This window comes from Cygnus olor, chromosome 4 (assembly GCF_009769625.2).
Source record: "Cygnus olor isolate bCygOlo1 chromosome 4, bCygOlo1.pri.v2, whole genome shotgun sequence".
Classification (NCBI taxonomy): Eukaryota; Metazoa; Chordata; class Aves; order Anseriformes; family Anatidae; genus Cygnus; species Cygnus olor.
In genome coordinates, this window is record NC_049172.1 from 64378209 (window position 1) to 64450297 (window position 72089).

General features: G+C 42.6%; 1 protein-coding gene and 1 long non-coding RNA gene across 2 annotated transcripts; both read left to right on the top strand.

The window, feature by feature from the left end:
• The first annotated feature begins 24672 nt into the window (after positions 1–24672).
• On the top strand, positions 24673–27354 carry MSX1 (msh homeobox 1). The gene is made up of 2 exons (XM_040556365.1): positions 24673–25241; positions 26781–27354. Exons 1-2 carry the CDS (start codon positions 24767–24769, stop codon positions 27209–27211), a joined length of 906 nt encoding a protein of 301 aa, XP_040412299.1. The 5' UTR covers positions 24673–24766; the 3' UTR covers positions 27212–27354.
• A 12043-nt stretch (positions 27355–39397) lies between these two features.
• On the top strand, positions 39398–44341 carry LOC121070054. Its single transcript, XR_005819862.1, has 4 exons — positions 39398–39554; positions 39656–39813; positions 41126–41236; positions 42918–44341. It is a non-coding gene; the product is annotated as an uncharacterized LOC121070054 (long non-coding RNA).
• Positions 44342–72089: the final 27748 nt, after the last annotated feature.

Here is a 72089-nt window from a genome sequence, read left to right on the forward strand (position 1 = left end):
TACTCTAATATATTGTTCTTGGCATTTTGAAGCAATGTAATGATTTTTCCACTGATATAGTTAATAAAGGCCCATAAATGCAATGCAAAAAAAGTATTATCTGTGTATGCTGCTTCTCTGTAATGTTCTGTAAATGGTACCACAATATTAATGTTTAATAATAATAATACAATGTAAAGAAATGTTGCTGTTAAATGGAAACAGGTACATAATAATTATCTTGTCATTTATTTAAATGTAATTCTCGTTAGTCTCTGGAAAGTCTTAATGAGACATATAAAACAAAAACAATTCCACTGGAAGACAAATGTAATATTTTATTCCATTCCTGCTTGAATGTCCACTCTTACAGTGATGTTATCTTTTAAAATTGCTTTCACAAAACTGCATATTCAGACACATTAAAAAAAAATGTATCAGTTATATAGTGAACATGAAAATGACATGGATGAAGAAAAAAATAACTTATTTTTATATCAGTGTGTATATATATACAGGTATGGACATACATGCAGTTTACTTCAAAATCAGTTTAATTTCAGAGACACTTGGTTTCATTTTCAGCCATTCTATTAATAGTAAAACATGCCTCACTAGAGAAAGAAGACATTTTCAAACAATGAAAAAAATTACAGCATTAATAAAGTTGAATCCAGTGTCGTAGATTGTGATTGAATGAAATGGTGTGTCTCTGCAAATGTTATTGAATTTCATAGGCTGATTTCTGCTCTTACTATGACTTCAGCAGGAGCTGTTGCATACTTATGCCAGCAGACCCATCCAACTTATTTAATATTTATCTGCAGTATCTGTTGAATTACGTTACCTTCTGTTCCATCCTCTGTGCATATTTTTTCCATTTCACTACATAGCATCAGCTAGTCTCTGTATTCTTGTGGCTCAATATAATTATATACAGACAATGATCATACAAAACCACTCAGCAATTCTGGTCCAGGCTGCTATCAGAAATCTTAGCGACAGCATTCAAATCACATGCGATATATGACTCTTGGAGTAGGAGTGTGGCCAGGTACTGAAATACTTTTTCAGAAACCCTGACATGCAGGAGATACAAAGTACCTGGTGCCAGAAATTTTATTCTCCTTTAACATGGATCAAGCCAAGTTCCCAAATCAAACATCAAAGTATCCGCAAACTCACCTGTTGATTAGAGAGAGAGAGAAAAAAAAAAAAAAAAAAAAAGTCTTTTTTCCTGACTATTCTCATGTATTTCATGTGGAAATTTAATATTGCCCTTGTCCTTTAATTCTGATTTACCTATTTTTAAGACTAACAAATACCCAGTAAAAATATCTGAAAGCTATCTCCATCTTTCCTGAAACAAGTATTTTGAAAGAGGCTTATCCTATATCTAGCAAATTCTAATCCCTACCAGCTAAACTCTGGAAGCAAGTGAGGAATGTAGGTAGAAAGCTTTTCTCTTTCAAAGTCGCAGGGTAATAGCATGTCCTTTCTGTTCCAAAGTCATAGTGAAGACAAGATCCTCTTGATGAAAGCGCCACAGTTAATCCGTCTCAGGATTGGTGTCTCCATGTAGCACCCTGGGGAACTAGAATAAAAAGAAGTGTTTTTCGCCTGGTGAGCTGTAGAGTTACAGTGCAGGAAATCCTTGTTGTACAGTACACTATATTGTTTCGCTAATGTATTTTTTCTGTGCTCTCAATGAAGTGCTTATATGCAGTGAAATTGGCTTTGAGGCAACGGATGAAACTGGAATGGTGTCAATGATCTGCCTTGCAGCAGAACAAGTGATCAGCTGATGGATCATGTTAAACCACAGATGGCTGGATCCCACCACGGCCGCTCCTGCTGGCAAGCCCATCAGCGTGGGGAGCTCCTCTATTAATGCCTGTGAGGCTGCTCTCTGCAGCGAGGATACTTCCAGCACGCACTTCCTAAGGAGCCAGGCTCTGGTCTTGGTGATTAATTGTGATCATTTGTTTAAGAGAGTAAGCTCTAATTTTCCTCATGACCTATTTTTAATTATGTTGTTCACAAACCCCACATATTTCAGTTTATTGCTTTTTTTTAAAAGCCATTCAGGGTAGGAAAAGGGAAGACTGGCTTCTTCAGTAGAAGTCATTTGAGAGTGTCTTTTCTCCCTTTTTGCTGTTTTGTTTTTCAGACAACCTGCTATTGAATGTGAGACCTGATCTCCTGACACAGCCCTGAACTTGATCAAGCCTCTTTATCTGTGCTGCAGTACTGGGAGAGTCCTCACCAGGCAGAGGGCCGCCGTGCAAGCGGTGTGCAGACACACGCAATGGGAGAGTTCCTGTTTCACTGATTTTATCACTTTATTGCTCAGTGTTATAACGTCTCTCCACCCTCAATGAAAGCTGATATTCTGTTGTTTTTTTTGTTTTTTATTTGCTACTACAAAGCTGTTCAGATACAAGGAGTGAGAGCGATACATTTTTAAAAGGCATATAATTACCATAAAGTATTTGTGTGGTTAGACAATTAAGAACACTCAGGCTATTTCCTCAGCTTCAGAGAAACATTTTCTTCGGATATTCTCTTTTGCATTCTGAAGAGTTGCTTTTATATTTAAAGCCAGGCCAATATATAAAAAACTTAGCTCTGGATGATGAAAGGTTTTCAAGAGGCAGTTCTTGGGGACTAGTTGGAGAATATTTCATCAGTGTTTATTGCTAATTAATGTAATCTGTCATTGTAACTGATGTGATAAGGTTTCTGGTCAGCTAATGCTGGATATAATCAAACCTCACCTTCCCAGGTACCCTTATACAACAGGTGTGAGGCTCTGGAACTTTATGGCCAGGCAAATGATGGTGTGGTTGAAGGTCCATCATGGCTGGAAGGGTCACCTTGAGCAAGTCAGCCTACCCTTCATATCACCATCATCTCTGTCATGAAAAAAAAAGAAGAGTTGTTGTCATAGGTGACTCTCTTCTGAAGGGAACAGAGGGCCCAATATGCCAACCTGGCCCAACACATAAGGAAATATGCTGCCTCCCTGGGGCCCAGGTAAGAGACATTACCAGAAAACTTGCTCACCTGGTACAGCCCTCTGATGATTATCCATTATTGGTTTTTCACATTGGTAGTGATGAAGTAGCAAAGAGGTCAATGACCAAGGTCAAGGAAGAGGGACTTTAGGGCCTTGGGGCAATTGGTTAAAGGATCAGATGCACAAGTATTTTTTCCCTCTAACCTTCTAGTAGCTGGAAACAATATTGAAATGAGCAAGGAGACCTAGCTGATCAATATGTTGCTGCAAGGCTAGTGTCGCTGGCAGAATTTTGGGCTTCTCAATCATGGGATGGTCCATGCAACACCAGGCCTGCTGGCACTTGATGATATACACCTTTCTCTGAGGGAGGAAGGATTTTTGTGCAAGAGTTAGCAGGGCTGATTGATAGGTCTTTAAACTAGATTTGAAGGGGTAAAGGTATAAAAACAGGCTTGCCAGTGATAAGCTATAGGACAGCATGACAAAATTAAAGGACTGGATGCTAATGAGATCCCTCAGTCTGCTCCATGAGGTGCTGTGTAAAATGAAGCACATTTGAAATGTTTCTACACCAACGCACACAGCACTAGGAACAAGCAAGAGGAGCTAGAAGCCTTAGTTCGGTCCCAGAGCCACAACAGTATTAGTACAAGTGAAACCTGGTGGGACGAGTCCTGGGCCCTTGGACCCCTGGAACCTGGGGTTGATGGACCATGACCACAGGAATGGCAAACTCCAACCAACTCCAAACTCATGCAGGATTTGATGCTCCAGCTGGATGCATATAAGTCTATGGGGCCTATTGGGATTCATTCCAGAGTACTGAGAGAGCTGGTTGATGTCATTGTGAGAGCTCTGTCAATTGTTTTTCAATGGTCTTGGAAATCCGGAGAGGTCCCTGTCAACTGGAAGCTGGCAAATGTCGTTCCAATTTTCAAGAAGGGCAAGAAAGAAGACCCTGGTAATTATAGACCTGTCAATCTCACTTCAGCACTTGGTAAAATTATGGAGAAAATTATTCTGGGAGTTGTTAAAGAACACCTGAAAGACAATGTATTCATCTTTCCAATGCATCTGGTCACAGTCAGCATCGATTCCTGAGTGGAAAGTCCTTTTTAACAAGCTTAATTTCCTTTTATGACAAAGTTACCCACCTAGTTGACCAAAGGAAGCCAGTTGACATAAATATTTTGGATTTCAGCAAAGCTTTTGATACTGTTTTTCATGGTATCCTTCTGGACAAAATGTCCTGCATACAGATAGACAAATATATAATATGATGGGTGAACAATTGACTAACAGGCCCAGTTCAAAGGATTATAGTAAATGGGGTTACATCAGGCTGGCGGCCAGTCAGTAGTGGGGTTCTGCAGGACTCTATTTTAGGGAGTTTTTTTTGTTGTTTGTTTGTTTGTTTTTTGTTTTGTTTTGGTTTTTAGTTATGTTTTTATAAATGACTTGGATGCAGGACTTGAAGGTATACTAAGTTTGCAGATGACACTAAATTAGAATGAGCTGTTGACTCCATCAAGGGTAGAGAGGCCTTGCAGAGAGATCTTGACAAATTAGAGGGATGGGCAATCACCAACAATATGAAGTTTAATGAGAGAAAATATCAGATACTGCATCTGGGATGGGGCAACCCTAGCTGTGTTTACAGAATGGGGGACAAGAGTGTAGAGAGCAGCCCAACAGAAAAGGATCTGAGGGTTCCGGTTAATGGCAAATTGAGTATGAGCCAGCTGTGTAGCGTGCCCTAGCAGCCTAAAGAGCCAACCATCCTCCAGGGTGCATCAGGCACAGCATGACTAGCCTGTCAAGGGAAGTTTTGAACACCATAACATAAGGACATAAAACTATTAGAGAGTGTCTAAAGGAGGGCTATGAAGATGTTTAAGGGTCTAGAGAGGAAGATGTATGAGGAGTGACTGAGGTCCTTTGGTTAGTTCAGCCCAAAGCAGAGCAGGCCGAGGGAAGGCCTCATGGCGGCCTACAGCTCCCTCACGAAGGGAGTGGAGGGGCAGGCGCTGAGCTCTGCTCTTTGGGGACAGCGACAGGGCCCGAGGGAATGGCATGGAGCTGGGACAGGGGAGGGTCAGGCTGGGTGTTAAGGAAAGGTTCTTCACCCAGAGGGTGGTTGGGCACTGGGACAGGCCCCCCAGGGAAGTGGTCAGGGCCCTGAGCCTGTTGGAGCTCAGGAAGCATTTGGACAATGCTGTCAGACATAAGGTCTGATTTTGGGGTGGTTCTGTGTGGAGTCAGGAGGTGAACTCAATGGTCCTTGTGGGTCCCTTCCAACTCAGGACATTCTATGATTCTATGAATCATGTAAGGCTCATAATGGTGATACAAGCCAATTCCTTCCAGGGTACATTTGGCAGATGAAATACCAAATTAATTAATACGTAGCCTTAACTAACCACCCTCAAATCATTTTATAATGAAAAAAAAAAAAAACTATATATTTGTCAAAACATCAGTACAATATAGGAAAGCCGATGCGTGTTTTGCATGCTGATGTTTACGGGAAGTCTGCTCTTTGCCTCGGCACTCGAAGCTTTGCAAAAGCATCATATTCTGGCCAACCTTTTCTACCTTTTCTCTCCACCTCCTTCCCTCCAAGAATCCTCTATACTCTGTTCAGCTTTTACATCAAATTGTTAGACAGGCATTCACTCTAATGGTGAGGAAAGCAAAGTGGCTTAATTTGTTCTTAAAAATAGTGAATTTCCTCATGTTCAGGGCCTGTCCTAGTACACCTGGCTCTGTCTCAGAAAAATTAGTGTTCTCTGTTTTGCAAACCTCACCACATTCACTGTTCAAAAGAACAGTCTGCGTGATTACTGGGGAAATCAGCTACTCTAATGTTTCATTATTATAATGCAGCTGTTAAAGCAATTCCGTTCCTTTCTGTTCAAAGCTTTCTCTATCCTCTAGAGCAGAAATTTGTCTGGAAAAAAAATTGCTACAACTCCATTTATAGATGCCAATGAGCTGCTGTAATATTTGATCCATTTATTTTGATTGCATACATTCTCCTGAATGCATGTATTTTTGTTCTTTCGCCTGACAATCATGTCCTATATATTTATTGTTTTAGTAATAGTGTCCTCTTCATCTTCTTATGATTGTTTTTTCAGACTAATTATCAACTGGTATAAATACATTTAGAGTGAGCAGTTAATCATGTTTTAGGATCAAGCCTCTCATGCTACTAATATGAGGATCTCAAAGTGCTGAAAAATGCTCACTGATTTTGCTGCAGTAATATTGCAACTTTTTCTGAGACTTTCAGTTCTAAGTGTATTTGATCACCCCTTTTTTGTACTCACACACCTAACTGAGCTTGATGAATAAGTCACAGATATGTTAGGTGAATAATTTATTTAATTATTTTTGATAGCATAACTGAAGGGGGTGAATCCCCCACAATAGGAAAATATGACTTTTAGGTCTTTTAAGATCAGCTCTTCTAGCCTCAAGTCTGTTCATTTTCTTCTTTTCTTCAAATGGAAACTGTTATGAAAAAAATATGTCTATAACTCACTTCTATATTCTGGTGTGTATTATGAAGTGCTGTCATCTTCCATTTTGACCTGACTGATAATTAGCACACTTGTATCTTTATGGAGTCTTGAAGCAATATATGAAATATCAAGGAAGTAACAGCAAAGGTTAAAGATGCTTGGTGTCTTATGTTTAAAACAGTGCCAGAAGAAGTTTTGTATATTTTTGAAGAGGAGGTTGCTATTTCTTTCAGAGCAGCTGTATGATTTTATTTTTTCGTAACAGCTCTGCATGTATTAGTCTCCTACAGGGCAAATTGCTTTATTTAACATGCCACAGAAAGCTACTGCTGTTGCATCAGGGAGATGGAATGCTTCTCTTAAACTGTAATGCCAATAATTGCTTTTGGACTTCCACACAAAGAAAGTTTTGGTCTTCAAACTGTCTGGAAGGGTTTGTCTGTAATTGCTGTAATGTACAATCACTCCTAGAATGAAAAGGAAAATGACATATATTTAGAAAGTTCAATAAGAACAGTGCAAACAAGCAATGCTATTATCCAAGGCGGTGAACAAGCCTCATGTTCTGAGGCTGAGCCTCAGAAATTGTTTTATTGCACATGGTGAGCAGGCACATTGTTAATATAAATGTATAATGAAAGCAGTTGGAGTAACCACAAGAACACCCCCTGAAGTATCTGTGTTTGGTTAAACATATTTGTCTGAATTCATACCAGGCAACTGGGCTGATGGATTATTTATGTTTGGATTCTCCCCCTTCAAACTGATCCACAGCAGAAGAGGGACATCCCATTTATACATAGAAAAGTTCATTACCTTCAACGTTCAAAGGCAATTAAAAGGCAAAGTAGTGTGTATTTTCCAATGGTCACAACTGTTAAAATTTTAGATGTATTTTGAGAGAGATATCTTGGCCAAATCTCTCTATATTTGTTAAGACACCTTCATGAATTTAATCCGCTTCCTAACAAATTTAGGGCCCTGCCATTGACTTCAGCTGCCTGTATAAAAATATGTAATAATAATAATAATAATAATAATAGAATACAAACAGAGAAGGAAGTCACAGGTAGGGAGGTAAGTCAACAGTGACCTAAAATTATAACTATGGATTAACGGGATTTAATGTAGTTTCCTCAGAGCAGTAGGAAGCTGCGTTAACGGTCAACTCCAGTGTAGTTAACTCTTAGCAGACACAGCCTATAGAAGTTAGAAGCTGGCTACGGATGGGAGAAGCTGGGGGCTCCTCTCCTGGTGATGTGTAGCTGCAAAAATAAATGGAAATCCCGAAGGATGAAGGACCAATTTTTAACTACAAAACTTGACCAGATATGAAAAGAACTGTTAAAACTCTCTGCAAAATAATCTTATGGGAGGGGAAGAAAATTTTACATCAAATGTTTACATATGACTTCTGCTATTGCCTCATATTTTACAGCCCTTTCCACACATGAAATAATGATTTTCTTGTCATCCTGTTAATTGCTATGGAAAATAACTGCATTATCATAAATGATAAACCATCTTCAAGTAAGAAATATTTAACTGAAGCACATGAATTTCAAGACAGATATCTATCATTATCTTTTCATTAAAAAAAGAAAGTTCTTAGTATTAATACTAAAGAGAGAGATTAAAAAATCTTTAAAATTTAATTTTAGTAAAATATGTCAACATATTCCTGATAATATCCACATATTTATGATTTTTTTTTTCTGACATGCTAACTTCCAAAACTGATTTTTTAAATCAAGAATTTTTTTTCTGAAATGGCTAACATCGTCTTAATATGCGTGCAGCTCAGACCAGCTAATGATTTCTCCTGCTAACTAAATCTTCATTTCGTAATGTTTTCTGGTTTCACTATATCAAGGTGCTGAAAGCAAAATATAGTCCTTAGGGCAATCTAGATACAGATCTTTCTACACTGTGATTGCACCTACAGAACAACACATTATACTGGTCTTTCCATGGGTTCATGGTGGGGATTTGTGTTGTAATTACAATAATCCATGTGAAAGTAACACCATTCTTAATTTTAGGAGGCACTGCCCCAGTACATTACATAAGAAAGTTAAAAATTGAAATACATTTATGAAAATGGTGTAGTTTGTATTGATCAGCTGCTCACTAAGATATAAGCATTCTTTAAATCACGACAGAGCTAGACCAGGAACTGCAAATAATTTTTCACTCTTTGCTTCTTTATTTGCTCTGATTAAGTTTGCCCCACTGCACAGATGTCCTACAGAAGGAATCTGAGAAGCAGAATGTAACAAGCATTTTTCTAGTTGAACTCTTTCTACTTTCCCCTTGGCTGCTCCTCATCTCCATCTCTGTCATCGCCTGGTCCTCCCCTGCAAGCCACATCTCAGCACCCTTGTGCCCCACCACCAGAGCAACGCCTTGACCTTTGATGGTGTTTATTGATAACAACTTTGAGTGTTTTGGCAACTGGTAAAGCATGCAGTGGCCTTTGTAAATTATACTGTAGATAGCTCTGCCTGCAGTTTTGTCCTTGTAAGAGTGACTGAGGTACAGGGTCAGATGGCAAATGGTGGCTTTGAGACATGTTTTCTGTCAGCATTTGAAAACATCAGTGTCTGTGTGATCTCTGGTGGGGGGAATGTCTGAAACAGCAAGTTTGGGTCTTCCTTATAGAAATGCTGGCATTTAAACAGAGATATGTTATATTCCTAAACTATTTTTAGGGAATAGATTTGGGAAAGATGCACACAGAAATTGAGGTTATTCTGCAGGGGGAAGGGTCTAGGGTGTTGTGAAAATAATTTATGTTTTGCCTACAAAAATTCAGAGAAGGAGGAAGGGGTGAGATTCTGTAAAAGTATTGTAGGTTGACTCAAATCTTAATTTTAAATTTGTCTTGGAATACAAAAAAGAAAAAAAATCTGTAATTCTTTCAAACAGAAAAATGAGCTTAGTTGTTGAGTTTCTGTTTTAAAAGTAAGCAATGTTAAATAGTAGTTTAAAATAGAAAAAATATATATATTCTGTTGCCTTCTGAACTGGAAAGAGAGGAGTCTGACTGAAAAAAAAATAAGCAAATGTGATAGCATTTGATTTTGGCTGATCCAAGTGTACGTTTTCATTGAAAAACTGTTTCAGACAGTAATTATGTTGCTAGAACTGCTCAGAGGACTATTACCATATGTGGAGCTTTTTTTTTTTCAGACCAATTTCTTTATAAAAAAACATTCTTACAATCTACAGTTCCCTTTTCCCATCCCTCATGAAAGCAAACCTATGGTACATCCATATTCATCTCCTCATTTTTTCTTTCCAAAGTTCTGCTCAGCACATCCTACTCCTAATGCAAACGCCCTTTGCATCTGGGTCTGCATCCTGCCTTCGTTCCCTCAAACCCTGAACTACAATTTTCTTTAATCCTTTCATCCCTTCTTCTAGCAACCCTGCTTCTCTGCATCTCCTCTGGTTCAACCTGGACATTTGTGAGAACATAACATCAGAAAACAACAAGGCAGGCTTGGAAAACTTCAAGTAACTTATGTACACAGGCTGTTCCAAGAGGGATAAATTTTCATTTGGTTTAAAATGAGGTAATTCTGTTAACATGATAAAATTAGCAGTAATTTAGAGTTTTTCATACCACAGTTTCAAACTGGCTCACACTTGAGATGTAGCCTGCATGTGTGTGTAAGGGAAAAAGAAAGAAAAATCTGGGGTGCTTATTATTGTTAATATTTTTCTCTGAAACATAGCAAAATCTAACAATGCAGAACAATGGTTTGACTTTTTATCTGAAAACGTCACTAATCACTTTACTGCACAAAAAACCTACCCCCAAAATAATCGTATTTCTTGTGGAGGTGCATTATACCAAACTTGAACAGAAAGTTCTAGTCTGATACATAGCTTTAGTCCTCCACTGAAAGCAAGTCTTGGTTCATCCTGGTTTATACTGTTGCTACACTACTGACATCTACCTGAAATCATCTACTGATCACAGATATATCCGTCTGCTTTTTCTGCTAACCCTCTGTATCTCACACTAATTGCAATTGCCAAGGTAACAGTCTTTATTGTACCCCATGGAGAGAAGAGCAGTCTTACTCTGGACTTTGCAGCCAGAATAAGTTACAATATAGACCAGAAACATTTAACTAGAGATGATCCAGTGATGTGTGAAATCATTTGTTTTCAACTCTTCTGTTCCAAAAATATATATCTTCATTCCTGTTTGCCTCTTTTGATTTGAGCTTCAGGCCTTTTACACCCTTACATCTTTGCTAGGATTACACTATGAAACATTCAGCATTTTACAAGATTGCACCCAGATTTGAAAACTTCCTTCCCATCAGCCTTTCCAACCCCCACTCCCCAGATTTACACAGATCAAAGCAAATGAAAGAGTAGCAGTGGTAGTTCCACTGCTTGGGTAGGCACTCTGATCTGCTAAAATCTAGATGTGGAGCAAAGGAATCTTAAAAAAAAAAAAAAAAAAAAAAAAAGAAGGAAATATCCCAAAGAGTGGTTCTCAGGCAGCTCTTTTGTGTGGGGATCATATACTTGACACCATGCCTTATGTGGAATGCACATCAAATCACCTGGAGACTCCACATCAATGGTAGTTATGTGCATGCATGTACAACAAAAAGAATAGACCCTTAAACCAGTTGGGTGCATGAGGGAAAAAAAAAAAAAAAAAAAAAAAAAAAAAAGTCCAAAGAGTGTAAATCTAGAGGAGTGCATCAACTTTTCATTTTTTTATGCTCTCTAATACCTTTTTGTTTTTGTTGTTTTTAATGTTTTAATGGATGGATTTTTATTTTTTTTAAGGACTCTCCCAGTGCAGCCAGCACTTTATTTTATAAGGTTCTGTCCTTAATCTAACACATCTGTGTTATCTGATCCAAGACTGCCCATAGGACAGAGGGCCAGATTCTCAGCTCCCATACGCTTGTACCGTGGACTTCAAGGGGGTTGCACTAACTGCAACAAGTCGATGGCTTGCTCTTGTTTGTTGTTGAACTCTTAAATGTTACCATATTTTTCCTTTAACTGTTACTGAAGCCCATACCAAGTACCACTCAGATAAAATGATTTCCTCTGTGCCGAGCTGATTTTTGCTCCAGGCTGGCATTTACTAATTTCAGGGAAGTTTTGCTATCACAGTGAACAGGAGCAAAACAAGCTGTTTGTAGGAGCCAAGAGTCTTCAGTATTTAGAAAAAGGAGGGTTTTACCTCAGAACTGAGTCCTGGGTTAAGGCCCATTTGCCTCTTTCAATCTTGGAATGACAGGAGTGTTATAGTAGAAAATAAAACATAAAATCAAAAATAGAATAGGAAACTGTTTGTATTCCAGGATGAAGTGGGTAAACTCTAAAGTTTACCTTCTGCTGCAGACTTAATAGTGAAAGGCAGTGCATTTCCCTGTCCCCAGCTATACTCATACTAAACCAATAAGTTGGATGGACCTGCTTGCCAAACCCAGTAAAAGCTCAGTGAGAGCCAAGCATATCCTCATGGGCTCCAGGCCTTTCACACTACTCTTCCACCAGCTGCTATGAGATCAGTGCTGGTTTTTTTTTTGCTCACTCTGCTGCTGAACCACCAGGCTGTGGCAACAGTCCATCCCAAACAGAGATTTCTGACCACACTGAGGAGCAACATGTAACAGGACCATCCCAGAGACACTGGAAAAAGCAGGCGCTGCTATTGCCAAGTACGGCCATCCTCTCCCCTTGGGAGCCATCAGCCTTTCCTCCTGACCCTTCCTCCTCAAGTTGCTTTCAGAGATGCAAAGAAATAAGGATGACAATAAGGACAAGCAACTCCAGACATCCTGCACCCAACCTCAACTTTGTTTCCACCCCACGCATGCACCCTGACCCCATGCATGGTGATAGCATTTGATTTTGGCTGACGCAAATGTACACTTTTCAGCATGTGTTGCATGTTTTTTAATCAGACTCTCTGGTATTGCAACCAACTTAATAATTACTTTGCACACAGTTGGCAGATACACTGAGCACACAAACTGCAGGGACATATTAAAAGAAGGAAGAAAAGTGACAACTCAGTGCAGCGTGTGAAATAGACCACAGTAGATTGGCTGCTGTCTGATGTTAGCTCAGAGATCTACAAAAAATAAGTTCTCTCTTATATCTGGGAGCTAAGGAGCATCCATTGAGGTTTTTAGGCATGTGTGAGGATCAGAAGTGACTCCAGACCCAAATGTGGCTCCCATGTGGGATGCTGCTTTCAGGGTGCTCCCCTTCAAGTATGGTGTCCAGTGCAGAGGGATGCCCATCTGCAGGGCACAGGCTTGTTCTCCTTTGGCAGCCCCTACCTCTCCAGCTCTCACACACTGTTGAGGACTGCAGGCAGCCTTGCAAGCCCAAATCCCAGAGAAAGTCATAAGAATAGGGCAGAGAATCAACCATTTAAATAATTTGTAAATGCAGTCTGTGCGGATACTCCTAGGAGATTGTCCTTCTTTTGAGGACCACTATTCAGTGGTAGACCTGAAGTTCACTGATGCTGGGACATGGGGAGCCAAAGTATGGAGTAGTGATGGGCTCAAACAGAATCACTGTACAGCAGCCAGTGCAGTTCACACTGTAAAGGCAAACTCATGTCTTGTGTCCATACCATGATGTTGGAGTGTCAACAAGACCCACACCAATGGGTCTAGAGACAGAGAACAAAGGCAGACAGCTGGAGAAGCAGCCCCAGGTGGGTTCGTGTACCAGAAGGAAGAAGGAGAGAGGGCTTCATGTCCTTACAGAAAAAAAAAAAAAAGAAAAAAAGAAAAAAAGAAAAAAAGAAAAAAAAAAGATCAGACATTATTTAACTTCACAGGGACAGTCGCAGAAAACAACAGCAAGAACCTGGAGATAGAATTATGCGGGAAGTAAAAGAGGCCTCTTACTGTGTGGATAATTAACTACTAAAACAATCTTTGAATCTGAATGATGACTTCTTCATCTTTTAGTATTTCCAGCTACCTTTTTGGAAGCTATCTTTTATCCAAACACACACTTTTTTGAACTCAATACTGTTGTAACTGGATGAAATGAAGTGACCTGTAATGCGTATAGGAAGTCATATTAAGCAATCTGATGTTCCCATCAGTCCTTAGACATTATAAATGAACCCAGAAACTTCTCAGGGTGATGATAGATGTGGAGACTGCAACTCCCAGAGTGAAACCCTCTGTTTCAAGCAATGCAACCAGAACGCTGAGATCAAGCCTGCCCGTTGCATGGTTTTGCTGCCTTCTGCAAGATAGCATCGTCTGCAAGCTGGCCTCTTATATGCAAATTAAGAGCAGCCCTTGGGCCCTGGCACTTGGCCAGCTCGACCCTCCTTTGAGCAAGGCTCTTGCTTGGGATAAGCCCTCGGCTCCACACGGAGAGAGTGGCGAGGGCTCTCTGTTATTTAGTCCCAAACGATACAGGCAGAAACTGGGAGCACTCCATGTTTAAGGATTGTGCCCCACCAATGGATTTTTGTTTTATTTGGATTTGCTTTTTTACTTCAGTAACTGAGTTGAGTAATTTCCTCAGCTCCCATAAAGATACCTGGAAAATGTCTCTACAAGCTAATCTTTAAATAATGTGTTGCTCTTACGGTGCTGACTCAGGCAATGCATCCCAGCTGGCTGCTTGCATCCTTGTATCTGGAGAAGCCTCTGACTGATTCTGCTATTACTATCTCTGCTTCTCCAGTCTGTTTCAATATTTTCACAAGTTTTTCTCTCTCTCTGTAAGTGATTCATTTCTCTCAACTGTGCAGACTGATAGTATTGCTAGCTAAAAGAATGAGCACTTCAAATATTCATATATCAGTTAAGCTTTCAGACAGAGCCTAATTTAAAAAATCACATAGAAGCAACATAGAAGACCCAATCAGTATTTTACATCAGTCTTCCAGAGCATGACACAAACATAAATAAAAATAGATCAAAGTAAAATAGATGCAAAAAGAAATCTTATGGATCAAACATAATTACTAAACATAGCTTTAACAGAGAAAAAAAAAAAGGGTAATCTTTACTACATCTTTATAAGTGAGAATAAAAAAGAGTTAAAAAGGGTAAAAAGAAGGAAATGAGTAGAAAATACGATCTTTCTAAAGCAGTGACTGTTTAATGTACCTGATTTGCTAGTTGTTGGCGTTTTTCTTCAATGTCTTACATGTTCTGCATAGGCTTTAGCAGAAAATGAATTTTGTCAAATGACTGAAGATAAGATTATTGCAGGTTCTTAGAAAGGGGAAGTGTAAGAATACTTAAAATCCCCAAGGCCTGTTTTATATACTCCTTTCTAAGAGCTGTGGATTTCACTGAGATCTACTCCCATTAAATTATCAGAAAGTTGAAAAAGTCCTTTACAGGCACCCAGGGATTAATCTGAAACCTGATGAAAGGAAGGGAAGGGAGGTACTGCCCTGGGCTGCAAAGACTTTGGATCAGCGCATGTTGGGCAAACAATTGGAATAGCCTCATTTGTTGTTGTTGTTGTTGTTTTTGATGGATGTCTTTTTCCACTGATTTCTACATCTAGACCAGCTTAGGAAGATATTGGGTAATGAGATATTGGCTCTCTGAGTGTGTCATGGCTGGGTCATGAAGGAAAGCAAGGGGATCTGTGGGATGAGATCCCAAATCAATCCTCTTTTCCCTGGAAATATTTGGCAATACAGTGGGGAGTGCAGCAGGGACAACTAGGATTGCATCTCTCTGGGGTGCCTTTTGCCTGGCAGCTCCAGTGTGTTGAAAACATGGGTTGGATGATGAACGTTTGGTAACTCGCTGCTTTAATGACTTCACTGCCTAGTGGACACCTCCTCCGAGGTGGCTGGGACTAATAGGGTGCAGCAGGACTGGGTGGGTGAATACAATGGGGTTGGGGCAGGAGGGGTCCGGGCTGGGAAGGGGGATGCAGCGGGGCCAGCCTGGGTACTATCTATCTCAGCAGCAGGGTTAATCCTGGTGGGCAGAACTGGAGGAGGACACTGGGGGGCACCTGGTCTCAGGTACTCTCCATCACCAGCAGAATGGGCAATTCAAGAGACACCCTCCACCGTGGGGCTCGCCAGCTGAGCACTGCAGAGGCGAGACCAGAAGGGTAAGGGTGAGAGGGTCCCCAGCCCCCTGGGGGCCCAGCTCAGTATTTGCCCCTAGCCCTGACTCCTGCAGTGGCTCCGGTGCTGTCCCTCGCCCTCCGTGCCACGGCTGGGAGCGGGCTGGAGGCGGCCGCGATCACCCGGCTCGGGGCTTGCAGGGCGACAGCACTGTTTGAAACTCCTCTGAGTAAAATTACAGAAAAGTCTCACGGTGCCTGTTTAAACAAGTGTGTCTGAACAGGAAAATCAAACAGACAGGGAGCGACTTCGGTTTCTCCACTTATACGATGTTTGAAATGATAAGCGAGGATATATTTTCACATAATTGGGCTGTGTCAAGGTACTGGCCGTTTGATCAGATAGGAGCTTTCTATGTAGTCTCACATCAGAGGACTAGTAAACTACAAATTAAGGCAGGCTTCAGATTTTGTCTGCAAAGTAGCCAAATAAATTGAATTTTATCCCTAAAGGTCATGCTGGGGGGGCTGGCCAGGGGCAGATGGGGAACACAAAATGCAAAATAATGTCCTAGGATAACTAAATCCGAAACACTGGAAAAAGTAAGGGAATTAAGTGGCTCTGAAAAGGTCTCAGTCACTACTGAAAACCTCTAAGTATTGGAACGTTGCTGATTAGTACCCATGGACTTAACAGAGAGCTGTAAGAGTCCAGACTTTCCTCACCCCAAAAGAGATCTGCAGGAAAGCAGAGCTAGAAAGGGGCTGAGGAAATGTAATGAGCCATTGCTTCATTGACAACGTTTCGTTTGGTTTTGTTCCACTCCGTCTGCGGGTTGCTTTTCATTTGAGTTGGTGTTTGCCTTCTTGTAACCATACCTTGGCAGGGATGGGACACCCTGGTGTGGGGTGAGGGCCAGGGAGCTCTGCTCAGTCCCCTCCATCCTTCCATCCCCTTCATCCCCACATCCCTCCATCACATCCCTGAAAAATCCTGTCCTTCTACAAGGCTGCCCCCTAAGGTGATCCCTCCTGCAGACCCATGGCTGGTCCCCCAGCCTTGTCCTCCAGGCAGATTCCCAGGATCCAAACAAAAATGCTAGGAGGGCTTCAGGGGACCTGTTTGGGTCACAGCCAACCCTACTGAAAGGGGGTCACTAGAAGCCAGATTTAGTCCTAAGAACAAAGTTTCTGGTGTCTTTCTAAGATGCTCATAGTAGTCTTTTCTCAATTTTTCTTTGCCTTCTTTCCTCCCTCACCTTATTTTTCAAAATCTCATGTGCAACAGAGATGTTCCTTGTTGCTGCTGGTGAGCTCACTGCTCCTGTCCCTTGTCAGCTCTGTGCACACTCCTGTAGCATTTCCTTCTCTGTCCCTGTTTTTTTACACATCACCAGTATTTATATAGTGTGGACAAGTGAAGAGGAAATGAATTTACCTGTGATTTAGGATTTTCCTTGTAAACAGTTACAGCTGAGACAAGTGGATGGCAATCTGTCCCCAGTCCCCCAGACCCAGCTGAGGGTGACCGCAGCATGGGGGTGTAGATGTCAAGTGTGTGTGCGCAACCATCACCTACTGCCAGTGCTTACAGCTGCGCTGGTGACTGGCAAAAAGCAGGCTGCCATGGGAAATTTTGGTGTAAAAGAGGTGAAAAGGCTTGCAAAAGGCCAGCTGCAAATCTAGGAGAGAGAACTGAATGCACCCCTGCTCTACCTGCTGGCACAGGGCCTGCCCTTTGTGTCTCTGTAGTTAATGGGACACCCATAGCTCATTATCTCTCCTTTCATTTTATAGGGGTCAAAAAAATAATTAAATAAAAATAAAAAATGAAAAGAAAGGAAAAAAAATAAAAGTAGGTGCGAATACTTAGTTGGCATCCTTTAGGTTGTTGCAGAAGTAAAACTCAGGCTGACCCAAATCCAACCCCAGAGTAATGGCACTGTTAGCAGGCCAAATCCCGTGCAGCCCCACATCAGCAGCATTGTCACCAGTGGCAGGATGACACCCAGCTCCTCTGCAGCGTGGCCCATGCTACCAACCTGGCCCTTTGCGGCCAGCCTGGGCTTGTCCCTGCAGGGGATGCTCGATGTGTTGTAGGGCTCCTGCCCTCAAGCTGTGGATTGTGAGGAGAAGGCTGATGCTGTTTGAAAGGCTGCAAGAAGTTCTGCCCTGAGCGACAGAAGAGGAAAAAAAAAAAGAAAAGAAAAAAAAAAAAAAACAGCTGTTGAAAAGCAAAATGACCCAACACCACCAGAGAGCCTACACTTGTTGCATAAATAATGTCAAAAACACATATGCAGGGAATAACATGAAGGCAGCTGAAGGCAGACTGATGTCTAGAAATGTTATCTCTTCTGTTCCAAATCCTAATCAGCCCAGCAGTGGGCAAGCCAGGAACATTTTAGATTATGTCTATGCTTGTGGTTGATGGAAAACCTGAGAGGAACGTAAGTTTTCTAAAAGACAAATTCAGTTCCCCTACAAAATATTTGGGATTGCTCCCCTCCTCCTCTGGCAACGAGATTGTTTGGTTACATTGATTTATTAGAATGACGTAACTTGCAGTATCATATCTAGCCATCGGCTGCCACTCAGCAAGAGGATGTGGTGAGATCACATTGCCAAAATAATAAGGCGCTGGAGTTCCTAAACAGGAGGTTACATATCATCAGGACAGCTTCAAATACTTGGGGATGGCTTTGATAGTTGCAGGAGTGTGATGTTGTTTTGTTTTTCCATAGACAGTGTCTGGAAGATACCTGACTGCAGTTACTCTGTTGTTCAACCGTAGTTTCCTTTGCACAAGGAAATTAAAATCCATGTATATGTATATGCATGAATATATATATTTTCCTAACTGGCTTTTTTTTTTTTTGCTTAAGATGATCATTTTCTAACAATCTTAATGGAGAAAGAAAATAAATTTTTGCCCCAATCCTGTATCCCACCTGTTCAGAGGGATATTTGGGGCCTCAGGTTCCACAGAAGTGAGTTAAAGTTGGGAGGCGGAGGGGGCTGTATTGTCTTGGGAAGCCGGGTGACACAGACAGGAAGGTTTGAAGAGGGGTCCAGAAAAGAGCAGGCCACCAAGTCCAGCTTCAGTGCCCGCAGGTTGAGCCGCGGCTCCCGGCCCTCCTCCAGCTGCTGCCTCCAGATGCACAGCTGGAGGAGAAACCCTTCTGCACAGACACGGCCCTGCCACGCACAGGTGTTGGCTCTCCCTTGATTTTTCTTTCTGTGTCCCTTTTTTTCTTTCCCCCAGGAGCTGATTGGTATCTAGCTGAAATGTATTTCCTTCTCAAAAAGGGGGTTTGGGGTTTTTTTCGGTATTTTCTGTGTGTGTGTTTCTTTTTTGTGTTGTTTTTGTTGTTGTTGTATTTTGTAGCTGGTTTTTTCCCTCCCCAATTCACACAGACGTTTCTATTGGGAACAGGCTTAGATCTGGACTTCTGCACTTTGCAGGGCTTTTTCAAAACATGGTGACGTTTGTTTCTTCTGCTCTATAAGTTTTCTTACTGTCCTCTCCACAACATATTTTCCAGCAATTTGGAGAGATGTAAGGAATTGCTTTTACACAATAGGCAAAGAAACGGGGGGATTATTCCAATGGTCTTGCAAGTTTGGAGTATTTCATCTTCTTCAAAAGGGGAAAAAAAAAAATCCCAAACTGTGTCCCTGTGAGCAAATGATTAGAAGAAGGCTGGGAATACAATAATTACCCCAAATGGAAACCCAGACCGCAGTCAAACAATACACCTTTTGTAAACTGGCCTCGCCTGTAAAAAATCTAGGAAATCTCATAACTAGAGCTGGCGAAATCCTTTTCTTATGCAACGATATGTAAAAGGCTCCTGAGAAAAGAGGAGTAAACATGGAAACACTGTAAAATAGCATGATAATGAACTTGCTCTGAGCATCGGAGATCGCCTTGGCGGTACCAGCATGGATTCCTTCAACCACAAAGTATTTTCTCATGTTAAAGAATTTGGGACAAATTACATTTCGTGACATTTCGCCAATAAACAAGCACACGAAGACAAATAAACCGGGACTCGCTGTAATCTACCTTGATCGTTGCGGAATTCAAGGGGTACCAAAGGAATTGGGAGCGAGACAGAGCGCGGCTTTGAATGAATGTCCTTTATGAGAGAGTGGAGAGAAGATCATTTATATCCTTCATATTTTATAGTTTTGCCTCTAGGAAAGAAAAGACCGGCGGAGCCCTGACTATCATTTACTCATAATGATCGCATTCAATCTAGTGATTCACAGTGAATCATATAATAAGGTTTCCATTTTGCGCATGAAGAAAAGAAGGAGGGGTAGTTAAACTTTGTTTAGTTCTCATTCATGCCCCCGGCCTCCTGTTTCCCTTGAACTGTCCAGTTCAAATGACTCACCCATGGGACGATGGTTTTTTTCGGTTTCTTTTTTTCTTTTTTCTTTCTTTTTTTTTTTTTTTTTTTTAATTCCCCTCCCTCACGTCCCCCCAGCAATAAAAATCCCTGGAAGGAAAGCTGACAGGTTAATTGTACGCTTATTCATTTTTCCTCCCAGCAGCGTTTCATCCGAGCACGCCTCGCCGGGGCCCGGCTCTGCTTTAGCGGCCTCTCGGGGCCGTGTCAGGCGTGGGCCGTGCCGTGCCGTGCTGTACCGTGCCGTGCTGTACCGTGCCGTGCCGTGCTGTACCGTGCCGTGCCGTGCCGTGCTGTACCGTGCCGTGGCTTTGCCCCATCCAGCCCATTGCCGCGGAGCAGCCAGCCCCGTGCAGCCCCGCTGGAGAGGAGCAAGGAAAGCAGCCGTTTTAATTTTTATATTTTAATTATAGTTATTATTTTACTTTTTTTTTTTTTTTTTTTTTTTCCCATTTGTGGGTCTAAACCCGCACCCACCGCCCCTGGAAACAGTGGGGACACAGCCGGCGCCGCGCCCCCCTCCCGCAGTTTTGGGTCAGGACGAGGGGATTTCGGCATTTCCGACTCCGCTCCCCCCAGCTGTCAGTGCAGACCCCCTCGGCACACGGCTAGGCACATACACAGCCCGACGGCTCCCTGGTAATGCCTGGGAAAGGCGCAGCCGGCAGTCGGATGCTCTCTTTGCTCTTGGGACCTTTGGCGTCTGCAAGCGTTTCAGGTAAAATAAAAATAGAAATAAAAAATATAAAAAGCCCAACAGGAGGCCAGCGCAGGGTAAAGCTTTCGCGGGGGAAGGGGACGGCTCGGCAGAGAGGGGGATGCATTGGGGTGGGATTGGGGTCGGTGGGATGCTGGGGCCAGGCAGGCCACGGGGCTCATCCCATCAACGACTTTTTCTCCAGCCCTCAGCGAGAAATAGTCGGAATCACCCCAGAAAAATGCACGAAAGAGAGGTATCGAGCGGGGAAAAGGCTCGGAGAAGGAAAGCAGCCTGGAGCGGGAGGGCGAGGTGATGCCACACAGATGCCGGCCCCAAATGCGCCTGGAGAAGCGATTCTGTTCTGAGGGAGAGCTGGCACCTCTGCAGCAGCTTTAAAACTAATGATGAAATAAAATAGGCGTGTTGTCACTAAAGGGAAACCACCGCCTTAGCCATGGTGCTTTCACCAGCCAAGTTCCCTCTTGGGCAGAGCGGAGAGTCTCGAAGTCTGCTTGACATCTTGAAGCTTAAATAACCGTAAGGCATTGTTACTCCCTGGCAGCAAAGTGCCTCGTTACGCCTGATTGAGCTAATTGCTTTGAAATAGGATATATTATCTATAATTATAGAGATCTTGAAGGAGACGGCCAGCCCTTTCTTTCATCTTTTCCAAGTGCATCATAATGTCGCGATCAAATTAATTTGGGCCACTTGAAATAGGGCTCTCCTTTCAGCCCTGCTCCTCCGACCCTCAAAGAGCCGGGGACGCCGCGGCGGCTGGGGTTTGGCCATCCCCATCCCCGCTCCTGGTAACCTCCCGAGGAACAGCCCAGCTGCCCGAAACCTTGAAAGTAGTTTGGGTTATGTCTGACCCGGCTAGAAAGGGAAAGGGAGAAAGAAAAAGAGAGGGGAAAAAAGTATATAAGAGGGGAGCGAGGCAAAAGCGAGGTCTTTTGGCGTTGTCAGTGGAGAAGGAGCAGTGATGGGAGCAGGGGGAGCTGAGATTTGGAGGCTCGTAAAGCCCGCGGGACACTTTTGGCGCTTACGGGAGACGTGGTTTTGGGGGGAGCTCCCCCCGGGCTGAGCCGCTCGGAGGGCAGCGGGTGGCGAGAGCGCAGGGAGCGCGCAGGGAGCGCGCAAAAAACGCGCAGCGGTGCCCGGCGCCGCAAGTCCCCCGCGTCCCCAAAGCCTCCTGGTGTCTTCCAGGGCTGGCCGCTCTCCTAAGAGCCGCCGTCCCGGGGGAAATAAAATAGAAGCAAGGGAAACAACAACAACCCTCTCCTTTCTTACTCCTGCCTTTAAGTCAAAGATAACGTTTACAAAGGGAGACAATGCCCTGAATTGGCTTAGCGCTGCTCCTGTCCTCCCTCCCCATCCCCCCCGCGCTCCTACCAGCGCTGGTTGTTGTATTCCCACTGAAATAAAATGCTAGGGGTAATGGCTTTGCCTTGCACATTCATTATATGAAACGGGACTGTTTAGGATGCTAATTGCCCAATCCTGTTATCTAGCACAAGTGCCTTCAGGGAAGCGCCACAGTTCCCAATAAAAACACTGCATTGGAACAAGCGCCAATAAAGTCACCTATTGCCCCCCCCCCCCCCCGCCCTTTCGCTTCGGTCTCCCGTATAGGAAAACGAGGAAAATAAGAACGAGACACTTAAAAACAAGCGAGAGTATCAGCATGACAGAAGCCATACCAAAAAAGTTCCCAATTTCCAGCGGTGTTTTGCTCACCCCGCGCACGGCGAGCAAGGCGAGAAGGGATCGGGTGCTGAGCAGTTCCCATTAAACAAGGAAAACCATCTCGGGAGAGATTTCGTTTTGTAAATTCGGTTGCTTCATTCCTAACCTGGAGCCTGTATATTTCATTCAGAAAGAAAGGAACGGGAGGAAGGAACAAGAAACGAAAGAAACTTTACTGGTTTCCCGTTTTCAGCCCCAGAGCTTGCCAGCATGTGGATTAGAATCAAGTCCTCGCTATGGTACAGTGATTAAAATACCACCAAGTATGACAGAAACGTAAACACAAGCCGTTCATTACTGGGAGATAAATAAAGAGCTAATTATCTCATTCTGCCATCTCAAGGAAAGCGGGATCTCGCTCTCAGTGTGGGATACACGCTCGTCTCCTCAAACCTCAGCAACATCCCAATGCCCAAACCCTTCTGCCAAAGAAAAGGGGGGGAAAAAAAAGCAGCTCTATTTTTCCTTTCATATTTCCATCAAAACAATGAGATCGAAAGTAGCCTAGGGGCTGCCCGGGGATCTAATAAACACATCACTTTTTTTTTTTTTTTCTTTCGCACGGTAGCGTTTGGGAGCAGGGGAAAAAAAATATAAGTGATCCTACCTGTAGGATCGGGGCGGGGGGGGGGGGGGGGGGGCAACGTGAAACACAAATGCACCGCTATTTGTGCGTGTGTTTCCTTAGGCGGGGATGTCGGGGGGTGCATCTTCGCGTCAAGCACCGGGGCTTTGGGAAAATGTCGTGTGATTGGTAGAGCAAACTAATTTTGTCAGGCTGAATGTGCCGATGTCCCAGGGCTAAGGCGCCTTGCTCCCTTGATGCGGGTTAACGTCCTCAATAGTCCCCCTCCAGCTGAAGCCTTTGATCCGACCGCTGCTGGCGCCTAAAAACAACATCACTTGTCTGCCTATTAGAGGCACTGACTAATCGTGACAGATTGTTTATTCTCGCAATTAGCAATGCAGCCGCTTCTCCGAGCGCTGCCCCCCTACCCCCTTTACCCCCCCCCCCCAACCCCGACCCCAAGCCCCCCAGCCCCCGACCCCCGGCTCCCGGCCCGACGGCTGCTGCGGGATGCAGCGGAGCTGCCCGGTGCATCCCGCTGGATGCACAGCACAAGGTGTGCGTGTGCTTGGTGGGTAAGGGACACGCGTGGGTAACGCACACGCGTGGGTAGGGTACACGCGTGGATAGGGCACCCGCGGGGCGTCACCTCCAGCAAGCAGGGGGATGCGGGTGTCGTGTACGCGCGGGACAATTCAATGCAACCAGATCCCGTTGTTTATCAGTCAATAAAGCGTCTATGATATCAATTCATTTCATACTGTATACGCTCCTAATCTCCCATCTTTATTGGGGCCGGTTAAAAGGAAAGGGAATTCGCCGTCCCTCCCCGTTTAGATAATTACCCTTAAATGACTGCGAGAGCCTCCTGTGTTTCCAGGAGATTAGAGCCCTGCAGCTATCAATAAACTTTTCCCAGCGAGCGGCCAATCGCCTCAGTAGAGAGCGGCTCCCTTTTACTGCACATCCGTCCTGGGCGCGGGGATAAGGGCTCGTAAAACAAATTTACAAAACAAAATAGCCCGGACTTTAATGGGGCCGGGGCTTAGATGTGCCTTTTTTTAGGGGAATGAATATTTCATGGCCCGGAGACACGCAGGCATCCGCGCCAGGGGTTGCGCGCACGTAGGCGCACACGGGCGCAGACCCACGCACCCACCCAAAGAAAACCAAAAGAAAAAACCTGGAACAAGGTTTATTTTACAATTTTTTTCCAAGGTGTAGCCAACCCTAGAAACACAGAGGGTTAACGCAGAGCTCTCACACCCGGTACAGTGCCATGTCAGGGGGCTGGAGGAGGAAAATCCCAGCCTCGCTGCCTCCACCGGCGTTTCCCCGACGTTAGCAAGCCCTTTCCCGATGCCCGAGCCTCCGTCCCGTCCCGTCCCGTCCCCTTCTCCCGCGTTACGCCCCGCTCCAGCCGCCGGCCCAGGCCGCCTTCACCCGCGGGTGGGAGCCGGGCGGGACGCCCCGCACCGCCCCGACGGCGGCCGAGCCCTCTCCCCTCCCTCCTCCTTCCCCCTCCCCGCCATCGGGGCCGCGGCCTCAGCCAATGGGCAGCCTCGTCCCGCCCCCCCCGCCCTCCGGTTGGGCGGTGCCGCCTCCCGCTCCCCTTTATCAGGGGGCGCCGCCCGCCGCGGGGCCGGACCGCGCCGACGGCTCCCGCGCCCCGACGCCGCCCCCCATGAGCCGCGGCGGCCGCCCCCGCGCAGCACGGCGGCAGCGGGCCCCCTCTGCATGGCCCCGGCTGCGGACATGACCACCGCGCCCACCGGGGTCCGCAGCGACGAGCCGCCCGCCTCCGCCTTCGCCAAGCCCGGCGGCGGCCTCCCCGTCGCGGCGGCGGCGGCGGCGATGGGCGGGGAGGAGGAGAGCGACAAGCCCAAGGTTTCGCCTTCCCTCCTGCCGTTCAGCGTGGAGGCGCTCATGGCCGACCGCAGGAAGGCGCCGGGAGGCAGGGAGGGCCCGCTCGCCGGCCCCGAGGGCAACGGGGTCCCGGCGGCCGTCGGGGCGGCCGCCCGAGGGAGCCTCAGCCCCCGCCTGGGCGCCCCGACGGCGGAGGCGCCGGCGTCCCCGCTGCCCCTCGGCGGCCACTTCGCCGTCGGGGGGCTGGTCAAGCTGCCCGAGGAAGCGCTCGTCAAGGCGGAGAGCCCCGACAAGCAGGAGCGGAGCCCCTGGATGCAGAGCCCCCGCTTCTCGCCGCCCCCACCCAGTAAGTAGCGGGACCCCGACGGCGCCGGGGGGAGAGCTGCGGGGCCGCCCGGGGCTTTCCTCTCTGCTCCGGCCTCTCCCGGAGGGGTTTTCCCGGCGGGTCGCGCTCTCTGCCGGGCCACTTGGGCGTTTCCGAAGGAATGAAATGCTTCAGATGTCGCCGGAGCCCGGGCGGTCCCGGCGGTGGCTTCAGAGGCGAAGGAAGAGCGGTCGCGCCAGGGCGGTTTCTTGTGCCAAAAGTTGGCCGGGGAGGGGAAGGAAAAGCAGAAAAGAAAACCCCAAAAGCCGGCCTGGCTGCCTGTTAGCCGCACTGGGGGCGCGAAGCGACCGTGCGCAGTCTGCGAGCGGGACTTAGCCTCGGCAGGGGACTGAGGTTTATTTTTAGGGATTTTAGGGTTTTTATTTTTTTATTTTTTTTTTCCTGAAAGCGGCTCCGATTATTTTGTAAGGACGCGCACTGATCGCGGTCCCGGTTGCTGCGGCTTCGGACTTGTTCGGGCTTCGGCCCCGCGGGCTGCTTTCTCCGGCGGTGTTATTTCGGCAGTCCCGAGAGCCGCAATTCCCGATGGTTTTGCTGCTGTACTCCGGAGAGATCCCAAATTCTCGAAAACACGATCGAGAGCGGAAAGTCCCGTGCATCCCCTGCACTCAGCCCGGCGGAGCGGCGGCCCCTGGCCGATACGGCCCGATACAGCCTGTCCCGGGCCGCATCCTGCCCCCAGACCTCTCCCGTTCCCGTGGGAAGGGCTTGGGCTGAGGCTCCGCGGAGTTTTCGGGGTGCTTTTAGAGCTGTGAGCAGAGCTGACCACTTCTTTGGGGAAAGGAAGGCTTCCCGAAAGGACTCGCGCAGAGAACCGTAGTGGTTTTATTTACTTAAATTGCAAAGTACAAGTTGCTTTTGCTAAGTAAAGCCGGGCCGATCAAGGCTGAGGACCTTTAGAAATCTTAAATAAGAGGAGAGGAGCAGGCTGGTGAAGAGCTGTAGATAGAGGCTGAGTGCTAATTCCAAGCTCATAATTAATTGCATGTTTAATCTGGTTCCCGGGGGCCTAATGAAGAGGGTGTGAGTGTAAGAAGCCAGCCAGTTTTGTTTATTTTTTTCCCTTAATCCAGTCAAAAGGACAGCACATATATATAGATTTTTTTTTTTTGAGGGGTCATTCCCTTCATTTGTGTGTGCCCCTAATGAGAGGGGAGCGGTGAGGCGAAGGCAGAGGGGGCGCGCAGAACCCTGTGCAGAGGTTTGCCCTGGAGCCGCAGGGCTCCTGGCCATGAAGCACAAGTGGCTGCGAGTGACTTTGGTCCTGAGAGTCTTGAAAAAGCTTAGTGAAGCACCCGTTGGCAAGGGGAGATGTCAATTTGAAGTGCACCCCAGGCAGGGAGGCGCTAGAGTTTTTGGGCCACTTTGTTTTGGGGGGACCTCACTGTCCCCACCACCACTGCTGCAGGGTGGGGGCTCTGCGGGGCGAGCGTGTCCGGGCGCTGCTAACCGAGCTGTCTCTCTCCTTCCCCGCCTCTCCCCCGGCTGCTGTCGGTGCAGGGCGGCTGAGCCCCCCAGCCTGCACCCTGCGCAAGCACAAGACGAACAGGAAGCCCCGGACACCCTTCACCACGGCACAGCTGCTGGCCCTGGAGAGGAAGTTTCGGCAGAAGCAGTACCTGTCTATTGCCGAGCGCGCTGAGTTCTCCAGCTCGCTCAGCCTCACTGAGACCCAGGTGAAGATCTGGTTCCAGAACCGCCGCGCCAAGGCCAAGCGGCTCCAGGAGGCCGAGTTGGAGAAGCTGAAGATGGCAGCCAAGCCCATGCTGCCGCCCGCTGCTTTCGGCATCTCCTTCCCGCTGGGCGGCCCGGCCGTGGCCGGCGCCTCCTTGTACGGTGCCTCCAGCCCTTTCCAGCGGGCAGGGCTGCCCGTGGCTCCCGTGGGACTGTACACGGCGCACGTGGGATACAGCATGTACCACCTCACATAGAGCTGAGCCCTGCCCAGCCCAGCCCGCCGGCCCCGCACATGCTCCCTCCCCGCTCCTCCAGCTCCATGCCCTCGCTGCGGACTCCCCCACGGGCCCCGTGGCAGAGACTTCTCCAGTCCGGCTCCGTTTCCCCCCCTCCAGTCCTGCTCTGCTTTCCGTGGCCGTCCTGGGAGCTGCTCCATGCTCTGGCTGGGAAAAACCTGAGGCATCACCCCAGCCGCTCCCCGGCACCGGGTGGCCATGGGGCAGCCCCGCCCTGCTTCCCCCCGGCCCGCCTGGCAGCCTGGGGAGAGCCCCCAGCACGGGGGAAGGAACTGTGGAAGAGAAACGGCAAAAAGGGGGCTTGAAAGGACTTTTCTCTCACTTTCTGCAAAGCGAGGTCAAGAGCGTAGAGGCACCTCTCGTGTCCCTGTGTAGCAGCACTGGCTGTTACCTGTGTTTGTTCCTCCACCGGCTCCTGTGGAAGGGGCTCTGTGTACTATGTAATATACTGTATATTTGAAATTTTATTATCATTTATATTATAGCTATATTTGTTAAATAAATTAATTTTAAGCTACCGTTGTTTCATGCAGCTTCTTTGCTCCTTGCCCTGCCGGGGTTTGGCACTGGATGAAACGTGTCTGTGTCATGGGGACAGGAGAGCAGGACTGGCCGTACCAGAAACTTTTCCTCCTTCCATGGCAGGGCTCTCAGCTCGCTGTGTGCCCTGGAGCCGCCCGGTGAGGTCCTCCTAAGGCTGGCTGAAGGTGGAAATTTCTTCCTATAGACCCCAGCCCCCCTGTTGCAGCCCCTAATCAGGGGCCGTGGGTACTGGGGTAGCATCAGTCCAGCCCTGCCGGGCATCCATCCCCAGACAGAGTCAGGAGGAGCTCCCGAGACTGGGAAGAGCCCGAGGACTTCCCCCGCAGCTCCTTCAGGAAGAGGGAGCACGGCGGGCTTTGGGGCGGTGGGATGGAGATGGGGCTACCGCGGCCGGGGTGGTGCGGGAAAAGGGGCAGAGGGGACAGGGTTGTTAGGAGGTGGGGACGGGGCTGTTCGGGGACACAGCAGCCAGGGGAGGGACCCGCCGCCCGCGGGGCTGACGGTCGGGACCGCTCGGCGCCGGCTCCTGCCCAGCCCCGGGGCTCCGGGCGCCCCGCAGCCCCCAGCGCCCGGCCCAGCTGCAAACCCGGCTCGGTCACCGCGGCCGTGCAGAAACCGCCGGCCGAGGCCGTGCCGTGCCGGGCAGGACGGTGCCGGGCTGTGCCGTGCCGCTCCGCACCGCGCAGCGCCCGCCGACCCCGGCAGCACCGCGTCCCCCCACCGGCTGCGCCCCCAGAGCCCCCTCATTGCCCCCCTAGACCTGATTTCGTTTGGAGGGTCCTTAGGCTAGGGGAGAGGGCGGATTTCCCTTGTTACTTTTTACCTTCGTGCTATATCTTTACGTGCCGGGAATGGGCGCTCAGAAATTGGGAGTCTTTATATTTTTCTTTCTTTCCTTCCCTTTTATTTCTTTTCTCTCTCTCTCTTTTTTTTTTTTTTTTTTTTTTTCGCTGCTTTCATTTCCAGCAATTTAAAACGTTAAGGTTGAAGCAAAGTTAGAAGGAAAATAATTGCTGTAATGAGGCTAGGCAATCTTCTGCAGGCACTGTGGCTCCAGCGAGACTGTAGCTGGGGGCGAGGCGGGACTTTTATCATCTCCTAAATATCAGTGATGCTTTCAATAACTCAGCGAAACAACATACCTGAACCTAGTCACTTTCTCCAGAGCTCGCTGCTCTAATCCCCCTCTTCTCATCTCTCGCTCCGCTCTGGCCGCTCAGTCCTGGCTGGGCTGGCGTGAGTTTTGTTTTTTTGTGGGTCTTTTTTTTTTTTTTTTTTGTATGGCTTTTTTTTTTTTTTTTTTTCCGATCGTTTCTTTTCTGTGTGCGAATGACGGTGTCTGTGATCCTGACCCCAGCGCCCAACGCCGCGCCGGACCGGGAGAGCGCGGTGCCGGCTTTTTTCCCACGTTGCGTCTCCGGCAGAAAAGGCTGGAGATAAACTTAGCCTCTGCGCGATTAGACCGCGGGTTTGGGGAGAAGATCTAATCGCACAGGAGGCCAGGTTTATCCTGTAAAGAAGCTCTTAAAAAATAAAAAATAAAAATAAAGTAGAGTTGAAATAGCGAGCACCGCCGCGAGCTGGCTCCCCGCAAGCCCCTCTCCCCTCCGCCGGCACCTTTGGGCGCTGCGGGCACGGCAATGCGGGGCTCCGAGCTAGCCGGGGCCCTTTCATCTCTCCGCTTTGTCTGTATTTACCACCCCCCCCCCTTTTTTTTTTTTTTTTTTTTTTTTTTTTTTTTTTTTTACATTATGTCAACTCGGGATGGATATTCGAAGCGCAGGATTCCTATTGAACGTGTCTTTGCTTTAAGATTTCCCCCTGACCCTTGGGCTAAAGTCCTTGGTTGCTCAATTAAACCCAGATGAGAACAATTAATAACTAAGTAATGACAATAAGTTGGGAATCACACGGATGAACGCTCCATGTGAATAGGAAAAGCTCACACAAAAGAGCAAAAAGGATTTGTCGGCTCTTTTTAAGGGGGAATTGGCTTTTCTTTTTTCTTGCCTCTGGCTTACCAGCAAATAAAACTCACTTTTGTGTCTTTGTCGCCTTAAGGAGCTCAGTGGGCAGTTGGAAGTGAGAATGGCTGTTTTCCTTTCAACTTGAGGGTGCTGGCGCCACGCAGCCCCAAGGATAGAGAGTAGCCAAAGCAAAGTTTCCTAATAACTCCCTCTCCCCCGCCACCCCCCCCCCAGTCACTCTGATACCCCCCCGCCTATCTCCACACACACCGAGAGAGCCTGGGCAGACAGGCGAGAGAAAACAGAGGGGCCCCGAGCACATACGTGTAACACACACACACTGATGCGCCGGTTTCCACGGAGGGAAGGAAATTCAGGGCACGGGAGCCAGAGCATGGCGAGTGTGCAAAACACACCCACGCCAACCGAGGAAGCCATTTTTCTACTTTTATTCCCACAAACGAGCCCGGTTGTAGGGTTTGGCCGGCGGCTGTGAGCATGAAACCAGCCTCTTCGGGCACTTTTGCCCGCAATCGGTCCTTTGCATCCTTGCGCTCCGAGGAGCCCGGCTGCGGGGCTCGGGCAGAAGGGTGGGCAGCCGCGGGTTGAGAGCCTCAAAAAGAAAGGAAGACTCTTCTTGTTAACCCCAGAGAACACGGCTGCTGGAAAAACCTGCTAAGCAAACCTTCGGTGAAACCACGGCTTTGCTGTCTGCTCTGAATTCCTGGGAGTTTCGGGCTCTCCGGCTGAATTTGCGATTTGACTCGAAGCGCAGCCCGGTGCCCTGTTGCCTTTGATGCTTTATCTCGCGATTTCCACAGTGCTCAAGTGAATTAGGAGCTAAAAGCCCGTTTTGAAAAAGTGAGGGCAGGCTAAATTCAGCGAGAGAGTTGGGCAGAGCAGTAGCAGCCTCCTGCTGCTCAGGATTGTGCCTGGGAACACAGCCCTCAGCCAGCAGAGGCAAAGCAGGGAGCTGCCGAGCTTTGCCCATTGTAAAGGCCGGGCGGAGGGGGGTGGGCAGCCTGCTCCTCAGCTCCTCACCAGCGCTGGTACGCTTAAAGCAAGGCTCATCTTCTGGCCTGAGTCCCCTCACATCAGCCCTTCCTCCCAAAGGGCTGGAAACTGAAAGGTGTGCTGAGCAAAGCGGCTGGACACCCACAGGAGAAGGGGCGCTGACCCCCTGGTGCCTCCCCATTTCAGGTAAACATCTGCACTCAGGTATTTCGTAAGCAGAGCGAAAATCCCAGTCGACGATTTATTAGTGACTCAGAGATAATTGCTCTTCAGCTCTCCTCATGATACGTTTGGTTTTATGTTAGACACGGAGGTGGCCAGAGACAGCACGAAAAAGCGGCCGCCTAAAGAGCCTCATGGTCAGGACACTCCTCGGAGCCGCAGGGCAACCCAAATTAAATCCAGCAGAGCGGTGACTGGAAAGTAAGGCTCCCATTGCTTGGGATATCCTATACTGTACCCAATGAGCTGTCGGATGTGACGAGGTGGTTCTCTTCCCTCCCTAGTTTTCCACAAAAGCAGGCTGATGTGGCTGAGGCACTGAGCTGCCAGAGAGTTTGTGGCAGAACGAGACACCTTCTCGCTGCCTAGCACAGGGTGGGGGCCCAAAAGTGTGTATATATATGTATATATATGTGTGTGTGTGTGTATATATATCCTAACCCAGGGAGCCTGTGGATTTCTGAAGTTCCCTTTCCTTAGCTTTTAACTCTCCCCACACCTTGTGTGAAGCACAGTGGTATCTGTCCCTGGCCGGAGCAATCTGTTCTGCAGCAGGGAGCCCAAAAATGAGGCACGGCGATAACGGGCATCCGAACCCACAGTGCCCAGGGGCTGGCCCGAGGCCCCTCTGCGCCACGTACCCATTGTCTGCCCAGCACTGGGGCAGGAGAGCCTGGAGGCAGTGCCAGAAGCAAGAGCTCTGAGTCATTTAACTACAAGTAGAGAGACTACAACGGAGAGATGTGGTAGTGATTTGCTTACAATAGTAAATCGGTCTACGTTAACTCTGCTTCATTGTACTTCTTCATGGCAGAGATCTTTTATTGCTCCAGGCTGGCCCTGCTTCCCACCCGGCAAGGATCAGAGGCAGAACAGGAGGGGGAGCTACCTGGAGTCGGTCCCCCTCGGGAGACCAGGAATGTGCAGTAAAGCCACCGTGCAAAGCTCCCCATTTCATCTCTGGACACTGCTGAGGACCCCACCCCTGTGCTCCTGGCTGCTGTGCTGCAGGGTCTCGGTTGATTCTCATGGTGGTTCAAGCACTTGTAGCATATCTTCTGGCTTAGCACTGAGGAAAAGAAACAAACCTCTTCAGCAGGCTCACGGGACAATCAGAGCTGTTCAGTTAAATAGTACCGACTCTGGCCTTGATAGTAAGACCGACCGTGGGAAGGAGTTTGTAGGAGCAAAGTTCAAAATCTGAGACTGATTCTGTGTTCAGAATCCACCCTGGAAGCTGGGGCAAACAATGGGGCAGTGGGGTCAGGATGGTCAGCATCAGGCAGGACTGAGATCTGGGGACACGGGCATGAAAAGATGCAGACCAAAGTAAAGGTGCTTTCAGCCTAATTGAGCAATGCGTTTGTTGGAGGTGTTTTGTGTCTGACACACAGCACCAAGCAGGGCAGGATGTGCACTTGATGTACTTTGGAGGAGGTACCCTGTGACAACAAATACGTTCAAGAGCCTCTGACCACCACTGTCCCTGCCTGGTGGAGGGCTGGAAAGAGAAGGAGCACCCAGGGAGTAGGATTTAGAGATTTTGCCATTACTCAGGCTCACTTTGCATGCAAGAGCGTAAGGAAGTGGCAGCTAGAGGTGAGGACTGGTAGAAAAGGATGACAAAATTATGTTAACTGGAGGACTGCAAAATGGTGTGGGGAAGCTCTCAGGAAGGGAGGAGAAGAGAATTATTTCCAAAAGGCAAGCTGGAGGAAAGAAATAACTTTCTTTTGATCCAATGTTTTGTGTGCATTGGGCATTATTATGCAAATAACAGCTACAATACAGAATAATAGCAAATACAGAAGTAATGCTGAGATGCTTTAAAAATAAGGGGTCTTACACTGTAAATGCATTTATGTGTAAGAAAATGAACCTGTTCCCATTTACATCAGCAAAGGACTGGAAGAGACTTTCTGGGGTTCCTAGACCTGCCCTCTTAATAACTCAGGCTCATGTCTTGGGGTGCATCTGCTCCTCACACTTTACTCACTAAAAGCCATAAATGCTTTTCAAAAACTTGTAATGAGCTTTGGACTTTCTGTGAATGCCACATGCATGGTAAACCACAAGAAGAGACATTGGGATGTCATGGATGTTGTCAGTCTGACCGAAGATTTTTCTTTCTGTGACATCGTCAATCCTCCCTTTGGGTAGGAGGGTACATAAACAATATGCATTAAATTCTATTTATAAAACAGAAAGCAGGGTTACAAAATACGATACATGTGCTGTGGGGCTGGAATAGGCATGGAGAGAAACAGGAGTCAGCGTACTCACTTCAACACTTTAAGCATGAATTGCCTTGAATTAATTACTTCCCCTGGAGGCACCCACCTGACTGTGCAGACACTGCCGGTTACTGAACGGAGATGTTCCCAGCTGCCACTTAGCTGGGAACCTAAACGCAAGACCCTCATCAGCTGAGAGCCAGAAGGCAGCATGATTGTATTGGATAAAAAACATATCGGTATAAATTGCAATTCAAATAGCAACTTTCTTTAGTGCTCAGCACAGCTCAAACACTTTAGCCACATCCTTTTTATAGTATGAGTATTAACTGTATCCAATACCTATGTTCAGAAAGCTTAGACATGAGCTTTTAATTCAGAATTTTAATTTAGACATTATTCAAAGGAAGATTGGCAGCATCTTTAGTCAAAAGACTCTTTGAGGGTCATATCTTAACAGAAATGTCATTAACTGCATTTTTGTCAGCTATGATACCTGAATTAGGATGAACCTAACATCCTTATTAGCTCAGAGTGCAAATGAGGATCTTTAGTCAGCTCTCCCTTTAACTCAAGAAGCCTGGTGCAGGCATGTTAATTTTCCTTTTAAATAATCACATCTTTCAAGTACATACTCAACATCAATCCAAGTTGAAAAAAAAAGAACTGGAGAGAAAATAGAAAGCTGCACAGAGCATATAATAAAACGAGAAAGCTGAGATGGACTTGTAATCCTAAACTATTCTTACTTTTTAAAACACAGGGCTGAATTTCTTCAAATGTGAATTGTTTTCCCTTCCTCCAGGATGGCTTTAATACCAGCCAAGTTTGAACTTTCTAATGACATTTATTTCTGAGCTATGTATGTTTGAGAATTTCACTTTGGATAGTTAGAGGCTGTGATCTTTTTCAAGCTTGTATAATGTTTAACATGACTGAACTGATTTTCAAAACAAAGAAATGCAAAAGTATTGAAAAATGCCCAGAACAAGAATGGGCATTTCCATTCCATAAGGAATCTGTTTGGAAAAAATTATAGAGAGTTATTGGAATTAGAATCTAAGTTTATCTTAAGTTTTCTGGAAGGGAAAGTTATATTATATGAGACAATTAACCATTGGCTTCGGGTCTGGTCCAAAGCCCAATAAAGTCAGTGGCGTCTTTCCACAGGCAAACTAATAGGCTTGGGTCTGACTCATAAACTGTAGAGCTCCACAGAAGATAATAGTTCTACACTGCTTATGTGAAAGTTAAATATAGCCCAGTGTTTGTGAGTGTGTGTATGTATTATGATTAATTTAAAACCCTAGTTAAGATTGGGTTACGGTTTCCATTTAATTCATATGCATGTGTTTGTATTTGTGTGCATGTACATGTAAGGGCAGACATCTGTGAATGTGTAAACACACATATAGCTAATGGCATGGAGATGATTGACTCAAGTATATACACATGACGGTAAATATCAGCGTTTATTGCAGTAGATATCACTGCTGCAATGTATATACCCTGACAGATCTGAACATACAGTTTCAGAAACAGCAGCATCTGTTTACATTGAACTGCAATAAAAACTGAAGGAGGCATCAGTTAGTATTAGAATTTTATCTTTTCAATGTCCAGAAACAGTTTCTGTGCCTTTGATGTAGGCTGTCAAGCACTACTGGAAAATTGCATCTCTCTAATTACCGCATTCAGCGCAGAGGAAAGGGCACGACTGCCTGGCAGCATTTGTCAGTGGGGACCCTGCAGGGACTTGCTTTCTGGGTACTGATAACTAAAGTTAGCTCACATTCAAAAAAACAGTAAAGCAATCTCTTGCACAAAGGGGTGAAAAAAACAGAAGGGGCACTATTTTGGATGGTCTTGTAGAAAGTAATAGAGCTCTTGTCTGTTCCAGATATGATTAACCCTTATCTTCACTGGCTGATCCCTTCAGACAGAACTCCCTGCATCCCCCATGAGAGTTCAGCCTGAATATAAACTGAGTGACAGCAACACCACTGTTTACACAGGGACAAGCAGGTTCAGGCCTGCAGCGAGCACCTGATTAAACTGCAAAATGGTTGTATTGTGCCTGATGAGGGGGCTTCACATTTCGAGGCATTTAGAGGTGGTACTGGCTTATCTACTCGGCCTTAAGCCCCTGTTCCTCATGTCTTCCCTTAGGTGACAGAGGATCCTCTTGGCTACACGTCACAAAGCATATTACTGCATTTTAAAGCTGGATCGGGTGCCTGATGACATTTAGAGCTGTGACCTTGCTGATGGCCGTGGTGGCAAAACAGAGGCTGCAGGGAGGGATGGTTAGAAATCCATAGGGGACTGAAGCCTGTAAGGTGACAATGCCACCAAGAGGGTAGTGGCACTTTCCCTTTTGCAAAACTCTTCATTGTTATGAGCAGGATCTCTCTCTTTTTTTCTTTCTCCTACTTTTTTTTTTTTTTTTTTAAGTCTAGTTGCAACTCGGAAATAAGGGTTTACTCAGGTTTGTTTGTTTTTTCCTCCATGTGAGCAGAACGAAAGCATTTATATACTTCACGTGGTACACATATGAAAAAAGTGTCCGACTGTTGACAGTGTGCATTCCGTTTGTGCACCCAGAAGAAAGGTTTGCTAAAATAATTGCAATTTTTTGTAATTTTCCTACCATGCTGTGGTAGCATCCAGAGTAGAAGTACTTCCAGGAGATCTGCACAAGAGCCATACACAGCCGGAGGGGAGAGAGTTTGCTGAGAAGTGACTCCAAGAACAGCAGCCAGATATTTACAGGGAAAAAAAAATAGCCAGCTGGCATGGAATGGAGCTGAAGTGACCAAAGCAATCATATCTTCCACGCAGAGTCTGCCAAAGTACAGGTGGAGGGAGGGAGGTGAAGAGCTAGAAACACATCCCTAAAGATGCGGCTTGCCTTGAAGAGCAGCAAGAACTGTGCAAAAGACACTGTGTGCATTGTATTGTGCCTGGCAGCAGCATTTATTTAGTATGGGCAAAATAAGTGGGGCATGGGCATGAACATAAACATTGGCAAAGCTACTTTACTGGCAATTTGTAAGGAGAACTTCCAGAGTGCTTAACGCATCCACAGCCCGGCCCAGGGGGACTGAAGTGTTTATGCATATTTTAATGACAGGCTCTAGGAAGAGCTGAAGAGCTCAAAGGTTATCTAATATAAAATGCAGTGTACTGAGTGTGGTACAAGGCTTTTTTAATTTAACCTTAAAGGTGCCTTCCTCTCACTTACCGAGCACACTGGGCATCTGAGCATCTGTCTCAGGTGCTCTGCTCTAAAACACCTTAAGAAAAAAAAAAAAAAGTGCATTTTAGGCAGCACAACATCTGTATTTGGTGTCCAAAGAAGGTCATTGAATGCAACCATGTTTTTTTCATTTAACTATTTCCTGTGTACACTTATTGAACCTGAGAAACAACTCAGGGAAACTCTAACATGAAGAGAATTATACTGTGTTCAATTCATCTTTCCATTTTATTCTACCTCAACATTCATTATCTTTCAATTATACTCCTGTCCCACTGTCCATCTTTGAACCCATACTTTTGTTCATGCAGTTATTACTGGATATATAGTTGTTAGAACATCCAGTGACATGTAATTGCTTTTTACTATGTATTAATTTGCCTTTTCTTCTAGATGGGAATTTGTATGTGTTATATTTGGCTCCAGTCCTGCAAACAGTTGTGCCCATGAATAACTTTACCCACATTAGGAGCTCCACGGGTCACAGCTTCTCTCTCACCCACTGAATTCTGTGAAGTTACTCATGCAGTTAAATTGCGCACAAGTGTATGTGTTTTCTAGATCAGGGCCTCTCCTTGTAAGTTAGATCTTTATAATTAATTTAAGACATTTATTTTTTTATTTTTTTATTTTTAATAAAGGAACCAAATCCTTGGAAAGTGGCAATAAACTGCACATTTTAATGAAAAAATGCACCTTGGTTTACCTCGGTTTACTAATTAATAACTTTTTTTTTTTTTAATTGACACTAAAAATGAAACAACACTGACTTGTTACTAAACCATTTAATAAAATATTTAATATTTAATACTTTGACATATTAAAGTAAGCATCAGAGCTCAACCAGCATAACATTCTTGAATGCTATGTTCACAGAAGTTACCATTGTATGTGTTAGCCTGTTAGTCAGCACATAAATGCGCCGGGCTTTGATCCTAAAACCTTTGCCAGTTGGGCATGGTTGTGCCTGCCCACAACCCGCTAAGTGTCCTGGAATGTAACAAGTGGTTGGATCAGGGCCTTAGATCTGAAGATCCCATAGGCTTGAAAGTGCTCATTTAAAATAATTCTCTGTTTTCCTTTCCTTTTGAATCTGTTGCAGCTCTCCTTGAATGGGATGCTAGCTCAAGCACCCTCAATGAGCTGTGATCGATGAGCAAGTTGGTTTCTGGAAGGGTACAGTTTATCCTCTCAGAAGAAGCCTCATGTTACTTTACCTTTCATATTGTCTTTGTTTTGGGCATGAAAATGCAAGCCAAACACTTCTTTACCTTTCATATTGTCTTTGTTTTGGACATGAAAATGCAAGCCAAACACTTCTACATGTTTCTGCTTCTAAGAAGGAGCACACCTGTCAAGATGCAAGCCATGGAGCTCTCCCCTGGTTGTAGACCTAACAGTTTAGCATCCTCACAGAGGCAGACAGAGATTTTATTGTGTTCAGATCCAGAAGGCCAGTTCCTGGTGATGTACCTGCTCTTGACTTGAGCCTTTGCACCTGACTCTTCTCCTGACCCTTGTGCCTGACCTATGCCTTGTCCTGCCCATCTCTATTTGCTCTCTTACCTTGGGCAATGGGCTTAGCTTAGAGGACTTGGTGGTTTGGCTTGGTGGGCGTGCTGCCACCTGACCCTGTGCAGGTGACATTCACCTCTGACAGCGAGTGTGAAGGCCTTGGCTTTCTGTCTTGTCCACCAGCTCACCTTCTGCTCCAAGACTGCTCAGTTCTACAACCTCCCTCACCACAATGGACCAGCACCACTTTGAGCCATTTCAACCCAGATAACACCTGTAATATTTCCGCTCCTAACTTCTTAAAAGTAGACTTCTGTCCCCAAACCAGACATTCCCAGAGCTAGTTTCTTTTTGCTCAGTTACAAAACTTGTCCTTCCTTACCACCAGCTCGCTTGTGACACCAGCTTCCTATGCTCTTTAACACCTGACGTGGATTTCACTGGGGTCTTTTGTGAATGAAGTGGGCCTAGAAACCCTGCAGGAAAATCAGATGAAAACAAATGTTCACAGCTCTCTAGAAACTGGTGTCAGCTCCCTGATACAGAGAGTTTTACAGCTCTATAAATCAGGCTGAAAATGTAACCAGAAGCTCTGTTAGCTTTCTGTTTCTTTTAGCACATCCGTTTCTTGTAAAATTCCGATTAGAGGGACTGGTCTCTGTAGAAATCATTCACTCTGAACCCAACAGGGCTATAAATCAAAGAGCTACAAATCACAACAATTTGCAGATTCTGGGTTTCATCATTTTATTGCTTTTGGAGAGGTTATGTAAATGTTTTTTGGATAATATTGACCTTTGCATCCTCTATCGTATTCTGGGATGATGAAGAAAACTAAAACATTTCCTGAGAAGGAGAAGATATCTCCTTCATATGACTAATGCAATATTGTTTCTGTAAAGGACTGAGGCAAGAGTGCTTTCTCAAATGAAGAGTCTCACCAAAAATCAGTGGAGACTACTCCCATAACTTGGGGCTACAGGAACAATTATTTTCTTATGAAAGCAGCAAAAACAGGGTAGAATTTTACAGGGGTTTCTGTGAAAAGGAAGAATGTGATTCAGTGATGATCATGTGAATAACACCATTTATGACTCCTCTGCCCCAGCCCTAGTCTGGCTACACAAAAATGGTGATTCTCTGCTCCAGCAGGCAAAGATTTCACCACCTCAGAATATGAATGACAAAACTGTTCCCAACAAATTTTGCCCTCCCAGTGACGGTAAATTCAATCTAGGCTAGCAAACTCCAGATAACCCTGAGATGAGTCACACCAGCCTGCTCAGCAATGCATCAGACCCAGAAGTGGCCACAGCCGTGATTCAGCAATCGATGTGAACAGGGAACCATTAGAGGAGTCCTTTTAGAGCAGGCTTTGTCATGAGTCAGGTTCTGTGCTACACTTTTACAGGCTCCAGTCCTGGAATAATCCTTCATCTTTACCTACCTGCTTCCTGAGGCATCAAGTCCAATGTCATCGGCAGACCTGTAGGATCTTATTGCAGCATATTTCTGCTTACCATCCGATTCACCTCATTATTCACCAAGTACTCTGAGCTTCTGCAACTCTCAAAGATCAGGGAAAAGACAACCATGCAAGGAAAATGGCTTTGGATGCAGGCTGAATGCATTGAATTCTTTCTTTTAGGTTTAATATCACTGTGACAGTGTGCCATTTACCAGGGCTAAATTGAATACATATGGATTTTTAACTGTATGAAGTTGTGTCTGAGAGCTCCAGCACGGACCAGATGCCCACTGCACAAGATGTTATACAACACAGAAGAAAAAATGGTCCTTGCTATTGTAAGCTCATAAGTCTTTGCATTACCTTTGCCAGGACATATGTAAATTTAGATTTCTCTATATTATATGCAGATAATATATAATGAAATGGGAAAATTTTCAAAGGTGCAGGTAAGTGTGAGACATCTGACTCTTGCTGACCCTCAGAGTGATTTTTAATGCTTATTTGCCCATGTTGACTTTGAAATGGGCCACTTAGACACCTAAGTGATATGATTACATTCTTCAAAAGCTCCTTTAAATACTCGAAAATACTCTCAGAAATGGAGCCATGTCACTGTTTTTGACATGATTACCTTTAAAATTCAGTGTAGTGTTTAAACAGATCCTTCATTTCTATTCCATAGTCTGTTAAGCCAATTAAAGGAATTAAATAAGAATTGGAGAGTCTTTTAAAGGCTGTTCTAAGATTCCTCTTCGAGCACTGTTGCATAGTGTTACAGCAGGACACCATCTGCTGTCCAAGTGGAGTCTGCAGCTGCCTCGACAGCAGAATGCAATATCCTAGCTATAAAAATAATGTGACTTGTATTATCTTGGTAATGCTTTTACAAACTAAATTCCCTGCCAAATTTGTGAGTCTGCATTGTATTTTCTTTAGGACATCTGATAGTATTCAGTCTTTTTTATTCTTACGCAGTGGGAATACATAAAACAAAGCTCCTTCATGAAGCTAAGGTTTTCCTTTTTTTTTGGTGAAATGACATTCAGATATTCAGAACGTTGAGAAATAAAAGCTGTAAATGTAAATAAATAGTAATACTTCAAACTTTGCATTTACAAGGAAATTGGGCAAACATTACTGGTTAGTATTACTCCAAGACCAGTATGGTGCAGCCAGCTGCTTGCAAGCTATCGGTGACCACCCATGGATGATGCTCTTCCCATCCCTGTCTAACTCTTGGGAAAGCATCCGAGGCTTCGTTGGTGTAGCTACAAATTAATTATAAAGGAGATTTCCACACTACGGCCGCTTTATAATTAGGTACTGAGCTGAGACCATCCACATATTTTTCATAGGCCTCTGAATCAATTGCCAAGTATTGATGACTTTGGGTTACTGTCAGCGTGGAACACTTCTGAAAAGACCTTGCTGTGGGAGACTCCATATTCAGTTACAGATCTCTTGTTTGTACTAAATTAGTCTCAAGCTGTGAAGGTAGATCATCAGGCACAATTATACCTGCTGGCAACCTGTAAAAATCATTCAGTTGCTTACATAATTGGTATTATCTGCATTCTTTCTCTTCATACGATTTTGTAGAGAGAGGGAAATTTTCTTTAAAATGGCCTCTGTTTTCTTTCATTTCAGAACTGTTTTTCTCTTCCTGCCACTCAAAATGATGAAACTATTCTTGAAGAAAAGTGTTGGGTCACCATATTGTATCATAAATACAATGTAGTCGGGATATGACTGCAACTGGTAAGCTGTTGTATGAGTCAGTATAGAAAAGCTGTGACCAGGAGATGAAACGAGATATGCAGGAAAAAAAGTTGTTGGTATCACTGAATGTAGACTAAGGGCCTCAAACACGTCTATAGGGGAACAGAGCCTTTAAATTCCTCTCTTAGGGCTATGTAATTAGGGTTTTGGGTCAGATGAAGTGGTAAGTTAGGAATAAAATTGCCTTTAATTCCTCAGCTAAGCCAATGGGCAATTATTAAATAATTTTGATGCTACCCTCTAGAGGGTCCTATATTTCCCTAGTGCCTGCATAGGAAACCTCAGTTTGATGTCTCAGTGGAGATGAATCTAGGTCTCAGTATGCAGTGCACATAGACACATCTGAGCTCCTAAGAAGCTATAGCAAATTAGTATTCTTGCTCAGTTTTGAGAATCATCTAGACATTATCTACCAACAAACCACTTACTGTTATAGGACAAAAGCTTTGGCCTGTGTACTAGTCACTTCTTCTCTCTTCCGTCTTTCAGCCTGGCTCTAGAAAGAGTGGCACATACAAAACCTGATAAGGAGCAGTAGTTTATCAGAACTAAGCCTTTCCATCCTCAGTCCCTTTAGCTGCTGGTCCAGGAAAATGCCAGCAAGACAAATTGTACATACTTAAGGGTTTTCCATGTCATTTCTTCAAATATTTGGAATTTTTTTAAGAATTAAATTAAAGGCAAAGTTGAAGTCACTCAAGAAAGCATTATACTAAAACACGAAGAAAAAATTTAGAAGTTAGGAAGAAAGAATGGGAAATTTTATAGAAATTTGCTGCATTTTTCTTTAGAAATGCATATTAATAAGTGTGGTATCATTACGCCACTAAGCAATTTCCATATTTTTTTGCGGATAAGCTGAGATAGATGGATAATGATCATAAGGTCCATTAAAACAATTCCCAGATATGCTTTTTCGACAGAATCACTTTCTCTTCATTCAATGTTCACTGTTGTGGAAGATGAAATTGATAAATATATCTGTTAGGAAGTTAAAGATCATACACCACTACTCCACTGGCAACAGAGAAATTCTGTGATGGAGATTAAGGCCAATTCTGTAGCACATAGTTCAACAAAACAATGGGATTCTTCTCATTTTTTCACCACTTGCTCAATTTCACCACTTAAACCATTGTTCCTAGTACCCAAGTATTAACAGATGGCTTTCTGCCTGATGGATTATCCTGTTGTTATATCTGTTATATTTACAGACCTGGATGCAATGGACCCATGCTTAAGCTTTCTGCATAAGTCATTTGCCATCTGCCTGCCATTCCCAGTCTTGAGTAAAGGCCTCAAACATGTCAAAGGTTCCTCAGTAAGGAAGGGAAGAAATGTTTCTCTGCCTGCTGTGGGTAAAATCAGAAATGATGAGCTGAAAATACCCAAGAGACATTTAGGTGGGGTGTTGGGAAAAAATGTCTAATGGAAGGAAGACAGAAATAAATCACTAAGGAAACTGTGCAGTGTCCATAATAAGAAATTATTTAAGGATGCAGAATAGCATCTGTCATGAGTAGGTTATAATCTGATCCTGCCTTTGAAATGGGAATAGGAGAGTGAACTAAAGGACTTTTTAAGGTCCTTTTCATTTTTGTTGGTTCTGTGATGTTTGCTGTTGTTACTATTATTATTAAATTAGCTGTTGTTCCTGCAGCTTTCCCTGCCCTGCTGTGGGTCTACTGCACCTGAAGGTGCCCTTGCAGCTGGCAGCCCAGAGGACCGCCACCCTCTCGTCTTCATTGCACAGTGAATGAGCCGTGGTGGCGTGAAGGCAGCTGGAGCACACTCCTGGCTTCCTACCAAGCTGCTGTGGAGCCAGGCAGCCCAACCAGGCCCATGCCCTAGATAACTGGAAAGAGATGGGGAACATTGTACAAAGGCAGCATGTACAAAGACAGCTGCTTTTTGCTCCTGCTTCTCTGTTGGTGTCCTCGCACTGGATCTCCATGCCCCTCCAGTTGTGAGTGTGCCAGGGGGAGAGTCAAGCAAAGGGCCTGTCAGCAGAGGAGGACTTTGCCTGTTATCCCTGTGTCATGGCTCCGGCAGAGCTGTATCGTTACAGTACCATCTGGGGATACTCTAGTTCTGTGATAAGAGTTGGTTTCTTTTGGCTTACTTTAAATGTCACTAAAAAGTGACAAAGGGCTCAGTGTTGGTTGGAACACAGCCAGGGGCTCGTGTGAGTCTAGCTACCACCATGGGACTCCAATCATGTCTCGTTGCCTTCAGAATTTTGTGTCTGATTTCACTTTTTACTGTTGGTCGATGGCAGCTTTCAGCACGGGGCCCTGAGCTTGCCCACTAGTTCACAAAGCATAAAATGACATGGCCTACCCTGGGAAAAAAAAAAAAAAAATCCTTGCACAATAAAGTGAAATACTACAGTAAATGATCATATTACATAATAGTATTTGTCTTTCTTCTTTAACTCATGTTGTGGCACTCTCCCCGGCAGCAAGCCCTCCCTTTAGCTCGTCATTGCCCTACTTCTGCACATCCAGTCTGCTAGTGGTGTCCTCAGACCAGGAGTGACCACCATTTTGTGCTCCTCAGGGATTCGTGTCGGCTGGCTGCTGGTTTGCTGGTTGCTTTCACCTTGTCCTGCTCTCTGCTTCCACTTGCCTTATCACCATGGCTTCTCTCCTACAGCTGCTTATTTTGAAGATTTAACTGGAAATTATGAGACACATTAATTTCACATCAACACTCTGTGCAGGGATGAATTTTGTTCAGGTCAGGCAATGAATTCAAGTGAAGTTCATGGGAATTGGAACCAAGTTATCTTTTATGATTGTTCACTAAATATGTATAATCTTGAGAAACACTCCCTAAGCTGGAGGGATTCACTTCCTAATGAAAGATGTGGTCACTTTGTGCCTGGGGATGAGAAACAGCCATAATGTTTTCACTGCAGGCTGCTGTCAGCGTGACAGGGTGAAGAGCCAGAGTCCCCAGCATGGTAGCACTGCCACTACCATATGTGTGCACACAGGGTTCGGATTTGCTGTCCCAGACAAATGGGATTTTGTTCAGAATAGCTGTATGCACACCGGGGTAGGGCATTCTGAGGGTACTGTGTCAGGAATCCAGTGCTGATAAAGAGGTTCTAGACAAAACCATAAACAAAAATAAAATACATCGCTGCTCACCACTGCTTTCCTTCAGTCAAACAAACAAGTTTACGCCTCAACTACTAACTCACCGTTAAACTTATCCAGAGATCTAAACCATACTAACCTGCCACCACAGGACCACTTTCAAGCAAAACAATCCCTACAGGTATGACTTGAAGATAGAATTAATTCATTTAAATATGAAACCTTCATTATATAGCAGTTGTTTCAACATAGAAATATAATGTATTTTGATACATTAATCACGGATCATCAACATAATTCATTTATGAAGTTTATATGTTTGTGACTGAACGTTCCCTTCTCTGTACTTTATAAACCTCTCTCCAAAGAGATGCAATGTGGGTAAGACAGGTAGCAGTCCACTTCTACTGAGGGAGCTCTGTATTTCCAGTGCTGTAGAGGAAATCACTGCCATTAATCTGAGCCATATCCCTGTTACCTTCCCTGATGGCAAATCCTGCAGACGAGAGAGAGGAATAATACGTGAAGCAGGAGTGGTCACATTTAGGGTTCAGAAGGGTAAGCTTTCCTCCGTCTTCAGCATGCACACACTTGACCACACAGCGCCTGGGCACATAGCTCAGGCCCCCCACCTGGATTTGTTACGATCAACAAGCATATGCAAAGTTCAGAACCAACCTACTCATTTTCTGCAGCATCCAGTATAGGCTATGTGAAATATTAAAATATGTAATTTTAAATACATGCCCTTTATTGGTTTATAACTAAGAAACCAGATCTTTTCCCACTGACTTTCCATGCAACTTTTCCCTATTCTCATATCCCTTGTGGCTCTTAAGTGCGCAAAGGCACCAGTATTAAAGTTTATAAGATATTTATATAAATCAGATGCTTGGTGAGTATTAAATCTGATTTTTCTCAATAACCCGAGGGGGAATATTAAAATATTAAAATTGTTTGAATTTTTAAAACACAAATGGGCTTTTGAATAGTTTAGTCTGAAGCCTCAACTCTTGTACGCAAATATATACTGGATAAGGATAGAGTCCTTGAAGTTTTAATCTTGTTATTCACATCTAGCGAGACAAATGGCAGGCTTACTAGAAAGTCTGTTCTGAAAAATTACAAACAGAGAATTGTGGAAAAAATGAATTTTATCTTCAGTTTTCATCCTGTGATCTATATCTTTAGAAAGATATTTCTCTTGTTCTAAATAGCTGATGTCATAATGCAAAAATTGTTGTCAAAATTGCCTCATGGTATTACAAGCTTAGGAACCATCTTTGCTTCTGTATTTCAATATATTTGATTGTGAACACTTTGAAACCTTACATCACTTTCCTGTTCAAGAAAACTTCCTCTCGGCCTCTTAATGCACTTTCCAGGAATTCCTTTTGGTTCCATATTCTGTCTTTGTATTCTGTCATGCACTAAATTCAACACTTACAGGTGTGGGTCAGTGCAGCTGTAGTCTCCCAGTTCTATTTAATACATAAATAACATTTGTCTTGATGAGGATTGTTCTGAGATGTGCAAGAGTGTGTAGAATAGCTAGAGAAGAGGTAGCCATGTAATCAAAAAGGAAATTTGCTTTAGGCTATGATTAGGTCAATTCTTGGGACAGAGTTGTGCTTGCAAACCTACAATTACTGTAAGGCTGAGTTTTCTTGAAAAAGGGATATATTTGCATAAGGTTTTGACCATCTTATTGCCTGACTTGTGGGTAGATGTGTATATAGATAAGTAAAATAAATTGCAGCAGGAATGTACTTAGACACTATATCACTATTTTGTCCATAGCTGAGAAATCAACTTACTGGCCCAGGTGTCTGTGCACAGAAACAGAGAACCTGCTGTGTGAAAAGAACACTGAAATCAAAAGAAACAGGAAATGATATACTGACAAAAGTGATGTTTTTGTTATTGTTAGATGTTTTAATCTTTGTGCTTCAGGCTTCATTTCATACTTCATATTGAAAAATGAAAAACAAACATATTTTGAATGAAAGAGGAGAACTGTGTTCTTTGCCTTTTGAGCTGCTACATAAATGAGTTCCTATTATAGTTTCTAAGAACTATATTTTTGGGAATGTAGCAAATCCCAACAAGTAAACAAATGCATTTTAAATCTAATCATTGCAAGATTATTCCTGATATTTATAATATCCTGGCCTTTAAGTTTTCTACTAGAATAGCTGCAGGGCTTTTGGGTGTGATGGGTAGTTCTTAATCGAATGGTTGAAAAACTCCCAAGAAGTGATTTGTCATCTTAGACAAGAGATTTTTTAAAATAACCCTATGGCACATGAAATAAGGCTTAAATGCCATTATGATAAAAACCACTTAAGCTACTGATAATCATCCTATGTGTATTTGCACTCCACATGTTTACATAAAAGACAGATCTGGACATGCTTCAATTACCTTTTCAGCATAGTTCTGAATACTGTTAATGCTATGAAAAATGTTATATATGTAAATTACAAAAACCACTGTAAGTGAAAAGGGCATGTCCATCATCATTATTGTTGGCCCTTGCCAAAAAAGCATCTTGTTAAAGTAGATAATTGACTTTTTAAAATTAGAGGTGAAAGAAGCTTATTAGATCATTTTGTTAACCATGACAAACTGGGCATGCTGCCATTGTATTTTGTCTAGAAGGAAATGTTAATTCACTGATTCATAACAGATACCCTTTTTCAGCCTTAAGTGGTATTCTTTTCTATTCAATAATGCTGATGAGTTCTTTGTCTGAGGTGATCACCTGTGAGCTGTTCTCAAGAAGTAGTCTTACCCCTAATTATCATTATAGGTCTACCTATATTGCCTTTTAATCATGATCCTGGTCTTCGGGCTGATGAAAAAAGATCTTGCACAGAAGTAATTTGGCTCCCAGAGGCCCAAATAAAACTGAGTTTGGCTCCAAGCTTCCAATGTAATGCTGAAGCACCACTCACTGAGTTGCTCTGTTCTGCAGTGTCATTAATGAATCTTTACTGACCTTCACTGAAGAGTCAACAAGATTAATTCAGGTGCAGAGAATCTCCATGGAAGTCTTCAGAGACCTCTCCCCATTGGCTGTATGGAGGATGTAAGTCTTTACTGTATAAAAACCTACTTCTTCATCCCCAAGAGACACCTGAAATTTAAGTCTATATGAACCTAAATAGGTTCGGTTTCTGCCTTATCATATTTAAACTTGTTTTACCAAATGGAAAACAAAAGAATGAACTTAACACAATTATGTCCTAAGAATTTCATTATACAAAGTCTGCATTCACTTTAGACCTGGGCAGCCAGGCTTTGTTCTTGTTTGCTGTACTGTAAGTCCAGATCATCTTTCCAATGGCAGAAGAGTTTGCTGACTCACATTATTTTTAGAGACTCGTATCCAGTGATTTCAAAGTATCAAAGTAATGGGATCTGAATTGGGGTCAAAAGATGGGAGTACTCAATGTGTTTGTCATTTACTTGAATATTCTGTAATGAGCAGGCATAATTAAATGATTATAGTCCGTGAAAGTTCAGATATTTCATTTTCTAGTGAAACAAATGCTGTCTTTTTTCAGCTCACAGTGTCTGAAACAATGTGGTGCTTCCATTAGATAAATTCTTGCAAAGCATGAAGGGTATGTGTTGCATGCTCAAGGAGTGCACTGAAGAACAGTTAGGAGGCAAAGTCGCCTGGGATAGCCGTGGGGACTAGGAGAGGTGGAGGGAACCTGCTGTATTTTGTCCACAGTATCTGATAGAAAGAGTCTTGTCTATCCCTCACACTGTACCTGAGAGCGCTAGCTAACACAGCCATACCAGGGAGCATATTGGTAACTAAGTGACATGGACAAACAGTATTCTAGTTTCATTTCTGGACCTGCTTTATTAGACAGCATAGAAATAGCTCTTTTGACAAATGCTTTAGTGACTTGTTCATCTGGTGAAAAAAAGTGGTTGTGTTTTCCCATCCTTCACGTTTATTTGCAGGATAATGTATAGGATATGTCTGGCTGTGGTGTTTGGACAAGAGATGATGTATAGAGTCCTAGAAACAATGCTGGGGCTTGTTGTGTCAATGCTTTATGATTCTCATTCAGAAGAGGATATCCTATCAATAGAATATTTACATTTGTGAAGAGACCCAAACATGGGCATTTTCTGTGACACTCTTCGGTCTGTGCAGGACATTAGACTTATCATAATGTTTCCTTCACAATCTTTCTGCCAGAGATTCTAATTTTAACTGGACTTGTCCTATTTGTATGCAGAAAAGAACATTAGTGGATTGAGAAGTCAGTTGTACACCTTATAATAACTTCCTCAAAAAACAGCAGACACTATTTCAGTCTAGTTTTTCTTGTATTAGAAAACATTAAATTGTAGCCAGCTTTCCAAGTCATTATGCATTCAGGCAGACAAGATATAGAATACAGTACTATTATGAGCAATGATATAGACATAAGTTATATCATTAGTAAATATGTGAACAATTAAATATTTGTTTATTTTTATCATTTTTTTACTAGAATCTGCAGAAACTATTTCTGAATAAGAAAGACTGAATCATTTTAGGCTCTTCTGTGATTTGGTTGTGTTAATTGACATCTATGTCAACGTAGCTCTTGACTTCTTTTGATTCTTATATATTCAAGCTTGTCATCATCAGAAGAATAAACAAGTGACCCAATTCGGCTTGGTCTTCACCTTTCACCCATGTAAAATTTCAAAAGGAGACTCATTGTTTTTGTATGTGTCGTAACCCTGTAATTATGAAGAAATTCAGTAGCAAATTACTTCCATGGCTTTTCTCCTCCATTCTCAGCAGTTGAAAGCATTCTTTCAAGAGACATTAACTAGTCTCAATTTTCCTGTTCTTCTGAAAATAGCATACTAACAAAAATATACACTAAGTATTTTCCTGAGATAGAAAAACTAGTAAAGTCAGTGGAAATAAATCATTGCCCATTATCAGCTACAGTTTGACATGCATTCCTTTTATTGCTCAACACCTCATTAATGCTGGAAAGGTACACACAGGGGAGCACCTCACAACTTTGAAGAAGTTTCTGCATGCACAAAATGTGTTCAACTATGTATTGTAATATTTTTTCTAGATTTCTAGAGTTGGGCAGTCATAGGTTGTTATCATTGTCAAAGTATGGAAAAATAATGGGAAAAAATAATGGAACAAGTTACAGAACATGTCAACATATGTCCTGTGAAATAAGCAATGTGATAAAAAGCTAGTAGCTGGATGTCAGCCTTTACTGTATTTTATCAATCACCAAAAGAAGTTAGGGGAGTTAATAGGTTAGGAAATATTGTCAGTGGATATGTCTTTTACAACATGGCTGCTTCTGTAATATGTGTAGAGAAGGCTTTTGTCCAGCCTCTCAAATCACAACAGCTAAACCATGTAATGGACTCATGTGGTATTTGTCATCTAGCTAAGCATCAAGTAGCTGAGTTTTGAATGTGTAATCAGTATGACATTTTGGAAGGCTGCTTTTATTTGCAACGTTTTTTCCTAAGCTTGCCAGCTCTGAAGACAACCTGAAAGACAACCTGACAGTACTTTAGATAATGAGATCTTTGATCTGAAAATATATAAAACAACCTTTTTTCCCCCCAGTACATTTTCGGTAAATTTGTCTGAATGCCATAAATTGTGTGTCTAAGAAACAGGATTCAAGCAACTCCTTTGAGTGCCTGCTTTGTTAATAACAACCTATTTCCAATGACAAAGTGCAAGTGAGTTAGTCAGATTCTGGAAATTTGATGCTAATGTTCCTCTTTTCATCAGACCATGATTTCAAGCTATTTTACAGTGGGGCAGTCAGAATAATCTAGAGTCAGACACTTTCAGTAGGTTGGTTAGGCCTAGAAATACCATGCTAGAGACTTTGTTTCACAGTTCTCTGTACATCTCTGAAATAACCTCTTTGAAGTCAAAGAAATAACACGGGAAGAGAGAAATGGCATAAACAAAGTCTGTTGCACCATATTGAATAGGCTATGTATCATATTTTGTTAAGTTAACATTACTGTATTTCCTTTCTCTGGAAGACCTTGCATAACTGTAGTTTTTAGCAAAGCTGGGCGTTGTCTTAGGTAACACAGCTGAGGTTTAAAATTCTTGTTCTACTGCTGCCAAAAGGAGCTGTTTTCAAAAGAGAAAGATTTTAAGTAATTGCTTTGTGATGAGACATAACAGTGTGATTATGGAATACAGGCAGCTGGGTGTGTACATCATAGCCTTTAAAAAACTGACTAATTAAACTCCATGTGGAAACAACAACAGGAGTATTTGGGTTAATCTATGTTCTCATATTTTCCTTTCTTTGTGATGCCTTGTATTGTCTTCATATGGTCATGAAAATAAATAAATAAATAAATAAAAACCTACATGCATTTCAAGAATTACAGCTGACCCACTGGCACATCAAAGACAGATAATCTCCAGCTTCCCAAAGGTGGCAATGGGGTTTGGAAAGTTACAAAGAAAAAGAAGTTGTAAGAAACCTTTTCTTCTGGGGAAATATTCTGCATAATGTTGATGAATGAAGAAGAAATAAGTGGAAATGGATATAAAATCCAGTTCAAGGGTTTCTCCTTTTACTGATCTCAGCAGCATAACCTAATATCCCTCTTATTTTGTTAGCATCCAGATATGTCTTGCTCTTTAGATCTTTCTTTGTGCTTACTGATTTTAGCTCCTGATCTAGACCATACATTCTTTTCCAACAGCTATGGTGCTACTCACAATGATAGACTTAGCAGGTCTCTGTCCATGACATCTTTTTGTGTAGTTGAGAACTATCGTATAGACGACTTTATTATATTGGAATGTCATGCAGTTATGTTTGTGACCAGGAATTGCTCCCAGCTTGCTTCAGGGAGAACTGCTGATCTGAGGTTCTTAGTCAGTTCATCCCATAAGATGGGATGAAACCCATGAACTCTGGCATAGCATAAAGGTATTACTTTTTTTTTTTTTTTTTCAGGATTATACAAACTGTCCATTTGAAAGACTGGAATTTAAAGTCTGTAGTTTTGGGTAGGGTATAGTGCAAGCACAGATTTTATAAGGAAGACTAAGGGGCTTTAAAACCCATTAGCAAGAAAAAATGCAAGGTGTTCTCATGTGTCTCAACCCCTTTACATTCCTCATTCACATGAAGAATACCTCCGCTCTTGTAGTAAGACCCTTAATTATCACTGGATATTAGGTTTAAGTTGTGTAGGTTGAAAGTCTACAACTTCCTCAATGCTGGTATAAAAATGGACATGTCATTCAGAGGTTTGGTTGGCTGATTTACCTCTGTGTCAGGTGTCTTCACTCTTCCCCATTCATTTGGTTTGGCTGAACTCAGATGCATCTTCAAAGCAGTCATGTGTAGCATTTTAGTATTATGAAGTTGCCTAATTTACTGGAGAGATGGTAGAATCCAAAAATACATATTTTGGCAAGGGTTAAACCTCAATCTCAAATGCTACATGCCAATTCAAAGTGTATTTTTTGTGCAGATTTATCTGAGAGTGGCTTGGCACTAAAGGATTTTCCACTGGCGCTAAAAGAGCCACCGCATGCCAAGAAAGTAAATATCAAACAGAAATGTGCCAGTATTTCCTGCCAGTCTCACATTTTTGAAACTTTTTCCATCCTCCATGCCATTGATTTCTGATATGCTCCCAGGCTTCCTAGGGAAAGTCTTTTGAGTCTCACCCCAGGATGCTGAAAGTCTTCTAATTTGAATACTAAAAATGTTAAATGAAAAATGACCCCTTCCCCCTCCAACACCCCCAAGGAAAATCCTAAAATCTTTTCCTGTGAAAAGCTGGAAAACTTCAAGGGGGTTTAAACCATCACAACAGAAGGAAAAGTGACACTGGCTCAGGATGGCAGACATTCCTTCCAGTTTTTGCACAAATAAGTTGGTAAAGCCTTTCCGCCCCTTTTCTGAGTCTCCCGTGCCATACCCTTCTGATCATACATCATTATTGATTCCTGTGGCTCATTTTCCCACACTTAGCTTTTTAATTTTTTCTTGCTCACTCCTACCCTTGGAGCTTTCTCCCTGCTCCTGGCTGCCAAGTTCCACCCTTGAAACTGATCCTTGAAGGCTCTTTCTTTCACCAGTCATCCCTGCACCACTGGCCACTCAGTCCCATGTCTGAATCAGATTTCTTTATGCCTGTGGTGCATTCTTTGGGGCTCAGACTGCGAGTTCTCCATTGGGCTTCAGTCTGGGAAGCAGATGGCATTGATCTACCTTGCCATCAGTAGACATCTTGCAGGCCACATCTTAGTCACAGTGAGGCCTTGTTTAATAGTGTATGGTGTACTGAAGAGTTAGTAAAAAAAGTATCCAAGTTATGCTTTAAACAATTCATTGCAGGTAATGGCATAACCCACAATTTGCAATATTTTATAAAGCATAGACTTTTTTTCTGTTTCTAGTTTGTTTTCTAGATGTAAAAACATATTTCACTATTGCTTATAATATTACGCACCAAAACAAAATTACTTTTCATAGTAACCTACTTGGCTTGTCTCACTTCAGGGTTTAAGCATGTGTCAGGTAGATCTGATATCTCCTAGATTTGGGGTATGGCAAAACACTTAGTCTTTTGCCTTTCTAATAAGGATTTTTTCTAAAAAAACACTGCTTGAATTTGATCCTAGTATCAAATGTTATTGCCTCTTAACAATTATTTGGTTAATCACATGTTTTTTTAAGTTCTCTGACTACCACCAAAGATTAAAGATGGTGGGACATCATGAATTTCTGAAAACAGCTGTGTGATGGAGGTAGTATTAATGACTGCTGCAATCGTTCTTGAGGTCCCTTCTTATTTGACATTCCTAATGCTGCTGGGGACTTAATCAGAAATAATTCTCACACGATGGAGGAAATCTCATTTAGAAATAACATTCATGTAGTTAGAAATTTAATTTTAGCTGATGATGGCTCATGCTACAGGCTCAGCACTTCTGGGCAATAAGAAATGCGTGGTCTAGGAGCCTGAATACTACACTGAGATTGAATGTGGTCTCTTTGTGTGTGAGTGTGCATGCATAAGCACGTGCATGCACATTCAAAGTTACTGAAATAAGGAGAGACAGGAAGGGTGTTGTTGAGTAGGAGTTGAAGGGAATTCTTTAAACTAAATATATATATATATATGCATAAAGCTATGTTGATACTAACAAAATAGTATAATGTGGACAAAGAATAAAAATCAGATTCAGGATTCCTTATGTGTACATACTTTATAAATTAAAGACAACTTTCTGCTCCTGGATCTGAATTGCAGGTCTTGATTGCACATTCTTTGCTAAGATGAGCTCCCACCAAGCAGAATGAGGGATGCACATAGGGATGATGTTGGGGAGAAATGCCCTGCTACATGTGGGAGAAAAATGTTGCCCTAAATCCAGGATGTTGTATGGCTTGCAGGGTTCTCAGGTCATGGCACTGCACAGTCCCAAGATGGGGTCAAGCACTGTCCGTGCATTCCTGGTGCTGTAGGCGTTGTCCAGTCCAGGCCTTGCTGCTTAGAGGGGTCATTGCCAGATGCTGTGTGGTTTGAGGCAGCCTGGGAATATCACAGTGCATCACTGCAACTCCTAAAGAGCCACAGCTCATGGCCTCTTTGAGAGATCACATACTGCTGGAAAACACTTGAAGGCTCTGTGCTCAGCAAAATCTGTGAAAATAACCCAATAGAAGAAATGAGATGAAATGAAATGAAAGAAATAAAATAAAATAAAATAAAATAAAAATATAAAATAAATAAAATAAAATAAAAAATAAAATAATAAAATAAAATAAAATAAAATAAAATAAAATGCAAAATAAATTAAAATAAAATAAACCCCAGTCAACTATTTTAACCAGCTGCTGGAGTGAGAAATGTGGGAAGTCTTTTCACTACAATAGTCATATCCTTATAAGCCATGCCCCTGGAAGAGGGCAAAGTGAAAGACTGCTTTTACCTCCCTGTTGACTTTACCTCCCTTGATGACTTTTATTTAAAATTTCACTCCAGATGTTATCCAAGTACAAATTAGTACTGATGAATTCATTTTTCTTAACTATCTCTGCTGGGGACCTCTGTGGTTAGAAATCAGGCATTATAAAGCTGTTCCAGTTCAAATCCTTATTTTAAAAATTCAAAACTGTCGTAAGCTTTGTTTTATATACAGCAATTGCTTAACCTTACCTAGAACTGGGGCATACAGGCTCAGTGAAAGACAAGGTCTCAACTATGAATATATATATATATTTTTTTCAGCTATATACAGTGTGGAAAACAAAAACAAAACCAAACAACAAAACACAAAAGCAGAACTTTTGTACTTGCACTAACCAAAAGAGCTGTGCAGCAAAATCCCTCCTACAGACATAGCACGGTGTCACTGCAATTTACCTGTGTGATGAAGTGCCAATGTTGTGCTATCAGGATGCCCCTTTTTCTCCCATGATGTGTTGTGTCACCACAATAGGTTTTATAATGTAGATGAGCTCAAAATCATATCTAGTCTGAGCTGTATCAGATCAGGGTTTGTAGCAACCTACCCACACTGAAAGTCAACACTTCTGACTGTACCCAGGAGAAAGTTCTCATCAAGTCTCTTTCCTAAAAGGAGGTCAGAAGAACAGTGTGGAAACAAACACAGCTTGATCCATCCTTAGCCAGTGTGTGCCTTTTTTTCCCAGTGTATTCAACAAATTGAGCAGATACAGATCATGCTTCTCCTCAACAGGAGAATACGGTAAAAGAAAGAAGAAATGTGTTTTTAAAAACAAGTGATATTTGATATAAAAATTGCAGGAAAACAATTATGCTGGTTTATGTTATGTTGGAATAATTCACTCGTTGTTACCCAGCCTGTTAGTATAATTGGGCACACTGCAACTTATGGAAGGTCTCTGCTGCCAACCTCCGTTCTGTAATTCATTAGCATCAAGTTGCTGCCTTAACATATAATTCATTAAAATCACAGATCTTCATAATTTGAACAGAGAAAAGTCCTCATGCTTATGAACAGTAAAGGTCTTGGAAGCTTTCATTCAATGAATTGAGATGGAGAGTGGAAGTGATGATGCAAGGCACGGGGACAGAAAGTGAAACCCCATCCTTCTTTGTTAATGGACATGATTGCAGTATATGCCAGTATTTTGGTCCCAGTCAGTATTTGATCTGAGCAACAGTGGATTCAGGTTTGTGTGCTCAAAGAACACAAAGTAGTTGCTTACCACAGTGCTCTTGGGTGTAAATTATTTTCAAATCAGATTGGTCTCACAAACTGCTATAGGCAACCCCTGCCCTGGTTTTCAACGCTTCTACAAGTCAGACGGGCTAATCGTCTATTTCCAGTCAAATGATGAGGGGCAGTATCTGGCTGGGGTGCGAGACTGTGTGCTAGGATGGACCTAGGAATAACATCATGGAAAGGGACTTTGTTCAGGCAGGTGCTGAGGAAAGGATTTAGTGCATGGCTGGAGCTGAGGAACGTGTCTCCTCCATGGCTCCTGTGGCCATGAGGCCCCTGACTGCCGTGTTGGCCCCAGCCTTCTCACTCCATCACCCTGTGCCAATTGCAGCTCATTAATAGATTTTGGCTTTGCTGTTTGCTGTATTTCTGAGGAAGAATAAGGGGGACAGTGCACAGTATAGATAGGGCTTCACCCTGGGGAATGTCAGAGAGAAGCCAGGGGGGTAAGTCCCATATTCATTGTGTGAGACTTCACAGCTCTGCTTATAGACTGTCTACAAGAGAGACTGACCTGGTTAAATGCAGATTTTTTCTTATTACAAGCCTGATTTTTCTCCTCTGGGGTCTTGTAAAACTAGAAGTGCTGTTTCTGTTAAGAAATATTGAAGTCAGACACCTTCTTACCAGCACTGACTTGCTGGGAAAATTGTAGCTTGAGCTAGAAGGAAAGACCTTTTGTCAAAACCTGGAAGAAAATAAGAAGGATGCTGGCAGATTGGAGCTGCTGCCTAGAAAAAAAAAAAAAAGAAAAAAAAAAAAAAGAAAAAAAAGAAAAAAAAAGAAAAAAAAAGAAAAAAAAAAAGGCCATAAACCGTCAGAGTCTGGGGCCATGGGCAGACATTCTCTACTAACACTTTCTAGTTATGTCCTTGCTATGAAATTCAAAGGGGTAATTTTAAGTGGTTCCTTAACAGTTTCTAGTTAAGTATGAGCTAAGGCACTTTGTTTGCTTTCCTGCTCATTAGGTTACTGTGGAAGGACTATGAACCTGAATGTTTGACTCCATATTAATTGGCTTTGTGAACTCTCACAGCGCCTTCCCCAGTGAGTTAGCTTCTGAACACTCAACCCATGATGGAAAAAGAGTCTCCGTTCAGCTACACTGCATGGCTTATGTGGACATGTTGGGAAGAAGGGGCCAGTGGATGCTGTTTTTTTTTTTTTTGTTTGTTTTGTTTGGTTTGGTTTTGTTTTGTTTTCCCCTGTGGTAACTGTTTGGAGGTCTACAGGAATTTGTTGACATCAGAAATGCCACTCAGCACAAAGCTCTGCATTGGAGCTTCCAAAGAAGTCATTGGCACCATAGAAGAAATACAAATCCACTCACAAATCCACTTCAGCACAAAGTTTAGCAACATGGAAGTGGTTTATTCTATTAGATTTGCCCTAAAATGCCCATAGGTACCTCTGTACATTATTCCTTTGACTCCATTACAGTGGTGGTAAGAAACAGCTGGGATGACAGCAATATCTCAGTCTGCTTGGTTTTGCTACAATATTTTCATGGGTAAGTAGGGAAAGATTCAGGTCTCTACTAATTTACTCGTATATACCATTTTATGGGAGCAGCTGCTAAAGTGAGATTCCTCACAAGTCTGACTCCTCATAAACCTGAGAGATCAGAGGGACAGTTCATATGGAATGAAGCAGCTATGGAGTCAGAAATCCATACAAAGTTTACTTAAAGCATTTTCCCTGAGGTATAGATATTGAACAGGAGAGCAAGTAAGGTTATCAATCTGAGATCATGACTGTGCTTTACTAGATGCTGGTAAATTTGCCCCTCAAATTTCCTTAGCAGAAGTATAGTTCTCTATTATAAATTAAAAAATTATTAAATCACACCAACTTGTATGGTCATATAGAATATTATTAGTGCGCCCATTACCTTGTGAGGTTGTTTGTGCTTAGGTATAGTTGTATTGTGGTAGAGATTAGAGATCTAGTTTGGGATTGGTGTCCCGCAGAGCAAAGTGATGCATCAAGAAGAAAAATCTCTGTTCTGGCTGGATATGTCTTCTTAGCTGAAACAGTACTTGACACATTATGTGCTAACAACATTGCAATCATGTTATCTAGTCCTGCTATAAGTCACTCAAGGCAATCAAAACAAGTTGAAGTCTGTGAACATAGAGTCACAATTCAATGTGATTGAGTGAAAATGAATTAACAGATTGAAAATCGTCATGGCGGTTGCTGTAGCTCAATGGTGTTCAGTAACGTGCTGTACCCAAATGCATGTTGTCTACATTTTTCTTTGACCATGTTACTTAACACCTTCCTACAGCATGTGTTCAAATTCAAGATTGTCCAAGACAAATGCGTCCCATTATTGAAGATGTGAAGCAAGGTGTTGTGTGCTGTGAGTTATGCTTACTCAGTAACTTGCCAATATCTGGATTTGGCTGCTATGTTTGTGGCATGTTTGTAAACCCATACTATATCTTGGAGGTGTTGATAGCTAAAATCAAAACATCATTATAATTAAATACAAAAAAGAGAAATCTAAAAATCTTTTGCAATCAGTGCAGAATGGACACTATGTCTAGCTACACTGACTTGGGGGCACAGAGATAAGAGAGATCTGATTAATTTGGAAAAACAAAAACAAAAACAAAATCTACACACACACACACAAAAACGTCATAGAACTTCAAATAGCCTTAAGGTATGTGAAATGCTTTGTTGTGGACAGAACCTATTTAGATGTTTCAGGAACATTGTGTTTTGTCTTTTCTTCAGTAAAAAGCTGTTAGCCTTTCGCTGTAGAAAACCTGGAACCCTGTTTGTCTCTGCGTAATGGTCTGTTACAGAGTGCTTCTCTTTTAGTATTTGATGCAAAGACTTCTTCCCTGCTAGAAAAGACCTTTGATTTCCTAATGAATGTGTCAGATGATCTGAGAACTAGTGGGTGTGTTTGCAATCACTGAAGTTTACAAGTGGAACAATTCTGTTAGACAAACTGGATGGAGGGAATGTGAAAGACCGTCTTAATCCCCTCACACCTTTTCCCACCACGGAAAGAGAGAGAAAAACTAATTTCCTCACCCCCCACCCCCACCACCCCCAGTCCCATGAAAAAAGATGTGGATCTTTAAAAAGGAAGAGGAGGATCAAAAGTTTCTGAAAAAGCATTAAGCACTGATGTTGAAAGCTTTTAAATACCTGGTTCTTCAGGTTATACCAGAAAGCTTGACCAGACAGGTAAGTGACCACTGAATCCAGGCCACCCTTATCAGTCAGTGCTTATTTTTTTCTATACTTCCTCTGATGGTAGGGCACAAAATTTCTCCACTTGTGCTTCACTTCTGATGTCTCCTTCCAGATGCCCCCCCTCACCATGCTTTTTTGGTTTACGAACTCAAAACAATGGGAAAACCCTGTCCTGCTCACTATCCCCTACCACATCCCTTCTGTTCCCACTTTGCCTGAATATCAAGCAAAAGAAGCAAAAGAGTATGTAGGAATAGCTTGAACACAGAGACAAAAATCTTAGCTCTCTAAGGTATTATTATTTTTATTTTTATTTTTATTTTTATTTTTATTTTTATTTTTATTTTTATTTTTATTATTAGAGTTCTTCACACCTATCTCTCCTGGGCTAAAAAATAAAAAAATAAAAAAAAATCTTGTGCTGTGTTAGATGTAGTACAGGTATCCACGATCTTTCTTTTGATATTTGGTATTTTTGTTGGGTTTTCAGAAGCATGCAAGTACCAGTATGAAAATATAACTTTCTTCGCTGAGAATGTTAACAAAAAAGGGGAAGAATAAACTTCCTACTCAGAGAAGTGTAATTTTTCAACAAGCAGTAAAAAGAGAAATATTTCAGATGAAAACAGAAATACTTTAGGCCATTTAGGAATTACAATGAATTACTTCTCCCCTTATCTCTCTCCATGCAAGAATTCTTTGACTTTGTTCTTTGACTTCCATCACACACCTCAGGGTGAGGGGATGCAGTTTTATCCTGGTGGCCCCTTCTCACAGAACAGCATCATATGCAAAGCCCAAAGGTTTTGCCTGATTCCCAGAAGACTGGCACAGTGTGAGACCCAAGGGCAGCTCTGCAGACACACCATGATTGTCTCAGATGGCAGTCTTATTGTCACTGTGTATTTGGTTTAAAGGACTTGGACTGGTCTTCTGTGCTCACCTGGCATACTTTCTGATATGTTTCCAAGCCCAGTTCTACATTACTCACTGCAGGAAAGTGGTGTACCAAGAAAATTTAGTATGAAACAGGCTTATAAGGGGTTATCATGAAAGAGTCCTCCAGGAATTAGTGTCATTATCTGTAGAAAGATTGAAGACCCAAAGCAGCCTTTCTGTAGCAAACAAGAGATTAAAAAAAAATACGAAGTAATTATATCATACATATACAATGTAGTGATAATTACACCAGCAGGAAAGGCTCTGACAGAGCAATAACGCCTGCTAGCTCCAGTGGTATCATTATCCTATGATAAATGCTGCTAAAATTCCCTTCATAGGGAATTCTCCATCTCTCCTGTCTTCTGTAAAATAAGGGTCATGGTTCAAGATGAAAGGTGTTTTATTTCAATAACTTGGCAAGATACATTCACTTCCATGCAGGTTCCCAGGAAAAAAAAGAAAAAAAAAAAAAAAAAAAACTGTCTTGACATATTCACTGAATGTGCAATATAGTGTCAAATTAAGAAACAGAGAGTATATCCCCACAGCTCCTGTGACTATATCTTGGGCAAGCACATTTTAAATATGGCTGCTAATGAGGCTTTGCAATATAGTTGTTCACATCTGAGCTATTCATAAAAGTTTCCTGGAGTTTGTTCTCCAGACAAAACAGTGGTAAGTGGTAGAGTGGCGGAAGCAGCGTGTCCCCAGGGCTGTCCCTTGGCTGTTGAGTCCTCATATGGCAGTTTTGGCTCCTGTGTCCCTGGCTGCTCACTAGAGTTTATCCTTGGCTCTCTCTTCCCCAGCTGCCCATCTGCCCAAAACAGCAGAAAGTGAAAATATTTTTGTCCAGTTAACTTCTCTTTGTGGGGAAAGTAGGCCAGCAAGAGGCAGGTCGTCACAGAGAAGGGGACAGAAAACAGCAGACTGTGCGATGTCTGACTGGAGCAAACCAGCCAGTGCCAACACTGCTGAGTTTTAGGGCATTGCAGGAAACAAGACTGGGATTGCTTATGGGTGCATGAGGGTTATGTGCAGGCTCAGACAGACACCACTCCAGTTACACTTTCTCTGTATTTTCAAGCTTTTCTTCATTCATGAAGAGTACTCATACGCTTCTTTAAGGAAGTATACTCAAAACTCCAGAGTACATTTTTGTGACAAGGAGTGATTTGCATGTAAAATCCCCAGGCCCTCAGTGCACATGGGACCCCGCCTTTGGGTTTAAAATACGTCTGTAGGGTGGCTCTGATGTAACGTGTCCTCTATAAAACCTAGCCAGATCTTCCAGGAAGTCTGGCTGAAGCATCCCTGCGATGCTGTGGGAATTCCCATCACATTCCTGCACACCACAAACATCTCTCCTCGAGGCGGCCCTTCAGCTTTGTGGCTGTCTGAAAGTTGGAATTCTGGTCTGAACTTACAAGGTCCACAGCCCATCTGCCGTGTTCTACTCTAGAGCCATTAAATAAGACAACACTCGCTAAAAATAAAGAAATACGTTATAACTTAGAGAAAATACAGTTCTTAGCAGCTGCTCTGAAGTTGATTTGTTTTTTTCTCCCAAGGCCAGCCCCACCCTGGAAGCCCTCCTCTGCCACTGAAGCCTGGATTGGGGCGTGCCTTAAAATTGTAAAATAAAAGTATGTATTATTGCTGGCAAATGCCCTGTGAACAAACAATAACAACTGCGGAGAATTTTAAACTTGCATTAGCAATAAGAGCTATTAACAAAATTAAATAACTGTTAAACTGTTCAAGCTGCTTCTCTGTGTGCTGACCTGAATACATTTCTTTCTAGGCAATTAAAATTCTGCTGTAGAAATGTTGGCTTTCAAGTACCTCACTTTACCATGTTTTTTATTTGACTCACTATTTATGTAATGTAGAAATGAAACCAGAAATGAAGTCGTTATATAGTAGTAGCCTTTCTAAGGCCTTTCACAATTAATATTATATAGCATAAGTGTTACACATTTTCAGTCAAGGGTTTATTATCAGACCTATGGTTGAATGAATCTTGCAAAGAAATTGCTGCAATTATTTCGATTTGTAACACCACATTTGGTTAGACTGTTCTGCTTCTTCTTATTTGTTTTCCATTCATGTTAAGAATCTTGGTTTGCAGCAATATTGGCAGAAGTAAGAAAAGATCTTGAAAATTCCCATATGAATGAATGCTTCTAACAAGATATGTAGCTGACACATTTCTATGGCCATAGTGAAATCTCTGAGTTGTCAACTCCTGCATATGGTTATTATAGACATCTGATCTAGGAGGGGTAGTTTTGCCTTAAGATTTGAACAGTCTTTCTTATCCTGATAGTGTTGGATGTTTTTTTCTCAGTTACTAAAATCTGAAGTTGTGATACAGGCAGCATCGTAGTTTATAGTTTCAAATGTTTAACTCCCAGTCACACTGTTCACCAAGATAAACCTATAAATATATTCCCTCCAGTAATAAAAGTCCAAAGGCTTTTCCACTCATGAAAACTCCCAACATATTTATTTCAAAATCCCAGATTAGGATGACCTCTCATTTTTTGCTTGACTTTCACATATTTCACTGCCTGAGGTTGACAAATACAGCCTAAGTTACCAGTTTCTCACCACAGGGACAGAAAGGGAGTAGCTGGGGGCACAAAGCAACCTAATAAAGGTTTGGATACAAACCATGATTCAAGATAAAATTATATTGAGTGTTCTGCATATAGCACTTGCCAAGGTCTGGGAAGCATTTTTTCTCTTTCTCACTGGGGAGAAAAAAATCTCCCAGGGGTTCCCCAAGGCAATGTGGTCTGCAAGCCCTTGAAGATTAGGGTGGAGAGCTGGGGACACAGCACTGGCTATCATTCTGTCCTGTGTGATTTGAACATGGTCAGTGTCTGCAACATTTCTTAGTTCTCCATAATAACAACAACAGCAATGACAGCAATTTCCCCCTTAGTAATTTCTTAAGAATAAATGACATTTCTTCTGTCTTTTACTTATGCACAATCATCATTTATTTTTTCATTTATAAATATATGCCTCTTTATATTTTTATTTTGATTAATGACTAGTGCTAAACACATATACTACAGCGATTAGATTAGATTAGATTAGATTAGATTAATAGTTTTTAGAGCAAGACACTTTTGCATTCAAAAGAGTTTATTATGTTAATGTGTCATGTTATGTTTCTCTTACTGTTGTGTTCATGCATTCTTTCCCCATATCTTTCATTGTTTTTCACAAGCTGTGAATTGCTCTAAGTAAGGCTTTAATCTTGTAAATGTCTTCAAACTATTTACCTACCAAGAGCCGTCCTCTGTCATGCAATCAGAGTTATTGCATGCAGAAATGCTTGCATAAGTGTTTGCTAATTATTGTCTTAGATTTTCCTTGGGAAAGGACCGTGTCTTGCTATGTGTTTACAAGGTGACCAGTGCTGTTGGATCCAGTTCCTGATTCTGTGTACTAGCTATGTATGTGCGGGGTTTAGCTAATAATGTTATACTAATAGTAAAATATTTATCCATACATCCACGTGGTATATAGATATTCTGAAGTACTTTTTTTTTTTCTTAACTTAAGAAAGTTTCCATGTGATTTTGATATATGAATTCGGTCTCATGTTTTTGTGAGCAATAGTAAGCATTAGCATATGTGAAATAGTTAAATTGACCTTTAAAATCAGAGGTCTAGTCTCTTCTGAGGGACTTAGACAGACCCGATTGTGACTAAGCAATCACAGAAAGTTTCACCACAACTTTCCTTTCCTGGTGAATGCACATTTTTTTTTTTTTTATTTTGTTTTGTTTTGTTTATTTCTTGCTTGTTGATTTGTTTGTTTCTTTTTCTAAGGTTCACCATTTCCACTGTCGATTGCTCACCTCTAACATACCGTCCCCAGCTCCAGTTCACGAGTTCACTTTTTCTTTCCATTGCAAGTGGTGGCACCCACAGGGAAAGACCATTAGCAGCTAGAAGTCTGAGAATGGCGTGTATTTGCTTGGTGCATTTATGCTGGCTGACAGGGGAACTGAAATTATGTGTCCTTTGATGCTTTATCTTTTACATAGCTCTGAAGAAAAAAAAAAAAGGTGCTCCTTGAAGCTATCTAAAGTACATCATGTATTTTGAAAGAGGAAATGTTCTCTCCATGCATGCAATAGATTTGTGCTGGTGTAAGTAGGTTGGCAGAACACCCCAGTCAGTGCAGCACTTGCCAACAGAGGATGTTGCCTATCAGCTAACTTGAAGCACAACTTTCAGAAATACAAAATCCTTGGTAGGCAGAGCAAAAGCTGCTAAAGGTGAAAGTTAATCCATATTTGGAACCAATATTACAAATATCAACCAAGCATGGAGGTGCCTACGAACATGTCTAAATATCCTTTTTTCTTTCTTTTTTTTTTTTTTTTTCCAGTCCTGTAGAGTGGGATTGCAGACAGGAGGAACGAGAATGATCTGAGATCTTGTCTTTATTTTTTTATTTAATTTTTTTTTTATGGGTGTGACTCAGAGAATGAGCACAAGTGATGCAGCTAGTAACTGTTCAGGCAGCTGTGGAAATAACCATGATGATTTGCTTGAATGATGGCAGCACTTGGCCCTGCCTGTCACAATTAGCACTCCTGTGTGCTGGCTGGGACACAAATAATTGAACAAAGAGATATTCCCTTCCCTCAGGATCTTCTCCTGCAAATAATAGGACAGATGTAAGTTATCTCCCTTATCATCAGCTCCCTCCCCTCACACATTTTCTGGGGCCTTCACGGACCTATATACACTAGATTTTTGGAAAATGCTCTAAGCATGCAAAGTGGCTAAATAAATTAATTTCTTTGCAGCCAGCTAATCTCAGCTGCAAAAAGCCTTTTGAAAGTGTTCGCCGTGCTGTAGACCAAGTGTTGCACACAGATCGAGGCACACAGTTCGCCTTTGCTGGGAGCTGTTGGTGTGAGCAGTAGTTTGTGGCACTTCCTGAAGAATTTCAAGGGAGAATATAACAAACAGTCCAAGTATTCATACCAAGAGCTTTGTTTCCAGTTTCACTGCAATAACAATTAGCAGCCAGTTGGCATTTGGCCACTGAAAATTATATAGCCAACTGGCAAAAAGTATCATTTTATTCCTGGCTTTATGCTTTCAAGCTGGGTGGCATAGGAGGAGTTTTTGTATTTTGTGAGTGTATATAACACTAACCTCTGCAGAATAATGCACTGCCTAACTAGTCAAAAGTTCTTTCTTCACACAGCCAAAGGCTAATTGCCAACCAACTTCACTGACCTTCATCACTACTGATCTTTTTTCAACAGTAACATTTGCCAGCATTTAAGCTTTGTCTTCCTCTTTTTGCTTGCTTCTGTCATGTACACTTATTTTCTCTCTCTCTCTCTCTCTTTTTTTTTTTTTTTAATCCAATGTATATGCACAAAACTTGTGCTGGTTTGAGAAAAAGTTTGAAGACAGTTACAAACTTCTGGCACCATGACTCGTTTTAAGAGCTGAGCAGGATCAGTTCATGACTGTGCTCCAGGAGATATGCACATAACTCCCAGGACCCCACAGCACCCCTATACTACCTACCCATAGCTGCAGTGCTATGGCTAAGTGCCTGCAGCTGGGTGCTTCCACCCCCAGGACCATCAGCGTCCCCAGAGCAGATGCTTTGATGGCAACAGCCTCCTTTTGCAGTGGGACCTGTTTGCCCAGATTTCTCTACTCCCCAAGGCTAAGCTGTCTTGTTAGCAAGCTGGCAGATTTCAATCCATCCTCCCTGGTTCCAGCCTGAAAGCTGAAAATATATAACAACAAATAGTGGTTTACGGCATTATAATTGCAAATATTTTGGTCTTGTTTTCTTCTCAAAGAGAAGATGTTTGGAATGAACAGAAGCTTGCCAACACGTGAAGTTTTATGGGCTTATGTCCCAAAACTTTCATATCTAAGTCACTCATCTAGGAGCTAAATCAGTGTTTTGAATGCTGCTTAAAAACAAAGGAACTCCCAAATAGAAAATAATTGGATTCTTTAGTAAATAGCTAATACTAGAACAGACAATATCAAAATTGCTGTAATTAACATCACTGTAAAATGAGAAAGTAACAGAAATGAAAATGGTGCTCTATCCATGCCTCCATATAATTTTGTTCACTTATATACTAGTCTAAAAGTACAGTCAGAGATACACTAAGTAAAACACTTGAAGATGATGCAAATCAGGTTGTCCATGACCTTGTAAAATATTCTCTAAATTTTTCCATTCGCTTAACTATAAAGATAATAGCTGAGAACTAGTTTCAACAGTCCCTGAGGCACAGAGAGTTGTCAGCTCTCTTGCTTTTGTCACAATCATCTTTTTTCATTTGAATTCCCCAGTTCACATTTTGTGAGAACTTCAGCTGTCCTTTTTCTTTTTCTAGTGAATATGGATAAAACTTATGGACTTTGAACCCAAAATGTTTAAGAAAAACTTTTAAAAGTATGGATTTATTATTTCAAAATAATTTCTTATTTATAAGATAAATTTTGAGGCACAGTTTATACCTTTTAAGGTGTATATCTCCTTAAACACTAGCAAATTAGGTACTAAAACTGGTGGGCATTATAAAGGTACCAGAAAAAAAGTGTTGATTTTTCAGACTGATTGTTCAGCATGGTGAGAATTTGTAATTTCCATTAATTTAATACGCTTTTAAAGGAAGCCTGAAGCTATGTTTTTATTTTAATGGAATATGTTTACTTAATAGATAAGTTGGTATCTTGATATAACAAGGCACATTAAATCTATTTAATGTTGATACTTTTTTGATTTTGACATATCAAGATATCTAACTGAAAAGCAGTAACTTTGTGAAAATACAGCTAGTATTGCAGTCAGGCCATATACAGTAAGGTCATGATGGGAACTTAAAGCTTCTGAGACACCAAACAAGACTGTCTGCTATCAATTTAAGCCAAAAAATCTATGCTTTTGTCACCATCTCATGAGATGAAGCTTTGCAAACTGCAAAATCTTTCCAAACAAGCTACAGGTTAAGTTCAGAAGAATAGAAATGATTTTTATTTTAAATGTTTGATGTCTCCAATAACCTCAGAATAACTTAGCTTGCATTCTGGGATCACTTTTCTGCAAGGGGGCAAAGTTGCAAACGGTATAAATTAAAAGTGGTAAAAATATTTATTGGCAACCTAAGTTTTAGGAGCACAATTTTATATGTCTCTGTTTGCATAGCTTCAGCAAAAATAGGGTAATATTAATACCACAAGAAGGTCTGTTTACATGCTGCTCCAAGAATTTTCTTGCAAAGGAAAAACCCTTGCCTTTGCCATTATTCTTTATGACCACAAATCTTGGTTAGCTTAAAAAATTAAAGTCTCTTTTTATGTTTATATGATTCTATATTTTGATTAAGGAAAGGAGCAATAATTACTTGGAACCTCTGATAAATCTGTTTATTAGGGATAATCACATCACTATTTTTTTGTCTGTACAGGATGTCCTACCTGAGCTTGCTCTGTTGTGGAGGAGCAGCACTTACCATCTTACTGTGTTCACAGTACAGTCAAAATTGTAATGCTTTTCTGGCAGAAAAGATATGGGAACATCTCCTGTTTGGACACAAAACCATGCATTTCTCCCTGACTAAATACAAATATTCTCTATTGCCCCAAAAGATGCTCTAAGACTGATAGTCATTTTTGTGGGTTTTTGGAAGCCCCAGTTCCTTCACTTACTGCTAAAAGTGTCGTGCAGGAATTTATATTCCCCTGCTACGAGCCTTTCCCTGTGCAACAGCCAGCCTGCCACTGATCCCTGCTCCGCCTGGGGCTGTGCTTGGACACTCTCCATCGTGTATCTTCATCTCAGCATCCAGTTGTCCTTGGCCAGGCAGAGAGCACAGCACTCACCATGCCTCTGCTGCCTCTTTCAAAATCTGACACGGGGTTTTCTCTTGCTAAGGCAGTTTCCAATTCCATCTCTTTGGGGGTACCTCAGTTCAAAATAACGTAAAGGCAAGGCAGAGTCCTCTGCAAAACTTCTAGTGAAAACTTTCCTTTCTATGAAAGTTCAGTATACAAAAACGTTAAACAAAGCAGGGCCGATGGATCAGGAAACAGAGTTCTCTCAGCTTCAGTGTCTGTTCAGAAGTGGAAAGTGTGGAAGAAGACAATCTAGTGGTTCTTCTAATAGTCTCGTGGCTGCTATCAAGTTTCCTCACATGAGGTTCTCTCTACTTAGATGGAAAATAACAATATTTTAATTTTGCAAAGTGGTGAGACCTCTCTTTTCTCATTGATGCATCTCAGCAAGTTTATTGCAGAGCTAATTATTGCAGACCAGCCTGCTACACTGACCACTTTCTAACATTTTTGTTGTCTATTTCTCTAGAAAAAAAATATATTTTTCAGTGTGTACAACTACACCATCTGAAAAAAATCTGTAGAGTTAGAATTGGTTAGTACATATTTAAGATAAAATGTTAGACAGACATAAGAGAGAAAGAACTGAGGAAAGGAAGAAAAAAGTGTAAACGCAGAGATGAAGAACAGAAACTTTTGTACCCACCCAAAAAAAATCTGGAAAGGTGAGTGTACAATACCAATGGCTAAGATGTGTCAGCAGAGCGAGTTTTTGGAGGAAACATCTTTTAGAATAGCCCTGTTTTGCATTCATGCAGCATGTCTACAGCAGGGTTGTACAGCTTCAGCTAGATTGTGGTGTTACTCTTGTGCAGATGGAAGTGGAACTGAAACATCTGAACTGCGGGATGAGGAAATGCCATAAGACAAATTTGACCTGGTTGCCAGGACCTTTAATGGTGAAAACAGACCTTAGGTATTCAAGAAATCATGCTGCATGTCTATCTATCTCTTTCTGTGTTATAATGGCCATTTGGTTCACCTCAGTTTTAATTTTTTTTTAAGGTTGCACAGTGAAGGACAGCATGGAAAGGTTTATAGCTTTGACCAGTGAAGTTAACCTGCCATTTCTCATACCCAGATAGACCACGGTGTTTTCCATCAGTCACAAAAAGAGATATATCTATGATATAGTTAATTTAGGTTTGTCTTGATGTGATTTGCATGGGTTTTTCTTACTTTTTTTGGAGGAAAAATTAACCAAGTTTTGCTATGGTAAAGATAAACCAACGGCCTTAAAATTTGGAAACAATATATATTCGACCACACAAACTAATAAGGCACCAGTGTTTTAGCAGACATTATAAAACATAAAATTAGATGGAAAATTGCCTTAAGCCCCTGTAAATTAAAATTGCTCTTTTTATAGCAAAAATGAGCCTTATATAGCAACAAACAATTTTGTGATCTTCATTTAACTAGTCAATTTCATATGGCAAACAGTATTTATTCATCCTGCTCCAGTGACCTAACCAGCAATTTACAGTGTGATGCCTTGCATATTTTCACAGCATTGTAAAAAAATGAGGTTCTGTAGATTTATTTGATCCCTGTTGAAAAATTATTTTTTTACCTCCTCCTAACCAGTGTAAACTGGAAATTGTTCTTAATGTAATTCTTTTGCTTACCATCCACTCATTAATTAGGAAACTAATTAGAGCCAGTTTGCTTACTCTAATTTGAAAAAGTGAAAGTAACATATGTTGACAGTTAATTTGGATTTTTTTTTATTTTTTTTTTTTGTTAACAAGCACACAAGTTTTTATAATGAAATAATATTTGATACTGATACAGAAAAACACGGACTAATAAATTGCAACAGGCTGGGAAAATGCAGTATGTTAATCACTCTGGGAATAATAACATAGATCATTTAGTACTCTAGTTTTTCTGTTGATGATTTTCCATTTTAGCTATTTTTATACGGTATTACAGTGACTTGATTTGGAACTTCTCAAACACACGTCAATACAAGTTTTCGGCATTTTGCAAGTTTCTACAGGCCCAGTGCAATTTCTGAGACGGAGTTACAAGAAAAATATTATGCATCTAGGCTCCATTTCAAAAACTTCTGTTGTCTTGGCTTTTAAAAAATGTCAATATGCATAAAAGGGTGCCAGCTGACAGCCTGCAAGACTCTCTGTTAAAGCTCAATCTGAAGCCCACCCAAATCATTTGCAGTTTTTGCTGTGAGCAGATCACTGACAGAGGCAGCACAAGCATCCCCCTCTGAGCTGCCTGAGCTAGAGACTGACCTCTGCCCGTCTGGGTGGAAGTTTGGTTGCATTACAGGTATCCTGACATGAGCAATCTTCAGTCTACTAAATTAAGTATGACAACAACAACAGTGCCTTCACCCAGAGAAACCAGCAGTCCCTCCAGGGATATCGAGCATATCATCTGAATTAGGCACTCCATGCATGATACCCTAACGATGCCCTAACTTTAGCTCCTTTTTTTGCCTGGTTTTGCAATGTGGAAGTTCCCATAGAGTGAGAAGGCTGTCTGTGTTACAGGAACTGACATAGTCAGTTAGTTTATGACATAATGGAAAGAGCCCAGAGAAGAACCAGGAAGAGACACTATGATTTAAAAAGAAAGAGGACAGAGCCAGGATCTTTTCAGTGCTGCCCAGTGCCAGGACAAGAGGCAATGAGCACAAACTGGAACACGGGAGCTTCTGTTTGAACATCAGAAAAAAACAGTGTGCAGGTGATGGAGCACTGGCACAGGTTGCCCAGAGAGGTTGCGGAGTCTCCTCCTTGGGTATCTTCAAAAACTACCTGGACGTGGTGGTGGGCACCCTTCTCTGGTTGGCCCCGTTTGAGCAGGGGGTTGGACTAGATAACATACAGAGGTCTTTTCTAACCTCAACCATTCTGTGATTCTGTGATTCTGTCAGGTAAAAGCCATTGAACAGCACTGTCTTTTAGTCATGTCTGACAACACTGAAACAAAACTGCAGAGCTTCAAATGCCACAGTCCTTTGGGTGTCTCATCAGTCAGACATCCTCTCTAATGCAGTCACTTTCCAGGACTCCTAGGCTCTACGGAGAATAATATAAATGTGGGTTAAAATTGTAACTACACCTAGACAGAAAGCATAAATCAATATAGTAGGGAAGAAAACACATAACTCTTCAGATTACCTTTTTAGCACAAATTCTTTGTTCCTCAGATCTCAGTTTTGAAGCACTACAGTACCAAATTTTAGAGCTGGAAAAAGCAGAGATACTCTTGAGTGCACCAGCTTCTCAGCTGTTATAATAGTTAGTATAGTACAGTATAGTATAATAATAGTTATTACATCTCCCCAAAAACCTAAGCAATTAAATCCTTAGACCATCATAGCTGCACCACTATGCTGATTGTTGATATAATTTATTTTGAAGACAGATATATAAAAATACAAAATCTCTAAGGTCAAACTTCTATATGGAGATGACATTAAATTTTATCTTTTTATCTTAGAAGACAATTCTTCATGCACAGATTGTTCCAGTTATTTATGTTAAAGTTACTGCTCTCTGTCGGCTCTGTGTGAGGACATAAGTCCTGTCCCAGATTTGGACAATGAGCTGAGCTATAATCCTCTCTTACAACTGCTCTGTGCTCACTCAGGTGTGAGAGCAAGTTGTCTGGAGGCAGATGCTATGGTTTGAAGTGCTGCTCCAAGCTGAGCCTGCCTCTGCACTCCTACCTGTGATGTGCAGGGTAACATGCATGTGGAGGGGATCTCCATGGCCACGCTTACACCTTTCATGTGCCTAACACTCACACTGAAGCTGCTCTGACACTCTGCAGGAGTTATGCTATCCCTGAGTCCCATTGAATTAAGAAAGACTGAGCAAAAGTTTTCCGCACAGGTATTTTCCAAGGAACAAGGGGAATTTCTATGAAGAAAATCATCCTATCTCCAAGAAGAATGCAAGTGCTTCAAGGTTTTGTTTTTAAATGAATGGCTGAACAGAGACAGCTTAGATACCCCTACACCAAGTGCAGGATGGCTAATGTGCTCATGGAAGTCTTTTCTACCTGGACTCAATGTGACGAGTAAGGGAAATAAGGCCACGGAGGAGTGACCTCAGGGACTCTCGCACCATGGTCATCACACCCAATGCTGCCCAGCAGGCAGGTGGAAGGAAGTAAGAAAGCAGGAGTTACAACAGATACTTTCAGACTGCAGCAAGAGACTAAGCTGTTCTCAAGGTAATAAGGGAACTGGGACCCCTCCTTGAACAGCATAGCTGTGAATTGCTGTTTACACTACTCCTTTTCAGCCCTGTCCAGGAGGATCGTGCAGAGAAAAGACTGGTGATTGGGCCAGCCCCCTGAAAATATGTAACTCCATCCTATCATATGATATGATAATAAACAGGGCTGT

What these genes read in the sequence shown, in the direction of transcription:
- MSX1 (XM_040556365.1), top strand. Translation starts at nt 24,767, where the DNA reads ATGGCCCCGGCTGCGGACATGACCACCGCGCCCACCGGGGTCCGCAGC. An exon ending in CTTCTCGCCGCCCCCACCCA is followed by an intron (nt 25,242 to 26,780) that starts GTAAGTAGCGGG and finishes CTGTCGGTGCAG; the next exon opens with GGCGGCTGAGCCCCCCAGCC.